Source organism: Microtus oregoni, unplaced genomic scaffold (assembly GCF_018167655.1).
Source record: "Microtus oregoni isolate MIOR12 unplaced genomic scaffold, Mior012 000020F_ref0000438, whole genome shotgun sequence".
Classification (NCBI taxonomy): Eukaryota; Metazoa; Chordata; class Mammalia; order Rodentia; family Cricetidae; genus Microtus; species Microtus oregoni.
In genome coordinates this window covers 20,346,495-20,418,583 of record NW_024543079.1, presented here as the reverse complement: position 1 = coordinate 20,418,583, position 72,089 = coordinate 20,346,495, and the positions used below count along the sequence as shown (strand labels likewise).

At 44.8% G+C, this 72,089-nt stretch overlaps 1 non-coding gene across 1 annotated transcript; it reads left to right on the top strand.

Annotated features, from left to right (window-relative positions):
• Positions 1–42,897: 42,897 nt before the first annotated feature.
• LOC121460599 lies at positions 42,898–43,172 on the top strand. The gene has a single exon (XR_005976088.1). It is a non-coding gene; the product is annotated as a small nucleolar RNA U85 (small nucleolar RNA).
• Positions 43,173–72,089: the final 28,917 nt, after the last annotated feature.

Sequence of the window (72,089 nt, the reverse complement as noted above, 5' to 3'; positions counted from 1 at the left end):
AAACGACCCACATTGGGGAGTCTCAGTATTTCAGGTCAACACTGAGGAACTTGCTTTATTTTACTGTCTTTTGTTCAAACTGGAAATGTTTTCCTGGAGCCAAGCTACTCTATTCTGCACTGACCAGTGCGGCTGGGGCCTAATATGGGGTATTTCTTGTGTCAAAACCCAGGAGAGATTCTGATTTCAAATTCTCAGGAAGTGGAAGTTAGAGGGTGGATTTAATTTCAACAAAGTTTTCTGGGAAGTTCCTCCCTGAACTTACATGAAAAGAGGAATGCATAGGAAAGCCGTTGATTCTTACCTTCACCAAGATCCTTGATAGCTCTACCACCTTGTGAAGCAGCCTGGCTGCCAGGGCTTCACTGCAGGCGTTCTTAAAAAATGGTCACCACTTTACTGTGCTGCCATGCCTGTATAAGTTGGTTGTATCTGTGTGTCCCTCACGCTGCCAACATGAAGGCCTTAGCTTGACCTCCGGTGAGTTAGTACATTTTTTTTTATTTTAAGGACTGAAGTTTTATGCACAATGAAGAATTTGTGGTTTCAGTTTTGGAAAGATCCAGTACTGAGAATCCTTTTGAATGTTCCAAGAGACTCGGCACATGTGGCTCATAAACACTGGAACAAGGTGGCTTACAGCAGGCAAACATGGCTGGGGCCCTCTGTGCAGCGTTGCTCCTTGGTGAAGCTGGAAGGTATTTGCTGCCCACAGCCCGAGGTGACAGCAAACATTCCTGTTCAGCCTGGTGTCGGGGTGCGCCGAGATGTGGCACAGCTGTGACCGCTCGGGTTGGTCTCCCATAGAAGCCTGTCACAGCGTGTTTACCTGAGAATGAATGGGAGAGCCCACAGGGCTAGAATTGTCTTGTGGGCAGAGGGAAAAGTGCCCAGCTATTTTAAGCCCTAGGGCTGGACATCTTGTCCATGGTCCCCAGGTCACACGGACAAACAGGGTTCACCTAGGGAGTAGGACCTTCACCAAACAGATGCAGCAACACTTGAGGAGTTGCTTTCTAATGGAAAGAAGGGGGACAAAAGCGAATCACATGACCCGTGATGATCTGAGCACAGAGTTCCTGAGGCAGCGGCCACAGCCTGCGTGCTTCCCTCACTGCTAGGGAGGGTGACTTGATGTGGACACAGATGTGCCAGGGCACACACAGATGCTCACACAGAGGTAGATAAATCACATCCCATGCGCATGCTCACGCAGATATACCTGCATACATGTAAGCAGGCTCACAGGCACACACATAGGATGTGATATACACATTCATACCATGCTCTCAGAGACACATAGGCTCAATTATCTACATACACACGCAAGTCTCATAAACACCAACACATCTCCTGCATTTACACACACATCCACAGTACACAACCACACACATATCCGCACAAAGCCATGCACACGTTCAAACCCAGCATGCACACCCACAAAAAGCACACAAAGCACGCACACACGCATACGCTTATATAGTATACAAAAGTCTAAACAATAGACATATAGAAGCATATGCTCATATACACAGGTATGCACTAAGTGTAAATATTTCCACTCTTGCATCCGCATCCACACAACATACTTACCAGCACTATCACAGACTTACAGAAACGCTCACATTAGCTGTCCTGTGTACACACGTTCTCACATACTCATGGGGAAGTTCCTGCACGCGCCTGTCCTCTCTCTCCCACACTCCAGCTCACCCATTCACACACACTGGCACTAACATCTGAATGTGGCATCTCTGGTTCTTTGAAACAATGTTAATAAGGGTAGAGCTGGTTGTTCCCTCTAGCTGTGAGGACCCCCCCCCCCCCCCCCCCGTATCTCACCTTCCCGTGCCTGCTGATGTTGACATTAAAGAGTTTGGGTGGAGAGCTGTTTGCACTGTCCTCGCCCATACCCTCAGCCAGGGGACCAGGGCTTCCGGTAGTTCTGAGACTAACACGGGGGCTGTGCGTAGGCTCTCCGTGGTCCGTTGACTCTTCATGGAGAAGTTTGTGGATACTCAGAAGAGACCGTGCCATTTGCCTTTTCCTGTTTGATTACCTGTGTTTGTCATCTGCACTTCATCTTATGCAAAGTGGCTTTTCTGTCTGCCCCACCTTCCCAGGTGTCTGTCTAAGTGCAATACTGGGGAAAATGACATTCTGGGCCAGTCATGTGCTCTTCTCCAGCCTCAGCTGTCTTGTAAAGTAGTGCCTATGGTACCAGTGTGACTTCAGCTAGCTATGGCCCACCTGAGGTCTTTTTTCTAGAAACAGGGTCTCTCTGTGCATCCTTGGCTATCCTGGAACTTATTATGTCAACAAAGCAGATCTGCAACTCACAGAGATCCACCTGTCTCTGCCTCCAAGTGCTGGGATTAAAAGCAAGCAAACTATGCCAGCTCACCTGTGTTTTAATGTTGTTTTGGATACAGGTCATGACTTAGGACTTTTTTTTTTCTGCATTAGCGGAGAAAACTATGCATTTTTGACATTTTAATTGTTCAAACATTTAAGATGAAATATTTTTACTAGAATAAAAAGGAATAATACTTTTTTTCCAATCAATCAAGCTTCTAAAAATCCCCCCCCCCTCATGTGTGTGTGTGTATTGGGAAGAGGGTATGACGGCCAGGAGCTACAAGTACAAAACAATGTTTCCCATCTCAAACTTGGACGTTGGCAGTAATAAGCCACCTAGGCCAGGGCTGAGGGATGCTCAGAGCCATCGGTGCTAGACTGTTCTTAATTCTCATTGCCTTAGACCAATGTCTGAGAATGGAAGCAAGGGCTGGAAGGTATTGTGGAGCTAAGATAGATGTGCTAATAGAATGATTTAAGCTTCTAGAACTTCCTAGCCAGATGTTTAGAAAGTTACTGAAGGACTTTCTAGAAATGTTCAGTAATGACAGAAGAGGTGATCGTGTTCTGGTGACACATACCCATCGCCTAGCACCTTGCTTCATTCCCACCATCTAATGTTAATGAATACAGCCAAGAAAGTAGTATGCTCTCCCCCTCATAGATCAGAAAACTGGCACATTCACAGATGAGAGAGACTGGTTCATTTGCTTAATGCTGTAGAAACTGGTCCATCTGGGTACCCATTGCTGATGCTGATGCTGAGGTTTTATCCTCCCCTTTCCCATGTGAAATGCCTTCTTCCCTGTCACTTACTGGGTTCTACTATTCTTCTATGGCCTATAGTGCAGTGGTTCTGAACCTGTGGGTAGCGGCCCCTTTGGCGGTTGAAAGATCCTTTCACAGGGGTCACATATCAGATATCTGGCATGTCAGATATTTACGGTATGAGTCATAACTGCAGAAAATTACAGTTCTGAAGTAGCAATGAAATAATTGTTTGGTGGGGGGGTCATCACAGTATAAGGTTTTAAAAAATAAATTATATATGTTATAATTATAAATATACATATAATTTGTTTGTATTTTATCTATATTGGTGTTTGCCCACATGTATGTCTGCGTGAGGGTGTTGAATCCCCTGGAGCAGGAATTACAGACAGTTGTAAGCTGCCATATGGGTGCTGGGAATTGAACTCTGGTCCTCTGGGAGAACAAACAGGGCTCTTAACTGCTGAGTCTTCTCTCCAGCCCCACAACATAAGGTTTTAAAATGTTCTTTAAATGGGGTTTTCTTTAAATGTCTTTCGGCTGCCTTTTCCTTAGCTTGTCCTCTTCTGAAATTCCTGGTGCTTTTGGCTGAGATCTCAGTGTGGCTTCCCAGTCTCCAGATGCTTCAAGTCACCGTCAGATGAACTCTAAGTTCCTGAACACGGTTTCCTACCAGTGTGACCCTAGTTTGTGCTCTGACAGACCCGGTGTGTGGGTTCTAGAACACACGCTGGTTGTTTCATCTAAACAGTGACTCGGCTCTGCTGGGATCAGAGAAGCCATGATGGGCTTTTGTGAAGTGAGACTAGAATCCATGTTTCCCTGTGCATCTCTGGGTTCAGGCCTCTTGACTTGGCTACATTTTGCATCCAAGAACATCCTGGGAAAGAACAGCATGCATCAAAGCAGTGATTTCCCATTTTGTGGTTGCATGACCCCTGCAGAGAAGTAGAAAAATACTCAAGAGCCCAATAATACCTTAAAATACCCCAAAATCAAATCCAATGGATAACCAGTGGGCTGAGGGTGCCTCTGCCTCATCTGGGAGGTAGCTCACCCAATTTAGAGTACCGGTACTATTTAGGTACTTTTAGAAACAAACATTGACATGAAATTGTACATACAATGTCTAAGGGGCCTTCAGTTGGCAACAGGACATCAATATCATGAGTACATAACAAGCAGGGCTTGACTGATAAAATGGCTCACTGGGCAAGAAGAGCACTTGCTGCGTAAGTCTGACAATTTGAGCTTGAACTCACGGAGAGTGAAGAGACAAAACCAGCTGCCGAAGTTATCCTCTGACCTCAACATGCATGACACAGCACGTGTGCATGTACATTTTACATACATGCAGCATGCACACCCCCAATAGTAAGAGACAAAATATAAACTTACAAAAACAAACAGGCAGGTCTTAGAACGGATAAAATATGTTCTGCCCATTTCAAGTGAATGCATTCTGGCAACCCAGGACTTGGCAAAATTCAAATGCATTTCAAAACGTTACAGAATGCATGCCATTTTCCCTTTAGGTAATGGTTGCTAAAAATGTCAAATCCCAAGTGTTCTGTCCTGAAAGAGGCTTTCTTGTCAATCACTTTGAAACTCCTAGTGTAGGTTTCCCTGCTGCCTGCTTCCTGCCCCCTCTCAGGGGGCGAAGCCGGCCCCCAGAGTGCCCCTGAGCAGCTGCTAATTGGAAACAATCAACAAGGATTGGCTCTATTAGGAAGTGTGGCCAGGCCGGTGCTAATCTTATTATTCTTTGAAATGAATGACTTAAAAAAAAAAAAAGGAAAGAAAGAAAAGTGAGTGTACAACAGAACACCGAGAACTGTGTGGAAGCAAAGACCACGTGACCTGTTGCCAGGTGTCAGAGCCGTTCTTTAAGCGTGTCACTCCGTCCTGTTTCTTCAGAGAATGTTCTCACATCCATTATCACATTTTAATCTCTCCAGATTCTGGTTAGAGACCATTTAATAGATTTCAGCAACTATTCAGGCGAGCGGAGGAGATTGAGAAAATGTTCTGCAAAGACAGCGAAGATGGAAGGCTTCCAAGAGGCTTCAGAGTTACATGGTGGTCCTAGAAGCCATCAGCAATTCTTAATGGCCATGTGTGTATTAGTACCTTAGTGTTTGTGATCTGGATGCCTGAATCTCAAAGATTGAAGTATCCAATAAACAGCGAAATCTCAAAACTCACAGGAGATGTGAGGGGCGTGAAACGTTTGAAAATGTTAGCATTCAGGACTGTGCTGGGACTCTGGAATTCTTAGCATAGTGACGCTGAAGATGACTGTGCCTCATCTTCCAGATTTCTCTTTGCATTTAAGATATGGCCACACAAACCCTTCTCTCTTGGAAGACTTCCTCTGCCCTCCTCTACGACTGTGACCCTCAAAGGCAACAGGATCTGGGTCTTGAGAAGATGTTCCTGACTCCCTACATGGGCCTGAAAACTCAGAGGTGCATCTTAGTGGTCCCCTGTGTCCCCCTGTGAAAGAAAGCAAGGTCCCCGGCCAGAAGGTTACTAGTCCCTACTTTCCACTCACACTAATTAAATGTGTTTGGACACATCCAGGGCTTCATCCGTGAGGAGCTGAAGAAACTGGAAGGTGGGAGACTGATTCCTACTCTGCCTTCTTTTTAGCTCTTGACACTGGCTTTTACAGTTCGGTCCTCTAGATGCCCCAGTGACCTCAATAGACACCAGCTTGTTCTTCCCAGCATCTCAGAATAACCAAAATGTAGGTGTTTCTTAATACCCATTATTTCCAGAGCTTTCCAAAGTTCTAGAAAAAATTATTTTACTGTGTTAGAACAAAACTTTCTAGAAAATCAGCTAGTAATATTATTTATGATCTTCTAGAGTTGAAATTGCCAAGAAAAAAAAAACATCATCAGAGCTAGACAGAATCACAGCCTGGGATTTTTTTGGCTGGACATCAAGTTCATCCAAGTCTTGATCCCCGCACTGACAGTACTCCAAAGACTGCCCCTCCTTAACCCCTAGCACAACCTCTGCCAGACACTGTAGTGCCAAGACGCTAAGAATGATAATGCTATGCTCAATGGACTGGTGTCTGTCCACTGTCTGGTCTGAATACAGCATGGATGGGTTGAGACGGCTAGGCCTGACTCTGCTGGTCTGTCCAAGTGCCCGGGAACAGCTCTAGCAAGCTGGAGGTGGGGGATGAGCCTAATTGTCCCTTCAGGAGCGTTGGGATTTTACTCTGTCCATTAGTGCAGAAATTCATCTCTCAGTAAAAGGATAACATTGATTTTTTTATTTAGCCTATGTTTTTTGGGCTTTTGGTGTGCACATGCCAGAGTGGAAGGAAGAAACCAGTGTGATCCCTACTTTCTGCAAGCCAGTGCAGGTATTGGTGCTGCTGACGAAAGAGGGTATCCTGACAGATTTCTACACATCTTGACTGCACATTATAAGCAGGAGCTGGGTTGGCCTTGCACATGGCAACGCCCCAGCCCCCTCCAGAGCAATGCTTGGAATCACAGACCTCAGATCAGTGGGGACAGGAGCGGACCGGAGCAGCGTTATCTCCAAAGAGCAACACAGCTTCTCACTTAGACCGTGTGAAAGACCTACACCTATTTTCTCTCTTCACTGCTAAGCTGCATTCTGCATGAAGCTACTCAGTTCACAACACTCGGCACCTGGCATTGTGTGTGACTTCAGTGGCTTTCCCATTTAAATGCATAAAACATAGCCAACCACTTTTGGTGCTTCATTGTGCATTTAGCCAAACAGGTGAGTGTTTAGCCTTTTAGCGTTCACCATTTATTCCTAACCTGATTTCGAAAAGTCAAACTCATTGTCCCTGTCACCTTTGATCAGGGACGGACTGAGTTCTGTTTTTATGCTGTGTCCCAGGAACTTGCTGTCCTGTGGTGTTCCCCTATGCTGCACTGAGGTCTTCCTGAGAAGGACACTGTTCTCCCATGAAAATAATCCCTGGCACAGGGACACCTCTGTCTTCAGAGTAGGGAGCTGGGGACAGAATATGACACATTGGTCACTCTCTTGGTCAACAACAGCTGGATTCTCTCCATGGGATAGAGGGATATGGGGGGTGGGGTTGACTCTAAGCTGTGGCCCTTCTCAGGCCTTCATCAGCTTGGGAGCATGACCCAGAGACATGAGGACCCTAAATTATTACCTCATCAGCTCCCTGGGGTCTCTAACAAACAGGGTCTCCCCAGTCAGGGAAATAATGCCCTTCATGTGATGCAAGGCCCCTAGGGGTGGTGAGGAGCTTCCTGGCCTCATCTTGAGTGCAGCTGTCCACAGCTCCTCCAGCCTAGCTGGGGACTTGGGGCCTGGACCATTCAGGTGGGCAAACACATCTGAGGGGAGAGACTCTGGCAGCAGGATGTGGATTGCACAGCAGGAAGCACCCAGCTCCCGTGTGTCTGTCTTCACTAACCTGTGGATTTCTTCCCAGCTCACCTGGCTGGGGACTTTCAGAATTCCACACCTGGGCTTGCCCTCGCCAGAAGGAAAGGCTTTTATTGACTTGGGAGAACTTTATTTGATAGGCCCCTCTTGTGCTAGAGGTGTCAGGGTGGTATGGTGTGGTGTGGGGTGTTGAAGTGTTTTTTGCAAAGCCCTCCTAGCAGTGAAATATCCCTTTTAAGGTTCATGATACCTTTCCCCACTTCCTTAGTGCTGGGTAAAGATACATTTGATACAGTGCTACCTTTTGTAAACTCAAAATGAACCAGCACCTCTCTATCCCTTCACTTGGAATCCCAAGAACCTGCTGGAGTTCCCTAGTATCTAAGACTGGATGGGAATTGTCTTCCCTGTTGGTGATGCCTGCTTAGCCTGATACCTCTTACAGCCTCTTAGCCTGGCTTCTTTCTGTAGAGCACACTCCCATGTGTTGTGTGGGAGCAGGACCAGGCAAGGATTGGGGGACTGCTGGTTCTCTGCAATTCAAACCTGCACATAGCAAGCAGGCTCTTCATAATTAGGTAATACTCACATAAATCCTGCCACCGTGAGCTCTCAGTCATCAACACTAGTGTTTCCTGGAATCCGATTCCCACCGAAAGCATCCACCATGAACCCAATTTTTGCAATCTTTTTAACTTGGTTTTTCTCTTCAGACTTTCCTTACGACTGGAGCCCAAGGAGTCTGACTGCTTCACACATCTGTTTGGCTAGCTAGCACGAGGCTATAAGAATCAGCTGTTTATATTCTTATAGTCTGTGAAAATGTGTGAGTTTACATGTAAGTGTGGCACAGGACAACACTTGTCCACACATCTTCCAAAGAATGGGCCGGATCTGGTCAGCTTGAATGTGAGCTTCCAGTGGGATCACAGGGTCTCATTTACCTTTGGTGGCCATGTGTTCTTAGGGTGGACCTATGCATTCCTGAAAGGCGATGCGTGCTCCAGCAGGGTTTCCCAAGCTGCACCGCACATGCTTCCATGTGTTCATGGAATCCCACGTGGAAAGCCCACAGAAGGAGCCAGAGTCCTTCATGTGGAGAAGGACTCAGTGTTTTACCATGGTGGAATTTTTGTAATAGTTCCTGAAGATCAAAGGTGTTTCTGATTTACTACTGTGAGCCGAATGACAGACACGGGGTAGGTCACTAAGGGTTTCTTGGAAAGCTGTTAAATATTTAATCTTGGGGTCATGTATCAGTGGACAAATGCCTCCCAAGCTTACATTCCTCTCAATTTTAACAGCAGCCCAGTAGCCATTCCAATATAACCACATTATTATCTTTACACAGAGGCATTCCTCTCCCTACACCATGCTAATATTTAAGTGACTTGTCATATTGTGCAGTATCTTTGGCACTGAGCTGGATTTGAAGACCAAGGCTCCTATTTAACTCTGTTGAGAAGACCTTGAGGTAGTCAGATGTCCTGGTTAGGAAATTTTAGAGACCCAGAGAAGACAAAAATGAATTTCGTGGAGCCTGGAATGGATTAATAGTTCTCATTAAAGTAAGATTTAAGTTGTCATCAAAGGAGAATTTGCTAAGCAAATTCTTGGTGAGTTGCGGAGGTGAGAGGAGGAATAAGCTACATCCACCTCAGTTGTTCACATGTGGCTTGCCCTGACTCAGCTCATGTTGAGCCGACCTGCAGTGCTGGGAACTCTGAGAGGTCGGTTGAAGCATGGGTTGTGGTAGGCAACCTCCTCCCGCAACTCTTACACTCACTTCTGTTATTCATTCACAGGAACCTGCTGGGTTTCAGCTTTTCTATGTTGTGACACAGCATTGCAGCCCTCAGCACATAGGATGAGGCTATCTGCTCTTGCGCTTTTCTACCTTAACAGCTATGGGTTAAGCAAATCTCTTTCCTCTGCAAGTAACCCAGGTTCAGGTGTTTTGTTGCAGCCACAGGAAATGGGTCAAGACATTATATTTTCTTGTTGCTGTGACAAAACACCTGGGGAAAAAAAGCAACTTAAAGGAAGGATTGATTTATCGACAAATTTCCATTGCTCTGAGTCCTCCCGTCTTTTGATGCTTCATCAGGACAGCTTTAGAAAATTGACAGCACACACACACACACACACACACACACACACACACACCATGATTACAGAAAGCCAGAGACACACTCTTCTGCTTGCCTTGGGTTGAGGAAACTAAGGCACTGACTGTTTTTTTTAAACAAACTCTGGGGTCCCATGTCCACTCTCCTTTCCAGGGATTCCACCCACTAGCTTGTACTTTTTCAATATCTCTCACTCTCAATATTCACAAGTGTATTATTCCACTATTGCTATGCAGCAAGACGTTCTAATCTCGATGACATGACATAGCCATCAATTGTGAGTGCGTATGTGTTTGCTTCTCCTCCAGCATGCAATAGAGATAGCCAGGGCTTCACTGAGCTAATCGGAGTTTTGCTTCTCAGTGTACATGTGTGATGGCTATATGTGGTTTGTCTCCTCATGGACCATTCTGGGCCAGCAGCAACTCTTCTCAGGTCACTGGCAGAATACTGAATGAAAAGGAGGGAACAGGTGGGAATTCTGGAATCCTTGGCACACAGCTGGAATACTACCCTTTCCTCCTCTGAGCTCAGTCAAATGGTGAAACCAAGTCGCAAGTTCAAGCCCAAACATAGAAGCAAAAAAACAAACAAACCAAAAATCATAGACACTGCCTCCATTTGGCAGGAGTGATGGTGCAGAAGGATGAGGGGGCACATAGTGCAATCTGTCACAAGCCAGAGACTGTCCAAAAGCTACTCCATATGCCCTTGTCATCCTGGACTGTGGCAACCATACTGTCTGGAAACCTCCATTCTGCCTTGCAAAAAAGGAGTCCCTGCTTCATAGTACTGAGGATGAGGAAGGCAGAGTCCTAACCGCTCTCTTGAACTCCCTGAAGGCTGCACAGTTATTAAACGTAGGTCCAGATAACAGCTGACATTGGTTTTGTGGATATAAGCTCAGGATTTTGAGCCTAAACTCTCATTCTAAAATCTAAGTCCTGTGAAAATCCCATCTTTCAAGTCTCACTCTGAGAACTGGACTGTAGCTCTGAAGTAAGTGATACTGTAGATAGTCATCTTCATTCAAAATAACAGCGTGCTCTATCATCAATTGATGGATTGATTGATCGATCAGTTGATTGGTTGCGACTGAACCCAGAGTCCTGTGTATATTAAGTAATCTCTATTACTGAAGTCACATCCAGGCCCCATTGCTGCATTCTCTAAAAAAAATTTACTTCTATTATTTTTAAAAAGATCTATCTATTATGTGTATACACCTGCATAATAGAAGATAGCATCAGATGCCATTACAGATGGTTGTGAGCCACCATGTGGTTGCTGGGAATTGAACTCAGGACCTCTGGAAGAGGAGCTAAGGCTCTCAACCACTGAGCCATCTTTCTAGCCCCATTGTTGACAGAGTTTAGGAGCATAGACTCCCACAACAGGCAAATGTGTACTACATTGAACTCTAAGCACAGGCACAGACTGAGAGTCCAAGAAGGGCTCAGTTGTGTTTCCCATCTGAGGCTGTTTGTCAAATGAAGACTTCTTTTGAGATTGGAGCATGTTGCCTCTTTTCATTGTCTTGGTGTTAAAGAACCCTGGGCTCGCTAAGTGCAAATGTCTTATCTAAGGTCACCAAGTAATCATCAGAGCACCAATTAGCCGAGGGCGGGTCTCCTGGCCTCACACGGTTTTCTCACAGGGAAGAGCACTGTGGCCTTGGGTTAAGTCACACCCTTGGCAGAGGAACGGTCCAGTCAGACTTCAGCAGGCCACCTGGTGATCGCACGTTTTATTTGGACAAGCTGCATACTTTTAGAACTTAAGCTCTTAAAAAAATTCTTTTAGAGATGTCAAGGCGACTGATGTATTAAAAAAAATGAGCCAGGGCAAACAAGGATGACATTCTTTTAATTCCTTCCCCACCGGGTCATTTTCTCCGTAACACCCAGATCTGTGTATGGCCATCTTCCGTAATGGACCCTTGACCCGCGCAGAGGTCCGCACCTCAGGGAAGCTGTGGAGCAGCAGCAATTTTTTCGTAAGTTGATTCAATGGCCTTGCCACCCCTTCTCACCAAAGCCCCAGCAGATGCGGAAACACAAGGGTAGGAAATGAGAGCACCAAGCCTGGCCAGCAACTATAATCAACCACTCTCTCAATGTGGTGCCAAGAGCACGGCCACGGGGAAGAGGCTCACTGCATGGGGACCCCAGGCCCTCTCTAGTGACGATGTGTCTGCTAATCCCATTTCTTCCCAGCCATCACATTGCCATGTTTGCTGAACAAGAAATGTCTCCTTTGACCTTAGATTTGTGATGTGGGTTAGACACATTGTCTCCCATGGAGATTGCCTATGTGTCCCAAAGGCAAAACTGATTTCTTAATATTGTCTTCAGTTCCCATCACCCAGCTTCATCACTAGGTGGCTAATTTTGGACAGGAGACATAATAGCCTATGGTATTAAATGCAGAATTGCTCGCTTCCAGGACACTAATGACAAATACACAGTCATAGATGCAGCAGAATTTTGGGAAAAAAATATGCTTTCTGAATGACTGATTTATCCTAGATTTATTTTATTTCTACAAATTAAATATGATCTCCCTTTCATAAAACTTTGCAAAGCCAAGGAACTATTTTTTTTCAGGTAAACTTTTTCTCTGTGGAGACTGTGAGATCACGCTTAAGAAAGACACTAATGTGTGCAGTAGTCCCACTACTGGGTTTGTTTCTAGAAGGAACAGCTATTCTCCCATGCTTACTGCTGGACTACTTACCATGGTCAAGAAATGAAAAGAACTTAAAGTGTCCATCAAAGGAGAATGGATAAGGAAAACGACGTAATACGAACATATATACATATGGAACCCTGTTCGTCCATAAAAGAGTGAAACCTGGGCCCGTGGGATGGCTCAGTGGGTAAGGCACTTGCTACCAAGTCTGATGGCTCAAGTTTAATTCCCTGGGCCCACATGGTAGAAGGAAAGAGCCAATTCTGGCAGATTGTCCTCTGACCTGCGTATGTGCACTGTGATATATGCATATTGCCCAAAATGAACACAAGTGCTTAGAAAGAGTAAAAAGTCTATCTTTTAGGACTCTGTAGTTGGACCTGGGGATGGTTGGCTCACTAAGATGAGCCTGGTCCAGAATGCCAATACCTTGTGATCTCATTGCAGAATCTGGAAGAGTGGATTTCACAGAAGTGGGAAGTAGAATGCTGGCTACCAGGGTCTGGGGTGTTGGTGGTAAGATGTTGGTCAAAGGATCTAATTCTTATTCGATGTGAGGAGAAAGTTCAAGAGATCAACAGATGTCATGGGGTTCTAATTAGTGGTAATGCAATCTTGAAATCCTAAAAGAGAATGGATGTTTCTGCCACGCTACACAATCATGTGAGGTCACACAATTGCTAATAAGACACCTTTCATCAGTCTATAATGCACCTGTACACCAAAGCATCACGGATGCACTCCTGTTATCAATAAGACAATAAAGAAAAGACACGTGCATCATGACAGGTGAAATGTCAGAATGTGAACTTGTTATTCTTTTTTTTGTAATATTTATTTATTTATTATGTATACAATATTCTGTCTGTGTGTATGCCTGCAGGCCAGAAGAGGGCACCAGACCCCATTACAGATGGTTGTGAGCCACCATGTGGTTGCTGGGAATTGAACTCAGGACCTTTGGAAGAGCAGGCAATGCTCTCAACCTCTGAGCCATCTCTCCAGCCCCTGAACTTGTTATTCTAAGAGAGCAAAGTAGCATGCTTTTTAAAGGCAACATATAGCCAGGTGGTGGTGGTGCATATCTTTAATCCCAGCACTGGGGAGGCCAAGGTGTGGGCTATAAGAGCTAGTTCCAGGATAGGCTCCAAAGCTACAGAGAAACCCTGTCTTGAAAAATCCAAAAACAAAGCAACATAAACCTCTTTCAAATAGTATTATTTAAGAAAGCCAGTTGAATAGAAAACCCATCTTCCTCCATGCTTGTGGGAAAAGTTTTTTTTTTTTTGGTGGGGGTGAGCATCCTCATGTTTAAATGAGAATCTCATAAATTCCCATTTCCTTTATCCTAATATGAGGCACAGACCGGTATTCTCCCACAACAATGTCACTGTGAGTCCCTTTGTATCTTCTTCGCCATGTATGGTTACAGGCCAGGCTGTGGAGAACACTTCACAGGTATAGTGACAACTGATCAGGCCAACTCCAAGAGAGGTGGCAGTACTAAGATTGCTCCCTTTATGATTTCTGGGGTCTTCCTTTACATGTGCCAATCTGCAATAGCTCCTAAATAACAATATAGACAACATAAAGAAATGTATCATTTTTGAGTACCATGTTCTTCTATGAGGCACCATTAGAATTGATTTATTCACCGGTGTTATAGACAAGTAGACAAAATAATTCTTTATTAATGAGAAATTATTGAAAATAGTAATGAGGATATAAATTAAAGCTGGCTCACCATCCTCAGCAATGGATGGAATGGGCAAGCACACCACAGACAACTTTTTACTGTCAGAGTCAGCAGGGCGGTCCTGTCTCACTGCCAACTCCATCTATCACGGTGAGTGAATGTTGGTCATTTTGAAACCGTTGGCTGTAGAGTTTTGCTTCTAATAAGTGTGTACATTTGGCTGTTTACTAGCTACTTAAAAGTGGCAACCATGGGATGCTCCTGGCATTTCACAGCTGTACAAGTTTGAACGGTGTAAGCAGAAAGTCTCCCCACTGTGATTTGACGTGTAGCTTTTGAGCTTTCCCGTGGGATAGTGGTATACACTTGGTAGACACTGTAAAGTACATCAGCTACCCATTCACGGTGGGAGCCTTAGAATGGGTGTGTGTGCCATCTTCAATACAGTTCCCAAGAATTTACATGAGACATCCAATAATTTATCATGTTACGTGGAACTGGTGGGAGTAGTTGAAGTTTGTTCAAGTCAGAATAAGGTGGGATGTTGGGTAGGTCAGGACAACAAACAGGGTCTTGATAAACCCATCACAAGTTGAAAGTACTGAAATCTTACAATGCATATGTACCCCAGCCATCTAAACATTTTTGCTCTTGCAAAATTACCCTGTTGAGTCCTCGCTATTACCCTTGCATGATGAGTGCAGGGAAGCTGGGGTTTGCAGACTCTGTGGGGTGTCAGAGACAATGGTGTACTGTACAATACTAGCTGGGGGTAGGATCCAAACTAAAAATTTGAAATATGGTTTCCCATGACGTACCACTTTTGCATAGTTCTGAGGTTGCGAAATTATGTCAGTGGACATAGGAATTAAATGCATTTTTATTTAGCACAACCCCCCTCCAGAATGGGTTTATTAGGATAAAACTCCACTGCAAATTAAGGAGGGCTTGTATTACTAAAACATCTCTGACCTCTGCTGTGGCGTGACAGCTGCTACACCACCGCTGGCCTCCACCGCTGGACCCTGATATCAGTTCAGTGCGTAGTAGAGATGTGAAAGGCAAAGATTCTTCCCTTAGTCGTGAAAGTGGAGCCTCCAGCTTGGGCCCTGGGTCACCATCAAACGCTGAGCAGGGGAAGGCAGAGGCAGCCCTCCAGTGGGGAGCTGCAGCAGGATGATGGACAGAAGTGCGAGAAGGGGTTGATTCTTGTTTCTCTGTGTTCACAAAGAGCTGAGCAGGCATGGTGATCCGCGTGTGGGTCACCGGCCATCTCTTCAGGATGGATCAGAGGTGAGAAGCTAGCCATGGTCCCTGGGCTTCACCTGGTTTCACGAACAGTTTTCAGACTCTTGTTCATTCTCACTTATTCTTCTGTCAGTCATGTTATCATGAATACATGATTGTTGAGTATTGATCACTGGACCATGGAGCCACACTGGAGCCAAAGATGTACATTTATTGTGCCTGGGGATGTGCTCAGCACTTCCATGGAAATTTAAGTTGAAAAGCTTCAAGAGGAGTCAAATGAATCTAGAACCAGGTGTGGGTGAGAGATTGCGTTTACTCAGGGGTTGCAAACTATTCCCTGTAGGCCAAATCCAGTGTATTGCCCATTTTAAAATAAAGTTTTATCGGTACACAGTCCAGCCACTTCTCATTTTCTCCAGGGCTGTTTTTATGCAGCAGTGAGAAAATTGAGGGCTTGCCACAAAGCTTTACTTTCTGGCCCCTTGCAGAAAGTTTACTGACTTCCGAATCCCAACAATAGGCAAACTGTCGCATTCACAGAGAAGCCAGGAGGGACAGCAGATCATGCCAGTATGCAAGGTTTTCCAGCCCTCCTCTAACTCTGGGCTGCAAGCAGTCAAAGCCCATTCAGCCCACCTCAGTGAACTGTTTTAAACTTTACAGTCCATCTTTTGCAAAACCAATGAGAACAACAGAAGAACCATATTCTTTAGAGTTTATCGTGTGGTGTCATAAACGCTAACGATAGGCTGTGCCCCCGTGTAGGATGAGGTTAGGGTCAAGAGTGAATTACACTGGAATTGTTATCAAGACAAAATGAGCAGGACCTTGAGGCCTCAGTGTTTAGTATACAAGGAGCTTCCAGTGGCGGACGTCAGAGACGTCACGGCTGTCCCTATCAGAAGAGAAAGGTGAGGCCCAAGGCCCCACGCTCTCCTGCTATAGTGAGTGTAAGATCCTGCGACTCTGTTAAAGGCCCACAGTGTGCTGGGCCTTCCTCTGTGGGAAGTAAGTGTACCATTCTCTCCCAGCCTTACAGAAAGAAAAAAAAAAAAGGTGGGGGCGGGGGAGAAGGTGCTGAAATTCAACCCTATGAAGTGTGATCTCATAGGAATTCACATTCGACTTTTTCTCTCTGTACAGCTTCCCCCATGGAGTGACCTGGAAGAAACACAGGGTGCTTGTCCTGGGCCAATCGATGGCCCAGAGCTTCCCTAGAAAATACAGCTAGAATCTTCTCGCCCCGGCCCTTCTTCTGGGTCCAGCATTGCGCTGGCGCCATCTAGTGAACAAACATGAGAAGTTCCGCCATGAGGTATCTGCAAATCCTTGTCTTTACACTCCAGCTGCCTCCCCAAGCCCACAGACAGAGGGTGCCAGGATCCCACCCTCTGTTCATTCCTTGTGTGCCACTGGCTTTTCCAATGTTCTTCAATGTCTACCTGCTAACTATTCCTCCCCAGCCAATGACCCTTCTCTTTGCCTCCCCTGCCCTTCTTCCATAGTCTCCTATTGTATTCCTGGTAACACCTTTCCAGCAAGTCCTTGCCGCTGGGCTCACATTGGTGGGAATGTACTAGAAAGAGCCAGGGCATACCCCTCTTATTCGGTGTCCTCTTATCAGGACAGAGCCTGTGCCGCTGGCAAACCCAGCCTCTATCTGGGCCTGTGAAGGAATGAGTTTCCAGGGGTGCGTCGGACCACGAGCAGTGTTATCCAGGAGCCAGTTAGAATGCAGAGGCTCAGGCTCTACCTCGGAGCTGTGGGATCAGAGCTGACTCAGCACTGTGGATGCCACCACCAACAGCCCTTCACAGGACCCAGCTCCCTGAAGTGTGGCTACTCCACCTTAAAACCTTCCCATTTGAATGGGTGAGCGATCCTCTTCGGCACCGACGACTGCTGGGAGGTTTGTTTGGAATCATATGATGACTGTCAGCCATGGGAACAGATGATCTAATATTATTTTGCCAATGTGATCATTCTCGTTGTAGATGGATGGCATAGGGCTTTGCATCGGGAACCCCCATGTGGACCCTCGGTTTCATCAGTGTGGGTGTGTTGGGACTAATTGAAGTTACTAGAAGCTGTGCCTAGCTTAGAGGATCAGAGGATGGGATTTTCACCTGTTGGCCATTGACTGCAGTGTATTTAAGCCTCCATGGTGCTAATAAAGATGGGCTTTTGGTACCAGTGTTTGAAGGTCCGTGTGTCGGTCTGTCTCTGCGTGTGTTTCCTCAACCTCCAGCCCCTTGCCTGAAGCTCGCGAACTGGGTTCTAGCTCATAGAGCGCAGACTGGGGTCGCGGTGCGCGGCATGGGTGCATCCCTGGATGAGTTAGCACTTCTGTGCTCGCCATTCTAGGCCTCACTTGAACTTCCAACAGCCAGTGCCTGTATCCTTCAGGGTATCTGTCCTGGACCTATGATGGGTTCTGCTTGTGTAACCTGGCATAACTCCAAGCAGTGATGGAAGAGTCCGTGCCTCATCAGGACTCAGACTCAGGCAGTCAGAAGAGCTTGCATGTTGCTACAGTGGCAGGATACAGCAGATTTAAACCAGCAGAAGATAGGCACCGGGGACACAGGCATTGGGGACAGGCTCAGAGTGCCCAGGTGTGGCGCTCCAGCTCTCCTCATGGGGCTCTGCTAACAGAGCCTAGTTCCACTGTTGATGCAAGCTACACTCACAGAGCTTTCCTGACAGGGACGCTGTCTATCCGGTAGTCACACAGACATGACTCACTGCTCACCTGGCTCAACATAATCTCTGGTGCCTTCTGAGGTCAAACTGACGCCAAGGCCCCCATCATCAACAACATTGTTAGCATGGGCTATCTGATGAGACCCAAGGTCCTAGGTAAATAAAGAGACTCTTATCACCTGGGACATTCCAAGGACTGAGAAGTGGCTTCCCCTGAGCTGGCCAGTGATAAGATCTTTCTTAGGACATATAAAACAAAGAACCCCAGCGGCCTCACTGATCCTGCCCTCGTGGTGCCCTCATGGTGCCCAGCTGTGACCCATCTCCAGAGCTCCCTGGCAGGCTGGATCACTGCCGAGTAATCCATCTCTTCCCTTTCCCAGTCTCATCTTCTCCCCTGCTTGTTATTGATCTGGGACTGACTGATTCCTTTCATCCCCTTGTCTCTGAGAATGTGTTCTGCAGGGAACGACAAGATGAATGCTATAAGACTCTCATAAGTCCTGATTTCCCAAGTCCGTGAAGCGCCTGTGGGTCCCTGTGATTCCCAGTCTCTACATGCAGTTCCCCGCAGCAAGAGGCCCACCGACACTGATCACACCCTCCTGCCAGCTCTCAGCTCTCACCCCCTCCCTGCAGTTTTAGTCTCTCTGCCCCTACATCTTCTCAGAAGACCCCCGCCCTGGCACCTTGATCCCATGTGGCATCACTATCCTCTGGAACCCACCATTTCTGCCAGGCTTTGCTTCCATGGCCCTCATGTAGTCTCTGGATAGGTAGCACAGACTTCATGACTGATGGCTGCCTGCTGAGAAGCGTTTCTTACGTGATCTTTTGAAGGCATCTGGCCATCCTGAGTCATTTGTGGGAGCTAGGACCCAGCTGAGACTGCCACACTCCTTCTCTTGGTCACCTTCCTTTCTTTAGGAGGACTTCTCGCCCAAGCAATGACTTCTTAGAACTTCTCCAAAGGCAACGTCTCAGGCAGGGTTGGGCGGAGGGGATGATGACCCACCTTAAACTCGGATCTTCCGCATACAGGAAGGACAGGACTCTGTGTCTCTGCCTACTGACTTGACTTTCCTTTCTCCCTCGGTCCTTTGTCCTGTTAATCAGAGCCTCTCTGTGTGACTTCTACTCAGCAGGACAGCCTTTCCTGCACACTAGTTCCTAGTTATGCCTTCTTGCAGTCTCCAGTTTCATCCAAGCCTCAAGCAACACAGAGAAATAAGAGGGCAGGACCTTGCCCATCTTACGAATGAGAAGATACTGACCAGAGAAGTGGGTGGCCAGTTGTGCAGGCCAGGCACTGGCCTATCAATATAGGATTGCAATGTAGCTTTAAAAATTATTATTATTACATAGTGGATTGATATTTTCATTAAAAATATTGTATATTTTGGCCATATTTTCCCCAATTTGCCTCTCCTGTTCCACTTTCCATAGCCACCAGTCTCTTCCTAAATATCCCTGCTTCTGCTGTCATGTTCCATGTTTGTGTGTATACATGTATAAAGCAAACGGTATTCATCTTTCTGAATCTGTCTTATCTCATTCATATGATGGTCTCTCGTTCCATCCATTTTCCCACAAGTGACATAATTTTATTCTTTTTCACGCTAAGGACAACTCCAGTGTGTATAAGGAAAAGTCCAGTGTGTGTGTGTGTGTGTGTGTGTGTGTGTTCGTGCAAGCATGTGTAACATGCACATGTGCTCCCATTCTTGTCTCATTCTCTTTATCTAATCATCTAATCAACATATCTTTTGAGGGTCACAATTCCACCCTAACATTTTCCTAGTTCACAACATGGTAAGTGGGCATGAATCTCAAACAGAGGATGTGAGAGCAAGCCTAACACGTGTGCTGTCACTCTGAGGGACCATGTGCGTCTGAGGGTGCCGAGATAGTCAAGGTGGTCCTGAATTCTGAGCATCTGTGATGACATGAATGTGCCCCCTCCAAAAGTTTGTTGATGCCAATGGGCTGGTGGCAAGAGATGGGGTTCTTGGGAGGTGATCAGGCCATGAAGGCTGTTTCCTCACAGTGATGTTAAGAGGCTCCCTTATCCTTTAACTTCCATCTCTGCAAGGACACACTGTTCCTTCCTGACCCACCTCAGAGGATGCAGCACTAAGGCACCACCTTGGAGGCAGAGAGTACCCCTTATCAGACATCTGGCCTGTTGAAGCCTTGGTCTTGTCTTTCCAGCCTCCAGACTTCTGAATGATGTATTTTTGCCCAATCTCAAACAGTTTATGACATAGCAACATAAATAGCTTGAAATAATACTGAATTATTAAAGACAAAGTTTTAGTGTTAACGAATTTATACCACAGTCACATGGTGTATCCATTGAGGTGCAGTCAGGGAACTAGCCCTTGATATGGATCCCAGCTGAGGGAATTTAGTACAAACCACTGATCATAAACTTGGAATGAGCGACAACTTAGCTTCTCATCCATCTGCCATGAGCTGGTAAAGCCAATGTAAGATGGGGCAGGGAATTTCAGGGCCCTGAGTTGGTCTTCCAGTGGAATGAATTTATAAGAGAAAGCCTGAGAAATACTTTCTAAGTATTTTGGAGAAAGTTTGGTGAAAGTTGTGGAGTGGTTCTGGAGACAGCAGCAAATGCTGGGCACATATGCTTTGCAAACACTGACAGGGAGTGGAAATTAAATATAGAATCCTATAGACTTAGTGACAGTCAAGCAATATAGGCAACAACAAAACAAGCAACCTGGAAGAGCTATAGAGCCAACTGAGCTATAGGACTATCGTACAGATGGCCTGTTAGTTCTGTGCACTACCAAAGCTTGAGAGACCTTGGTGGCAGTTCCGGGTCCCTTCATTCCTCCCAAGGGTAGGCAGCCAACAGGCAGGAGTTGCCTCTACTAAAAGATTAAAGAGCCAGAGCACCTCACCCCTAACAGTTTAAAATGACATACTGAGAACAGCAAGTATAATTTCCTTATGTTTGCACGGTGTGGGTGCCCTTTAAGAATCTGATTAGCTCTTTTAATTACCAGGGACCCTTTCAGCACTTAGCTGGCAAATAGCTAGGTCTAATTAATATGCTCTCTGTGTTAGGAAACCATCATTTATTTCACTATCTGTGCTCTCAGCTTTGGAGGCTTCAGCGCTCAGCACCCAGGTCACATCAGTGGCACTGTTTCTTTTTCTCACCTTTGTTTTACATGCATCTGCTGAGCCATTAAGTGGTCCAGCATGCTCAGCATGGTCTACCTGGGGTGGAGGGGGAGATGCTCACTGAGTTATATAAGTGCTAATTACATCGGAAAGCTGGCACAGAAGAGACAAGGACAAAGAAGGGAGAACAGTCCTCAGACTGTCTCTACCAACTGCTGTGGATAGAAGGATCATTCCCTGCTTGGGACAGTGATTGAAATAAGTTATTTCAGCCAATCAATGGTGGTGCATGCCTTTATTCTCACAACTCGGGAGACAGAGACAGAGGCAGGCAGATCTCTGAGTTTGAGGCCAGCCTAGTCTACAAGAGCTAGTTCCAGGACAGGCTCCAAAGTTATAGAGAAACCCTGTCTTGGAAACAAACAAACAAACAAACAGAAAAGTTATTTCAATAATGTCTGAGAGCTGTGTTCCCACCACAGGAAAGCATTGTAGAGCTGGAAAAGAATGAAAACAAGTGCCCAGGAGCTGGCATCTGTATCAGTTTGAATGCTGTCTTGACCTTCATATTCCACAGCGACAGAGACCTGAAAGAGTAGAGTCTTGGCATTTAGTCCAGGCAGCCAAGCCTTGGCAGTTTCTGTCCTGCCTTATAAATCCAGGCACAGGTCTGCAGAAGCCATCTGATAGCTTCAGGAGGATGGAGCTAGGGGATTCACTTCCGTGAGCTCTGATGTAGCCTCAGGGGGATGTGACTCTGATGTCACGTAAGATCAGAAACACCCACACTTCCATCTCTTAGTGTTTAGATGACCAGCTGTGACAGTATAAAGAGCTAGAAGGCCTTGGAAGAGCCAGAGTGCAGAAGGGACGCTCCTGCTGAGGGGCATGCGCACTCACAGCTTCGGTCCACACAGGCTGTGAATCAGTGCTGGGAACAGACACTGTTCCTAGAACTCCATCAGAGTTGCTGCCACAGGTCCTTCCAGCGCTGACAGGGGGAGCCCTGGTTCCAGTGGTATCATTGGTATGTTCCCAGTACAAAGCACTGTCAGTCGGGGCATCTGGGCTAATATAAAACTATCTGAAAGGCCTTCTGGGAGGTGAAAAAGGAATCACTCCTGTTGCGTCCACGGCAATGAAACAGAATTGGCAGCAGAGGGCAGCAGAGGACACTGTTTGAAAGTTCATTCTACAACTTGGCACAGTCTTCCCGTGCCACACCAGCTGGAGCCCACCCAGGCCAATTCTGTTGCCAAGGCCTCACCCTTCCTACATGGCCACCAGTCACCAGTCAGTGGGCTGGTGAGCCTCGACTCGGGCCTGATAGAGATGCTGTGGGTGAACTGCTTTTCCCTGTGGGCCTTGGGAGGGTCCGGGCATACCAAGGGGAGAGCACTTGTTTGTGTTCTCACTTCCCCATCTGCAGGACCAGAGAGGAACCCACGCGGGGTTACCATGGTAGCCTTACCTGTCATCTTGGTGCCAGTGAGAAGTGCCTTCGGGGTCTAGCAATTGTTTGTTTGGAAGAAGACAGAAAAATGTTAACTTGTGATTCCTCCAGATCTCTAGACTCTGGATCCTACAGGCAAAAGCCCTAGGTCCCCTCCCTGAGTGGCTCAGAGGCTGGATGCCGTCAGCCCGACGCTCCTGAAAATTCCCCGAAGTTGAGATGTGTGTTGTGGAAACACTGATAATGGGAAGAGGGAAGACAGAGACCAGGCAAGTCCTGGGGATAGAGAAGCACCCAGGAGGAAAGCAGGGCCCTCATTACAAGCAAACTTTGACGACTTTAGTTTCTGATATGGTCCCTTAGCTCTTGGCCTCATGGCATCCTCTTGAATGCCACGGAAGGGACTGTGGGAGTCTGGTTCCTTCAGGGTCACTGATGAACCCTCTAACTTAACTGTTCCCTTTCTTTCTCTGGTACCCTGTTCACAGGTCCTGATAACTGCTTCTTTACTCCGTTTCCATGACAGCACTGAGGATTTTCCATGTGAGCTTTGCTAGGAGAGGCCAGAGCTGTTCATTTCATCCCATTGAGGCAATGTCCTCTGAGCTCTCTGCTGATGCCCTGTGCATGTGAAGGGGGGGGGGGTGCCACCTCTCCTGTTCCACAAGACAGGCTGTTCCCTCTTCTCCTTTCTATGTTATTCCTTAGCTCTAGGTATGGTCTCAGTATACTTTGTCATTGTTGTAACTGAGTACCATAGACTGGGTAAAATTATAAAAAAAACAAAAAACTGGAGTTTATTTAGGTGATGGCTCTAGAGGCCCAAGATCAAAGGACAGCATTTAAGGGCCTCCCAGCTCTGGGGATTCTTCAGGGACACAAAGTTGTTCAGGCCATCTCATACTGTGAGCAAGCCAGGAGGGGGAGATTGCTTTGTTAGCAAAATCTCTCACCTGATAATCCTTCTCCCCATGAATGGATTAACCTATTCACAAGGGCAGAACTCTCAGGACTTAGTCACTTCTGGAAGGTCCCTCTGGCTCCATCTCTTAATACCTCACAGTGTGAGGATTAAATGTCAACACAAGTTTTTGTAAAGACCTTCAAACCAGAGTGGAGACAGTTCTTACACTCAAGTCTGCCTTACTGAAGACCTAAAGGGCCCCCAGCAATCCAAAGCTGGCTCTGGGACTCCTCTAAACACTTTTGGCTGCTTCATTTTCCGCTTCAATTTTCAGGATCTTCTGCACGTAGGAGACAGCATCTCCTGTATAAGGTCTTCCTATGCCACAGCCATCGGGTCAGCTAATCTCTCATCTCTCTGGGACTCCTATCAGAACTGTCCTTTTATTAATTACCAAACACCATTGCTTCTTCTATGTATATACCATATAATATGGCAGAGAGAGGAAGGGAGAAAGATACATAAATACATACGAAGTAGGGGAGCTTTTTAGGAAGAGGGATCCATCTATCTGGTCTCTGCTACTCCATGTCAGCTGGAAGTAGACATTTCCACTTCGGTTCCTTCTCACTCTTCTAAACCAGCTCAAATCTCATTCTCGATTACCATAAACATTGCCTTACTCTCTCCTGGTTGGTTAACTCCAGATCTCTTCTGACTCCTTGCTGGTCTCTGTGCTGCTGGCCATGATATCAGAGCAGCACACCAGGGAGGAGGTCTGGCTTTGGCTTCCTGGCCAGGAATCCTTTGGGGCAACCGTGCTGCCTGGCAATCTCCTTGTTGGACCCATGTCCACCCTCCCTTGTGTTTCCTTACATGACCATGTCACACCTTCTCTCTGCAATCTGCCTTCCATTCTCTCTCTCAGCTTCCAGCTGTATTGGGAAAATAGAACCAGCCAGGACTGTACTGAAGGTCATCTGTCACCTCTCCTCACCCTCCTGGCTTCATCCTCTTCGTCTTCTTGCCCATTCCACCCTGCACTGTCTTTCCATCTCTTCTGCACTGTTGAGTGCTTGCCTTTCAGGGACTCATTCCTGCTCCCCTCCAGCAAGCTTGCTTTGATTCATTTCATCTTAAATAACTCAGGACTCTTCTTCCTCGGCCACTGTCCCGTCTTTCTGCTCCCCATGTGAGGCAAACCACAGGCCTCACTAGGGACACAAATACATGCCTTCCCTTCCTCTTCATCCCTCTTTAGTCAGGATTTAACTCTGACACCCACCAAACCTGCTCTTGTCAAACTTGCTGTGACCTCCATGTTACTGAAGTCAAGGTCAGCACCCAGCTTCACCCTCCCTGACTACGTCCTTGTTTCAGAAACATTCTCTGCATTTGGTTTCTACTGCTACATACACTACTTGGCTTTCTTTCCCACTCCCATGTGCTGACTGTGCCTCATGTTGATAACCTTGAAAGGTGAGATGTCTTAGTTCAGACCCTTGGTCTTCTCTCTCATTAAAGGATCCTATCTTTTTTCATGGCTTTAAATAACATTAATATTCTGAGAACTCCATGCTTAGTTGTTGTTGGTATTGTTTATTTGTTTTTGGGACAGGCTCCCATTCTGTAGCCCAGGCTGCTCTTGAACTGGTATCAATTCTTCTTCACCCTCCCAAGTGCTAGGATTATAGGCATGAGCTATGAGGCCTGACTGAGCCCTGAGTTTATATATTTAACTTAGCTCCACCTCCTTTCCCAATCTTTCGTGATTGCCTTGAAAGCACTCCTGATAGGATGTCTAAGGATGTCTCAAGGTCATAGCCAATGAACTCTTGTTTTTAAGACTGGACCTAGCCACCTTTTCCAGGCTGGTTAATGGAAACACCATCACTCTAACAGCTCAGGCCTTGTCACACTTACTCACCTGGACCAGATTGCTTGTCTACACAAGATGCCAAAAGCAGAACCAGTTTCATCATCTTCTCTGCTACCACCCTGCTCTAAATACCATCACTGAGTGGTTTTCTCACTTCTTCATTCTGTAATCTATTATCAATAGGACGCTAGAGTGAGTGATGACTTTAGCAATTGAAATCACATGATGTCATCTCATGCTCCCAGCCTCCGGTGCTTCTATTTCATTCTGAATGAAGACCAGTCCCAGCAATGCCTTGCACGCCCCTCTGATCTGGGTCCTACTCCTCGATACCACTATCTAGGACTCTCTCATTCACCCACTTTCTGCTGCAGTGGCCTCGTGATTCCAGGCTTACATGCTCTTTCTCCACAAGCTCCTGCTTGGGCTCATGCACTCCCCTCAAGCCATCTTCCCAGGAAGGCCTCCCAGAACTTCATTGAATTCTGCCTAGCCCTCTCCCCCTGCATGCCCTCTCACCCCGTTCTGTCTTCTCTCTGCCCTGACCCCTCACTGTTGGGATGATGGTTCATTCCTAGAGTCTACTCACTGGCTTCCAGTTCCAGGATGTAACTGCAGCACGGTGGTTTGCTTGCGTGGTTTGCTGAGATAACTAAGAGCAGCTGCAGCCCCTGCAGTGGTTTGCTGAGATAACCAAGAGCAGCTGCAGCACCTGCGAATATTCAGCAGCTCTCTTAACAGATACCATTCAATATCACTCATCGCTCTGCCTGAGCATTCGGCCTTTCTTTACCTTTTCTGGGATATCTAACGCTTCATCTTAATCTCTTTGACCTAGATTAAAAACCTCAGAATGTGGAAAAAGGGAAAGACATTTCAATGACTTTGAGCCATGGGCCATTTCATAAAAATTGTTGTTCCAGTCTGTACTCTGGCCAACAGTGAATGGAAGTTCCTTGCCACTACTTCTTCACCAGCATTTTTTGTCATCTTTTTTTTTTAATTACTTATTTTTATTTTATGTGCATTGGTGTTTTGTCTGTATATATGTCTGTGTGATGGTGTCAGATCTTGGAGTTATGCAGTTGTCAGCTACCATGTGGGTGCTGGGAATTGAACCTGGGTCCTCTGGAAGAGCAGTCAGTGCTCTCAACTGCTGAGTCATCTCTCCAGCCTCTTACGTCATCTTCTTGACTACAGCCATTCAATGGGTGAGATGGTCAGTTGATTTCCCTGCTTGCTTCTGGTGTTAAGAGTATTTTCACTGAAGTGTCATGGAAGAATTGGAGAACATTATATTAAGTGAAGTAAGCGGGACACGGAAAGATAAATACCTCATGTTCTAATATGTGGCAGCTAAATAAACTGATTCCAGAGACATAGAATGGAATAATGGTTTCAGAGGCTGAGAAGTTAGGGGTAAGAAAACTTAGTGATTGAATGTATAAATCTAATTAGATAGGAGGAATAAGTTCTAGTGTATTCTTTAGCAAAGTGGTATATGTAACTTACTATTTCAGAACATCTGGAAGAAAGAATTTTCAATTCTTGCAGCACAAAGAAATGACAGATAGTTGACATAATAAGATGCTAATTATCTGATTCTAATTACATAGCATAAATATCATAATTGCTATATAAGAATTAAAATAATAAAGACAAAGGGAAAATTATCATGCCAAAGCATCATTGAACTAGGATCAGCGAGGACAGTGTATATTTTCTTTAAACAAAAACACCTTGAGTATTCACTTCTCAATACAGTGGCAACAATGTAAAAGTGGTGGGTTATTAATAATGGACCCTATTTTTATCCTTTGGACTGTGGGGGAGGGGGCAGTCTCTTTCCCAGGCTGTGCTCTGAGACAGGGTCATCCCACTAAGGATACTCTGATTGCCCCTGTGACTTCCATGGATCAGGATGTAACCAGCCTCTCTGCTCATCCTGTCTCTGTTGGTTGATGGAACTGTGCAGGTCTGGGATACACATGCAGCATCTTCCTCCTTCTTGACTTAATGCAGATAAATCATTAAATGCTCCTGATCTGTGCCTCATGGGTGAGATCTATCCATCCAGAGTTCTCACCTGGGCTGTCCCACCCCAGTACCCAGAGTGAAGCCTTCACACACATAGCCCTATGAGGCGAAGAGCAACTGTGGCGCAAGATTATTAGGAACAAGTTCACAGTCTCATAGCCCAGCTGATCTGGAACCTGGCCTGTTTGAGAAAATCCCACTAACTGAACTAGTGGTAGCCGGTCTTGCGGCTGCAGTGCCACAGGCGACTGTAGACATGAACAGTTGTCTTCAAACTCTTGTCATGCAGTCTCCCCGTGTATTCTTGTTGTCATCCTTCTTCCTGTCTCACTAGATGGGATTCCGTCTAGTCTCTTTTCATCAGAGGGAATTAGGAGCTCTTCCAAACTTACACATTTGGGCAGTGTACTCATAAAAATATTTGATGCTGGGAACCAATGAAACTTTAACTGTTTTGCTCTATGGTAAAGAGTTGACTCCAAAGTGTTAGACAAAGAAATAGAGGGTAGCTGTAGGGAGACAAGCTCTGTTCACTATGCAGCGGGAACATACAACTTCTCACAGTGTAGATGCTTTACACGTTAGTGATCGGTGTTTGTTGCATATAAGAATAATGCATGCATGTATGTATGTATGTGCATAGGTGCTGTTTATGTGTTGTGTGTGAACTGAGAAACTTGAGAGTAAAAAAATAACACTTGCACTGGAAAGGTTGGGAAGGAACCTTTTTTTCTTTTTTCTTTCTTTTTTTTTGGAGAGAGAGAGAGAAAGAGAGAGAGAGAGAGAGAGAGAGAGAGAGAGAGAGAGAGCCAATGAGACCCAATGAGGTGGGGCCAGAGTTTGGAGTGTGAAATGCTGGCACTGGTGGCTAGTTTAGTAATACCACTCTGCTCTACTGGACCGAATCCTCGTTAAAAATGAAAGAGAAGTGGAAGTGATCTGTCATAGAGGGAGGAGGACAGGGCTGTCTGAGCCAAGTGGCCTTAGATTAGTTGCTAGTTCTTCTGGCTCCTCTTCTGTGTTCCAGATGTGATGGGATCATGTAGGAGCAACACACCAATCTGCCCATTTTGCTCCTGCTCACAGCTGGGGCTGTAGCTAGTCATTCTTGCTAGTGCTTAGTTCCCAAAAAGGCTCAGAGGAGCCCCAGCTTGTTTCCCAGGGAGCCCCTTCCAATACTCTCAGCAGACTGCAGCTTAGCCTGGCAGTTCTACTAGATCTCACCATGAAGAGCATCGCAGAGCACAGCACATGGCATCATCAGATAACACTCTCACCAGAATTTTGCCTGCTTTATCTAGAAGGGAATGGGTCTGGGTTAGAAAGCTTAAGGCTAGGTGAGTAAATCTCAGAGAGAGGCTAGGGGCAATATGCCAGAGATAGACTTTTCAGCCTGCTTGATGGATCTTGAATTTTTCTAGCTTGTGCCTGGCACAAATGATGGAGATCATTTCCTTCACACACCACAGAACAACAGATCTAAGAAGCTTCTGGAACTTTCCAAGGCCTCTTTTTCTTCAATCTCAAACCTACTTTGTGATGATCAAGGTAGTGATAGTGGATATAACCCTTTCAGCCCCTATCCCACATTTTCCCTCCTAGCTGCGCAGAGATTGACATCACCTTCCTTATGGCTTGGGTGGTGGCCTGTGGCTGTGCCCTGGGAGCCAGGGATGCAGCCTGATGTTAAAGTTCCTTAAGCCCTCTGCATGCTCTTTCCTCTCTGTTCAGTCCAGGACCACTGAGGCTTCTGGAGATCCCCAGAGGAAGACAGAGGGCCAGGTGGAAGTGGTACAGATCTCTAAATGACTTTGAAAAGCACAGCCATCTTGTCCCCGACTCCAGTTGCTCCATGGATGGAGTGATCATTCAAAAAGCAGAAACTTTCTGAGTGTGCTAAACCTCCCCGACAATTTTTCAAAAAAAAAAAAAAACTATGACTAAATGCCATAAAATTGGGGTGGTTTAAAATTAACTGAAATGTTTAATTTCTTATTTTTGAGACTGTTGGTGGCTGTGTTATCTGTGAGCAGTCTCGGGAAAGACCGCTCCCACCTCTTCTTTGTGTGGGGTGTGTTCAGCATCATTGGCTTGTAAATAAAGTCTTTCAATCTCTTCGTTCCCATGTGATATTCTCGTGTGTCTGAATATCTGTTCAGATTTTACCAGCTATGAGTCAGGGCTCTCCTTAATGCTAGATGTCAGTATCTTAACTTAGTAAGACCTACAGAGATACTCTTTCCAAATAAGGAAACAAAAAAATCAAGACTGTAAAGTATCTCTTAGGAAGGTACATAGTTCAGTTTATGACAGTCTCTGAAACTGACTTGTTCGGTATTGCAGCTGATACTATTTGGTGACTGGTACACATCTGACATGGATCCCCACTTTACCATTCACCCTTATCAGCAAATATTACTTTATTATTTGGATATGCCAACATTTAATCCATTCACTCAATGATGGACATCTTGACTGTTTTTAATTCTGACAATTATGAATTAAGGTTTTAATTAAAATATTCATATACAGGCGTGCTGACAAGTTTTGCTAACTTTACACACACTAGATCCCCCAGGGAAGAGGGAACCTCAACTAAAGAATTGCTTCCATCAGATTGACCAATGGACATGCCTATGGACATACTTTATTAATTAATGGTTGCTGAGGGAAAGAGGGATTAACCCACTGTGGGTGGGTGGGGGCACCACTGGGCAGGTATAAGAAATCAAGCTGGTTTCTGCATTGTATAAGAAAACAAACAGAAAAAGGCAGCAGGCAGTGTTCCTTCATGGTCATTGCTGCAGTTTCTGCTTCCTGTTCCTGTCTTGGCATCCCTCAACGATCAACTGTAACCTGTAACCCAAATAAACCCTTTATCCCTCCCCCTTCCCCAAGTTGGTTTTGGTCAGCATCTGATCACAGGAACAAAAAGCAAATTATGAGAACTGGCTTCAATGTGGACAAAAATTCTCAACTTACCAAGCATCTATTAAGGACTAGTTATTACTGACTTATAGAGTAAGCAAAATATAGATAGCAAAAGCAATCTACAGATTCAACACAACTCAGATTAAAATTCCAACATGATTCTTCATGGAAATTGAAAAAAATATTCAACTTCATAAGGAAATACAAAATACTTAGGAAAGCTAAGACAACCCTGAATAATAAAAGAACTGCTGGAGGCATCACTATCCTATACTTCAAATTGTATTACAGAGATATAGTAATACAAAAACTTTATGGTGTTATCATCAAAACAGATATGTTGATCAGTGGGATAGAAATTAAGACCCAAACACAATTCCTAGATGTGTCAAGTGGCAACCAAAAGTAGCTATCACACAACTTAACCCTTTATCCTGGGTATTAGCCCCGTTCTGTTCTGTCATCTGTATTTTAACAGCTCCTCCAACTGTGTTGTTTTAGCTTGACTTTCAAGAGTGTATGTTTCCATAAAACTTTCATATATCCTTTGTTTTTATTAAGTCACCTCTGAACACTTATTTCCCCATCCCCCCCCTCTGTATTTGAGCAGTTATGCCTCCAGCATTTTCCATCTACTTTTTTTTTTTTTTTTTTGGTTTTTCGAGTCAGGGTTTCTCTGTGGTTTTGGAGCCTGTCCTGGAACTAGCTCTGTAGACCAGGCTGGTCTCGAACTCACAGAGATCCGCCTGCCTCTGCCTCCCGAGTGCTGGGATTAAAGGCGTGCGCCACCACCGCCCGGCTTCCATCTACTTTTACTTAGCTCTAGTTTACTAACTTTCCTCCCTTAAGAGCTATAGGACTCTTTAAACATGTGCTTTAAAATCTCTAGCTGTGTGGGGATTTTTCTGCGACTTTCACTTACTGATTTCTACTTACTCCACCACGGTTTGAGAGAAGTTATTGTATTATTTTATGACTCAGACTGGGGTGTCCTTCAGTGCAATTTCAATGTCATCTCGAGAAGAATGTGAGTTCAAGTGTAGACTGTAGATTTCAATCAGGTTGAGTTCAATTTTGTCTTATTGAGCTTCTGCCTGCTGGTTCTGCACATTTCTGATAGGGGTACATTGAAGCCTTCAACTATTATAATGGGCTAGCTCATTTACCATGGAGGACTATCAATTTTCCCCATATATTTTGAATGTTCTCTTATTAGATTCATGCTTATTAAGAACTGATATTGCTTATTAGAGAACTGACCTCATTATCATCATGTAATACATTTGTGTTCCTGATAGTTTTCCTTGCCCTGGAGTCAGCATGGAGTTAGCAAGGTCAATCTTTCTTCACGTATTTGCTCTTAAACTGTGTACTCATCATAACTTTAAAAAGAGTTTCTTGTATCAGTTTACCAAGTCTTGCTTTTTTGATCCATCCTGAAAATATTTTGGGTTTTTTTGACTTGTGTGTTTAGGCTATCTATGATTTGTTGTTAACAAGGGAATGATAGAGAGGACTGGTGTGGAAAAGCTGGGGGCAGCAGGGTATAGTATGAGCTAGGGTTGTATTGTGATGTAGAGAAAGTCCCCTACACAACAGGGTCAGGAGTCAGACTTCTGGTATTTCATCTCCATAATTCAACCAACTGAGAACCACAGATCCAGAACACAAATGGTAGGTGGCTTTCTGGATACGGACCTTGAAATACAAGTTTCCTTCTTGGCAGGCTTGGTTCTTACAGTAGGTGCTTTTAAAACATTCTTTTCAGTGCTTTTCCCATATAGTTCAGGTTAGTCTCAAACCCTTTACCTTCTTGCTTCAACCTCCTGAGTGCTGGGATTGCAGGCATATGCCACCCCTCCTGGTTCTTAAGGAGGTTCTGAGATTTGTGTAGGACTCCTAGCATTCTAGAAATTCTAGTGAAAGTCATTCTGTGATTCCCTCTGCCTTTAGAGGGTGTGAGGTCTACTTTTGTCTTTATTGACAAGGAAAATTATTTTATTGCATGCTTGAATTACTATCTATCTTGCTAGTTTCATTTTCTGTTTAATAACTTTTGTGGTTTTAAATGACATTGTTTGCCATTCAACTTATCTCTGATCTTAGTATGCCAAACTATTTCTTTTAAAGAATTTCTTCTGGTGGTTGTCCTAGGTTTGCAATATAAAGTCACAACTGCCTCATTTTCAAATCATACTATAGTGCTATTTTATAATCATGGATTCCCAGTACCTTCCTATGTTATCTCTGCCATGCATTTTACTGATACATAAGCCAGTCATTGGATAACTTGTCATAAGAAGCAAGAATAAAAAACAAAAGTTTTTCTTGCAGCATTTTAAAAACAAGAAATTGATTTCTTCTCTTCTCCCTTGTCTATTGATTACAGCTTCTAAACTATGTCATTGTATTAACACCTTTTCTTGTCACTGTGGCTAAATTCCTGACGAGAAAAGAAAGTCAAGGAGGAAGGGTTTATTTGGGCTCTTAGGTTGGAGGAAGACAGCCCATCAGGGTGGGGAAACATGTGACAGGAGCTTGAGTGACCACAGGAAGCAGAGAGAGAGATGACTGTCAGTGCTCAGTCTGCTTCTTTTCCCCACTCTGATCTAGTCCAGGACCCCAGTCCTCAGGATGGTGCGGTACACATTCAAGGTAGGCTTCCTTTCTCAGCCAATCCCCTCAGGAAAGGACTCTAAAGATCTGAAATTGTGTCTCCTAGGTGATTCTATGTCCAGTCAAGTTGACAGTCAAGATGAATTATTGTTAGAGTAACTATTATTATTATTGTTATTGGGGATGCTGGCTTTTAAGTGAGTCTGCACTCCTGGCAGTGGACTCTGCTTGCATTTGTCCAGTCTGCCCTTTGCCCTGCAGCTGGAAGAGAGTGGCCAGACAAGACAGCTGCAGCAGTCGGGTCAGCCTTCCGGGCTGTGACTCTTGTAATGTTTTTCAAAAAGCTTGGGAAATATCACTCCATCCTACCAAGTAAAAAGCTGAGCAAGCTTTTTGGGCGTGGAGCTCAGTAGAAGATTGCTTGCCCAGATTGCACAGAGCCCCGACTTTGATCTCCAGCACGAGAGAGGGTGGGGTCAGAGGAAGAGAGGGACTGATCAAACTAAAAAAAAAAAAACAGCTCTTCATTAATCCTTTAAAGAAATGAGGCTGTGGGGAAAACCACTAACCCCGAAGTTAGGGAAACAACTAGTGTTGCTAAGAACCATAGCTCACCCCTACAGAAGCCACCAGCAAAGTTTCTGCAGGAACCGCAGATGGGGAAATCTAGCTGTAGCTGAAAAATGGCTCTTGATTTGAAATGAAATGAAATTTATACCCTGGCAATGCTGAAGCATTCATGGCAGCCCGTATACGGCGGTTCTGTTGAACTTGTCCATATTGGGCTTCATGGTCTAAGATGATGAGGACGACTGACCAGGTCTCTTCCTCAAGAGGGCGCCAGATCTCATTACAGATGGTTGTGAAGCCATGTGATTGCTGGGAATTGAACTCAGGAGCTTTGGAAGAGCAGGCAGTGCCCTTAACCACTGAGCCATTTGACCCTGTGCCAAAGGTTTCTTTAACGCAGATTTGCACTTTCTCTTTTGCTGCCACTAGGGGGTATTTGAACTGTGGTTAGTCACTAGTTGGAGGCTGATTTTCTCTCTAGATGTCTGTTTAGTGGGTTTGCCGTAAGAATGAGAAGAACGTTTAGGAGTGTGTGTTAGGTGCCAAGACTGTGATGGGACTTCAGCAAATATACACCAAGTTTCATACTGAAGATGAAGAAGCCAATTTGGATCAATGGGCTAGATTCCATTTGAAGACAAAGAAATGGATTAGTGGTTAAACAAGGTACCCTGGTCACACAGTCCATAAGTGATATTCTTTTTGTTTCTGACCCCAAGACTCCATGTGATGTAGGACTGGCGGAAATGTGGTGAGGGATGAAACCAGCCAACCCAGACCACAGTCTCTTTGAATGACAGTAGGAAATGCTTTTTACCCATTCCTCCATTCTTTCTTTAGCCCGAGTTGGAAGCCATAAAGTTACTCAGTGTGTCACAGGGTTCAGTATGGTCCTATTGTTCATTCCCACTGGTCAGTATGCCTTTGGGTTCCTGACCTCTCAAGTATGTGTTTGTCTTGCCCGCTGACTCCATTCTTCAAAGCCATTTTAGTTTTCATGGATGAAAGGCATGAAGGTCAAACTCAACATGCCCTGGTTTGATGGAATCCAAGGCATGCCTTCCCCAAATCTAAAATATTTAGCACAGTGTATGGTGTCCCTCGTACCAGACAGCTGTAATAAAAACAGTTTTGAGACCTGAGCTAATCATGTTCTACTAGGGTCACTCCTTGCTTTCCTCATAGTTTACCCTGAAGCTGTTTGCTTTCTTACTAAGCTCTGTAACCTTGCATGGGATGATTCCTATCCCAAGTTCTTTTTTCCTATATAAGCATCTCGTACATGTTTTTAAGGCATTCACCCATATAATCTAAGTTGTGGGGTTTATTGGCACAGAGCTGACTGTGCTGTTCTTCAACTACGACTCTGCTGCCAGACAGATCTGTACCACATCTCCCCTTTTTCTAGACCATTCAACCACCTTCTCCCACCACTGAAACCAGGATTTGGATTCTTTCCCCTTTTTGTGATCTTTTCTATGAAGTTACACTATATTTCTTAAATCCATTTTTAACTCAGACTATTTCTGTCGTTTTATTTTTCTCTTCTGAAATGTGATTTGGTCAGCAGATAGGGAATCATCTACAGGACTGGGTGAGCTGAGCTCACACGAGGCTGGGAGAGAGCAGGCAAGGTCAGAGGCAGGGGCTGATAAGGGGCACACTCAGTGACTCAGAAACTGGGTGGATGCAGAACTAGTGTGCAAAACAAGGCTGTCTACACACCCTTCCGCAGTCAGCCCTGGGATGTTTCCTGGGAATGCATTGTTAAAGAATGACTTCCCAGTCTGTTGAGGAACTGCCAGCTTGTGGTCTATAGCTGTACATTAAATCCACAGGAACTTCAGAAGAGCTGAACTATATATAGAGTGTACATTTCTCTTAAATAGGAAAGGAAGGAACACAGGATTGAAGTGTCCGGGCAGGAAAAAGGTGCATTTTCTACATTCTGTTTATGTAAGCCATAGTTACCCCTGAGATACTGGAATTGTGATGATTCTTGCCTCCCATTTGTCTCATAATGTCAAGTGCCATCAGCTGTTTAATTAAAAATACATATTTCATTACTGCACATGCTACAGTTTGGTGTATGAGAACATGTGTTGAACAGCACAGGAAAACACCAAGAATGTCATGAACAAAAATAAAACTTAAAAATAAGGTGGGCTAAATCAAATAAATATAAAATAATAAAAATTTAAGGACAAGCTGAAAACAAACAAGAGCAGCAAACAAACAAAGACTGACTTCCACTGTAGAGGATTCAAACAGGCCCTTGCCCTCAGTGAGAGCCAGCCAGCCAGGGCCCTCAGCCTGGGGAATCAGCAGATGTGGCAGTGTGACAAATTCTTTGTAATATGCAGTGGGCCTAAGTGTCATAACCAGGTGGACTGTTAGCAGTCTCTCAAAAGAGCTGCTGGTGAGGAACATTCAACCTTCAGGGGCCCTAAGTAAATGAAAGAGCCAAAGGTAAGATTTTCCTAGTATGATGCTCCAAGAATTTCAGATTCTCCAGGTTAATGCTGTGGCTATGGAAACTGGCCCACACAGTCCTTGTTTCTTGGTCTAGATTTGGCTTTCTGCCTTTCAAGAAGAGTTGGTTTGCATTTCAAATGTGGGAGCTTTGTCATTCATTATATAAAACATCTTCACAGAAGTAGACGATGCTGAAAGATACCTATGAAGAAATACTACAATTCATATTTCACATGCATAAGAACATGTTGAGCCTGGTCTGGGGTTGTATCTCATCTAATAGAATACGTTCTTAGCATGCATGTAGTGCTGTACTGGATTCTCCAGTACCGCTTGAAAGCAGGCATGAGATGCACACCTGTAATTCTAGCATGGCAATGGATGCAGGAGGACCAGGAATTCAAGATCCTTCTTAGCTACATAGTGAGCTCAAGCCAACTTGGGCTATATGAGATCCTGCCTCAAAACAAAATCTGACCTTAGACATTCACCAGGTCTGTTGTCCTTGCTTCAGGTTCCTGAGCCACTATTGAGTCTTATGGTCCCACATTGCACAGAAGTAGGCTCAAAATGACACCTCAAGGGCTTACGGAGCTGCTGAGCCTGCTATGTATCCTACTTCAGAACACCACTTCAAGGGTTTCCTCCGGCCAGCATCTTCCTAGGAGGATTCAGAAGGCAATGTGAAGGGTGTTCTGTGATGCTCCCCACAAACTGCTGTGTGCTACTGGATGTTCAGAGGCAAGCACGTTTAATTGTTATATTTCACTTTAGTTGGCTCTCCTCAATGTTCTCTATATGCCAACATACTCGGAAGTCTTCACTCTGTTGTTTCCAAACAGCATGGCCCAGAGCCCCCATCAAAGACCTATAAACAGAGGTTTATATTTATAGCTGTCCCAGGGCTCAGGTCTGCAGTGTCCGTGCTAACAAACATTTTCATCTGGAAATTACATAGTACAAAGACCAATCTGCAGCAACATTCACAGAGAGGAGACCTATAGAGTTAACAGTATCCTTGGGCCTCTTTTTCAAGACCAAGGGAAGCCTGGGTGGAGGCTGTGATGAGCTAAGGTCCATCCATAACAATTCTAGGGCGTTGACAGGAGGAAGACTTCCTTAGTTGCAGCCCTAATTGAAGCCCCAGGGAGGCTTCCAGCCAGCTCAGGGATGTGCTAGGCTAACAACTGTCTTCCTCTAGGGAAGGGGTGACAGTCTATTCTCTCCTGGCCCCTTGGGATGGTCTCAAGGGCCAGAAGGAGGAAGGGCAGGGGTGGGATCCCCTGGCATTGTCTCACACACTCGCGCTGCTGCACGCCTCACAAGATGAAGCAAGGCAGGCTTTATCTTAAAATAGAAATCAATCCCAAGTCTTGTTTTGTCCTCTGACTTTTTCAAAATCTAAGTTTAATTTAAAATATCCTTGCAGGGTAGTTAGGTAGGAGGGGTGACCTGAACTCAATGCATAGAAACATTTTTCTTGATGTTATTTCCCAATGCTGTGCTCATATATTGTTTTCATTATATTAGATGGAAGGAATAAAGTAAAATATCATCTCTTATGGAAAATTAGGACAAAAATGAAAATGTGCTTTTATGTAGCTGTCACTGGTGTAGAATGACCTGTGCCCTCAGTTTCTCCCAGACCCTTGGAGTAACTTTAAAGCAAAACCCAAATATTATACCATATTTTGTCTCCAGCTTCTATTCTGATAGGTAAGGTTGTAAGCATGCATTCCTGTGATACTAGAAGCCTATGGCCGTGTATCAGACACCATATATCAGACCCAGTGAGTGCTCTTTTGTCCTCATGATTTACAAATGCCTTTGACAGGTATTCTATTTAAAAACCAGGATCAGAACGAGCTTTGTATATTGTACTTACTGGGCAAATCTCTGTCTCCCTTCATTTCAAGGCTTTGGCTGCCAGCTGTACTGTGCTGATTTTGATTGTGCTACTTAACAATGTGTTAGATGTTGACCTTTCAGTCCCTTATCAGCCAGGGACATTTCTGGCTCTTGTTGCTCCTCCAGTTAGCCCACCCCTGTTACAGCTGGGGCTCCTCTTAGCAGGCGTTTGTACCTGTTCCTGGGAGTATCTGTCAGGTGTTTTTAGGTGTGTGTGTGTGTGTGTGTGTGTGTGTGTGTGTGTGTGTCTTGTCTGTGAGACTCATTTGTACTGTTGTGATAGCTAACTTATTTTCTGTATTCTACATGGAAATTCTAAACTTTCTTATGCTGTTCATAGGATACAGATTGCTTTTGTTTGGGGTGTAACTAGCAGTTCTGCTATTGGTCATCTAGCCCTTGTGTTTTAGAACACAAACCCTCTTCTCTGAAATATCTGGACAGTTTGTCTGTATGCTCTAGCCTTTGGAAACACCCCGTGTGGCTTTCCAAAGTGTGTGAGTTCTGGTGTCCCCAGACCCTTATAAATGCTAGGCATAGGTAGAACTGCAGAACTCAGCTTTCTCTGAGGACCAGAGTGACACCATCAATGGGAAACTCCACACCATAGAACTTTGGTTCATGCAGAAAAAGTGCACAAATATCGAGTGAAATGTTGCAAAGTTATTGTGTAAAAAGGGTATGATACTCCCTCCAAGTTGTGTGGACGGGTACATAGGAGTCCTGTCTCTTGACGTGATCCCCATTCCTAGGATTTCTCATTTAATGCCTGCATGAATAGTCTGGTAGCTGAACAGCACAAAATCCATAACACCTTGGTCTGAGCATTTTAGATAAGAAATACTCAGCTAGTGTATGCTTTCTTCTTTCAATGACTAGTTCTAAAGGTTTATCTTATTTTTAAATAAGATTTATTTATCTTATCTTTAAATTATTTATTTATTTTTAAATCAGATTTATTTATCTTATGTAGAAATGTGTGTGCATGTGTGTGTCTTATGTGTGGGTCTGTGCACCTGAGTGTACCCTTGGAATCTAAAAGAGGACATCAGATGCCCTGGAGTTGGTTGCATGTATCTGTGAGTCACTAGATGAGGATGCTTGGAACAGAACTTGGGTCCTTTGCAAGAATAGCATGGCCTTTTGACTGTCGAGCTATCTCACCAGAGAAGGTTGGTTTTCTATAGTGATAAAGAATTCCTCCCGAGCCCTCACTATGGCCTGTAAGGACTTGAACAAGCATTAGCCATTTCTAACAGCTCAATCATGTTCTCAAAATCTACCTCCACCCCACACCTTGAAGTACTTGCATGGGATAACACAGGCTGCTAAGATGTCCTGCTTAATGCTGCCTTAACTGATGCTGGTTACAGCAGGCTTAGTCACAGCAGCTGACTGACTCTTAGGGACTTCTCACTTAACTCTATTGCCCTGCAGTCTATGATCTCCTCTCTTCTCCCACTTCTCTCCACCTTTCTCCCTTATAATCAGATTTCTCCTTTGTAGGAAATGAACAAGAAGAGTTCACTTCCCCTGACTGCTCTGGTTGCTGTAGTCCTGTCTCCCATTCAATAATAGGGAATGATGTGGGATTCCCCTCTGTATGCTGTGAATACCACTGGTGAATAAAGAAACTGCTTTGGACCAATAGAAAGGCAGAATTTAGCTAGGCAGGGAAAACTAAACTAAATACTGGGAGAAAGAAGGGCAGAGTAGAGAAAAGCCATGTAGCCCCGCCCGAGACAGATGCTAGGAACTTTACCCAGTAAGCCACAGCCACATGGCAATACACAGATTACTAGAAATGGCTTAAATTAATATGTAAGGGTTAGCCAATAAGAAGCTAGAGCAATGGGCCAAAGAATGTTTTAAATATTAGTTTCTGTGTGGTTATTTCAGGGCTGAGCAGCCAGGAACCAACAAGCGGCCTCTCCCACAACAGGGGAAGTCTTTTTTTTTAAAACATAGTTTCATTGATCACATTTGTTTTATGAAATACCTGTGTAGTTTAACTTACCCATTTTTATTACGTATTAATTTATTAGGCTGGGCTGTCTGCTTAAGTGTTTTTATGTGTGCAACTATTTTTTCTTCCTAATTCTCTGTATGGAGAACATATTTAAAGAGAACCAGATGCACTAGCTAGGACCAGATAGTTAAAGAATGAATGAAAGAATAGAAATTAAACATAAGGCAGATACAGAAAAAAAAAGTCTAAGGAGAATTTAGAAAAGGTGGGATTAAGCATTGGGAGTGTCTAGAGGAAGTCTACTCCCTGGGAACAAGATGAAAGAAACATGTAAGAAAAACAGAAATCACATAGAGAGTGGGTGTATGGTTCAGCAATAGGATCAGGGTTATATGCCCAGTATTATCGAGGGGAAAAAGATTTAGTGGTTTAGAAGGAAGGACTAAATCATTATGATTATTGGAAGGCTTCTGCAATGGGGGAGCTTCATGGATGTCAATGAAAAAAATGAAAACTAGAATATGTGAAATTGTGGTTAGAGGGGCTACTGTCCACAATATAGTAAGGTTCACCTCGAAGCAGGATGCAAAGCAACCCTATTTTATCTGCTCTGCTTTAAGTCCTTTGGAAACCCTCAACAAGTCTCTGAAACGGTCTTTCACTGTGCAAGCCACAGTTGCTTCTGTGACTCCATTATGTTCCCAGTCTGATGAGACCCATTCCCATGCATCCACTGTAGTCATCCAGCGAATCTGGATCTCTCAGCGCTATGGAGGCTTCTCCGGGCCTTGCCCTGCTGGGTGGAGAGCATCCTGCCTGAGGGGACTTGCCTTTCCTGAAGGAAAAGTGAAGTGTCCCAAGGGAAAGGAAGGGACACTCATAACTAGGGAAGTTGTCCACTCCCAGGGATGATGGGGGAGGGACAGCTAGGGAGTAGCCTGGAAAGCTTCAGAAGGGGACAGTCCTGAGCTACTAGGTCATCATGGCCACTGACTTCAAGGGCAGTGCAAGATTCAACCTGGCCTACCCCGAGTCTCTTGCAGAACTGTCTGAGTGTTCTCCAGAAGAGCAGGGCTGAAGGAGGCTTGACTGGAGAGACTAAATGGTCCCTTTCCTTTGCCCACCTGCTTCATCTCTACAGATAAGCAGAGACAAGACGTGGGCTAAGGAATGAGGCAGTGTTTAGGACATAGAAGAGCAGTCAGAGGAGCCAGGAAAGGGTCCATAGTACTCATATTCCCAGACCATCATGGAATAGTCCATCTTAGGGGGAGGTGAGAGTTGGTGTACAGCACCCCAGGCCAGAGTGATGCAGGCGTTTCAGCAACATAGGTGAACATGCCTGGCTCAGGAAGGAGGCCTTTAAGATGCAGATGTGACCCTGTTCATCTCTCAAGGTTGGGTGACAGAAGGAGGGTGACCCAGGTGCCTTCAGCATGTAGGGTTTTCTTTGACAGGGATGCTCCATTCCTTCTGGAATACCCCAGACCCATTTCTGAGCTCTCACTGTGGCCACACCTCCTGCTGGTCAGCCCAGTGGTCATCTTCCAGGATGACAGGCAAAGTCTGTCCAGAGATGTCTGGACTGTGGGACTGGCCCATGGGAAGCACTGAATGCTTTGAGCCTCTTGTTGTCAAAGTCAGAGATTCATGTTGTCAAAGCAATTACAACTGAAGCTCATAAGACCCTTGAACTTTTGGGAAGTAGATTTTAAAAATACCCAGTCACACACAGTTCACTAAGCCATCCTCGTGGCCTGTTGAGCTGGGTAAGTTTTCCTTTGTGCTGTTTGAACCCTATTTACAGACTTAATTCTATCTTATATTTTTCTACTCTAAGTGTATATAAGGAAACTATGTTCAGAACCTTTGGCCCTGCCTGGATTAGTCTAATTATCACTCAGTTGTTCCTTATTTTCCTACAATTTCTTGTGAGACATTTCTACGGGTCAGTAGCAGTGCCCTTCTCTGGAGGCTCAGGTGTCTGGAGGCAGGACCATTTTGTGAGGGAGATGGCACCCAGTAGGGCATCACATTAGGACTGGAGTGTGCTCAGTGTGTCCCCTACACAGTGTTAGTGAAAATAAGACATTGGGTACTATGCAAGGGAGTTCTTAAGCTGACCATAGGACAGCCACATCACACTCTACCAAGAAGGGCTTACACTGAGTGAGGATTAAGAACTGTGACTGAGAAAGATCTTGAGATATACATCATAATATTCTCCTCAGGAAGGGTGTGTATACGTGTGAGTGTGTATATGGGTGTTCGAGTATGTATGTGAGTGCATGCATTCTAAATGTATTAGTACATTTGTGGTACACAGGGTTCCACAGCATGAATTATTCCTAGATGGAACCTTATTAACCAGCAGTTTTGGAGACTGAGAACCCAACATCAAGGTGCCAGCCTATTTAGCAATTCTGATTCTATGATGTACCCTTGAATGCCTTGTCTTTTGAAGTAGCATCTGCTTCGTCTTTTCACAGCAGAAAAGACAGGGAAAGAAGGCAATGATGGCATCAATCCTGCTTGTGAGGGCATAGCTTCAATGTCTGAGTCACCTCCTAAGGGTCTCACCCCTTAATACTCAAACAAAAATAAATACGTGCAGCATGAGTTTGGGAGGCAGAAAGCACTGAAACCATAGCAGACACCGCAACTTTTCGTAAAGATGTTTAATTTGGTGTTGTATACATTGGTCGGAAACTTAATTTTCATATATGCACAAACAAAGGTTCAGATGAATGTGTGGGTTTAGGTGAGAATATAGCAGAGGTTTGAGAAGGCACATTTTTTTTTCCTGATTGAGGGGACAGCAGGAGTTGGACTTATTTTCAATGAGGAGTTTAGCACTGTCACTGACAAATGCTCAGATTTTGACAGGAGCAGTGTAGGCATGTATTAGTTTTATACCCAAAAATAAATTTTGCTTAGACATTTCCATTTTGGGAAAAGTAAAAGAAGAATTGAAAGTAGTATTTTAAGAGATTTATGTTACAAGCCAAGTAAGAGAATTGCATATCGGGTCTCTAATCTTGGTAGAGACAGTTATATGCTTTCGCTGTAAGGGCAGTTCAATAAGCATGTTTCCTACGTTTATCCACCTCACTCCAGACGGGATGATTCTTCAGTTCCCTGGGAAAAATCGTAAACTGAATTGGAGTAGAAACAGGACATATTCAAGTATCAAGGTCACAAGTCTTAAAGGACTTAGATTATCATGGTCACCAAGAGATAATATGCATATTTTTTTATTTATTCATTCATCTGATTGTTTATTTATTTTGCATTCTGACTGCAGCCTCCCCTCCCTCCTCTCCTTCCACTTCCTCTCCCAATCCTCCTCCCTTCCATACACCTGTCCTCTGTATTCACTCAGAAAGGGACTGATCTCCCACGAATATCACAAAGCATGGCATATGAAGCTGTCATAAGACCAGGCACCTCTCCCTGTATTAAGGCTGGGCAAGGCAATCCAGCATGAGGAATATATTCCCAAGGGCCAACCAAAGCACCAGAGACAGTCCCTGCTCCCATTGCCAGTAGTTCTACAAATACATCAAGCTACAACTATATATTTGCAAAGGGCGTAGTTCGGCACAATACAGGAACCCTGGTTGTTGATTTAGACTCTGTGAGTTCTTATGAGCCAGATTAACTGTTTCTCTGAGTCTCTTGCGATGTCCCTAACCCCCTGGCTCCTATGATCCGTCCTCCCTCTCCTCAGCAGGACTCCTATAGTTCAGTCCATTATTTGCCATGGGTCTCTGGTTTTATCCCATGCTTTTTCAGTCACAGTCCAGCTGGCCTTGGTGAGCTCCCAATAGATCAGCTCCACTGTCTCAGTGGGTGGGTGCACCCCTCGTGTTCCCGACTTCTTTGCTCACGTTCTCCCTCCTTCTGCTCCTCATTGGGACCTTGGGAGCTCAGTCCAGTGCTCCAGTGTGGATCTCTGTCTCTATCTCCATCCGTCACCAGATGAAGTTTCTATGGTGATATGCAAGATATTCGTCAGTATTGCTATAAGATAGGGTCATTTCAGGTTCCCTATCCTCAGCTGCCCAAGGAACTAACTGGGGACATCGCCTTGGGCTCCTGGGAGCCACTCTAGGTTCAAGTCTCTTGCCAACCCTAAGGTGGCTCCCTTAACTAAGAATTGTGCTTCCGTGCTCCCCTATCCTACCTTCCTTTATCCCAATTCTCCTTTTTCCCCAAGTTCCCCCCATCCTCCCCTTCTCCCTTTTCTCTCCCCATCTCCCCTTACCCCCATCCCACCCCACCCCCAAATCCCAATTTTTTGCCCGGCAATTTTGTCTACTTCCCATAGCCAAGAGGATAACTATATGTTTTTCCTTGGGTTCACCTTCTTACTTAGCTTCTTTAGGTTCACCAATTGTAGACTCCGTGACCCTTATTTATGGCTAGAAACCAATTATGAGTGAGTACATCCCATGTTCATCTTTTTGAGTCTGGGTTACCTCACTCAGTATAGTGTTTTCTATTTCCATCCATTTGCATGCAAAATTCGAGAAGTCATTGTTTTTTTACCGCAGAGTAGTACTCTAATGTGTATATATTCCACACTTTCTTCATCCATTCTCCCATTGAAGGGCATCTAGGTTGTTTCCAGGTTCTGGCTATTACAAATAATACTGCTATGAACATAGTTGAACAAATGCTCTTGTCATATGATAGGGCATCTCTTGGGTATATTCCCAAGAGTGGCATTGCTGGGTCCAGGGGTAGGTTGATCCCGAATTTCCTGAGAAACTGAAACACTGATTTCCAAAGTGGTTGCACAAGTTTGCATTCCCACCAGCAATGGATGAGGGTACCCCTTCCTCCACAGCCTCTCCAGCAAAGCCTATCATTGGAGTTTTTGATTTTAGCCATTCTGACAGGTGTAAGATGATATCTCAAAGTTGTTTTGATTTGCATTTCCTTGATCGCTAAGGAGGTTGAGCATGACCTTAAGTGTCTTTTGGCCATTTGAACTTCTTCTGTTGAGAATTCTCTGTTCAGTTCAGTGCCCCATTTTTTAATTGGGTTAATTAGCATTTTAAAGTCTAGTTTCTTGAGTTCTCTATATATTTTGGAGATCAGACCTTTGTCTGTTGCGGGGTTGGTGAAGATCTTCTCCCAGTTAGTAGGTTGCCTTTTTGTCTTAGTGACAGTGTCCTTTGCTATACAGAAGCTTCTCTGTTTTAGTAGGTCCCATTTATTCAATTTTGCCCTTAATGTCTGTGCTGCTGGGGTTATACATAGGAAGTGATCTCCTGTGCCCATCTGTTGTAGGGTACTTCCCACTTTCTCTTCTATCAGGTTCAGTGTGTTCGGACTGACATTGAGGTCTTTGATCCATGCCATGGGTCTCTGGATCTGCTTCCATAAGTCACTGGATGAAGGCTTTCTGATGACAAGTGGAGTAGCCATCAATCTGAACACAGGGGATGGCCAGTTCAGGCTAGGCATCCACTGCTGCTAGGAGCCTTTGATGGGACCATCCTTGTAGGCTTCTGGGAGTTTCCCTTGCATCAGGCTTCTAACCTTTTCAGTCATCTCTCTCAGCAGTCTCTCTGTCTACCCACTTCCCAACCTGATCCCTCCAGTTTCCATGCCAACCCACCCCAAGTCCAACCAGGAGATAACTTTTTCCCTTTCACAGGGAGATTCATGTATCTCCCTTAGCCCCCCCCCCTTTTTTTTTACCTAACCTTTTTGGGTCTGTAAATTGTAGTATGGTTATTCTTTATCTTGTACTTAATGTCCACTTATAAGTGAGTGCATATAATGTTTGTCTTTTTGGGTCCTGGTACCCTCACTCAGGATGATTTTTTTTCTAGTTCCATTGATTTGCCTTCAAACTTCCTGATGTCATTTTTTTTAACAGCTGAATAATACTCTATTGTGTAAATGTACCACATTCTCTTTTATCCATTCTTTGGTTGAAAGCCATCTAGGTTGTTTCCAGGTTCTGGCTATTACAGATAAAGTTGCTATGAACGCAGTTGGGTAAGTTCCCGCATGGTATTATTGAGCCTCCTTTGAGTATATGACCAAGAATGGTATAGCTGGGTTGTGGTATATTGATTCCCAGTTTTCTGAGGAACTACACTATTGATTCTCAAAGTGGCTGTACAATTTTACACTCCTACCAGAAATGAAGGAGTGTTTTTCTTGCTGCATAGCTTCTTCAACATAATCTGTCATTTGATTCTTGATCTTAGTCATTCTGACAGATGTAAGATGGAATCTCAGAGTCATTTTGATTTGCATTTCCCTGATATCTAAGGATGACAAACATTTCTTTATGTGTTTAAATGAATATTTTTGGTGATCTGATGACTACAAGGGAAAAAAGGAACTGTATACATTTTGGATTAAGTTTTTCAGTTGACATATGCAATAATATATTTTATTATGTCATTTTCATAACTAAAAGGATGATGAAAACTGCATGTATTTAAAGAAGTTTTTTTGTAATTTTTTGATTGTATAATTTTCTCATGCATATATTAATTCATTCATATATATTCAAACATATCAGTATCATTTATTTATTTCTACAAAGTATTTTAACTTGATTTAAAATATATATACATTGAATCTTAACAGTTTCCAAATAAAATAAGAGTTAACATCAAAATAAAACTATATTAAAGTATATTGATGTTTCACATATATATGTGTGCATGTATGATCACACAAACACATATGATAGAGGTCATTAAGTACTGATTTATCCCTGTGCTTGAGTTTTTTAGTGTTAAATGACTTATAAATATTAGCACAGAGTTCAAATGAGGCAATATTCTCTATTAGTCCTTGTTCTATTGCTGTGAAGACATACCATGATCAAAGTAACTCTTAAAAACAAAGACATTTAATTGGGAGCTTGCTTACAGTTTCTAAGGCCTCGTCCATTATCTTCATGGTGGTACACATGGGACTAGCAGCAGCTGGGAGCTTTGCATCCTGATACTTAGGCATCAGAGGGAGAGAAACTGGGCCTGGTATGGGCTCTTGAAACCTCAAAGCCCATTCCCAGTGACAGCAACACGCATCCACCAACAAGGTCAGTCACACCTCCTAATTTTACTAAGCATTCATGTATATAGGATTATATATGTATGTACACACACACACACACACACACACACACAAGCTAGATTTTAAGGAAAGTGTTGCCTTTTGTACATAGGTAACCGAATAAATTGGCAGTTTCTGTTTTTTCCTGCAACTGATTGCAATTGTTTAGAAATGAAGACTGCGAACAAGCAGTCTCAAGAGATAGGTGCCCGAAGTGCTCAGACTAGAGAGAGCTTCTCGGCATGGGACTTGGCAGCCACTGCTCTGCATCCCAGGAGTTTCTCCGGGACATTCCATCACCCCTTTCTCCCCAGAAAGGCATTTGCAGTTTTGAGCAGACACACGGTGTGATAAGCAGGGTTTACTTTGTGCTTCTCATCTAAAGCAGGAATGTTTTCCCTGGCCGGATGCCGTGGCTTACTTGATCTGCGTATTACACTGAACTTCACAGGGCACAAAATAAAACTTTTATGAAAGTGTCTATAGAACAGGAATGCTGAAAGCCCCGCTGATGTTTCACAGGTGCCAAACGTTAGCCTGCATTCTTGCCAGTGCTGAAGATGGGAATGGGCTGGTAGTCAGCTTTCTGTCACGTGACAAAACACCTAAGATAGTGGGCTTGGAAGGAGAAAGGTTTCTTTTGGCTCACAGTGGGTCTGAGTTGAACTGCCTCCTAGGGCTGGGTTGGATGGCCCCTGTTGCTCTGGGGCTGTGTAGAGGCAGCATAGCATGGGCACGACAGGGGAAGCAGCTGAGATTTGGATCAGCAAGCTCCAGGTTCAGTGAAGGACCCATCCCAAAAACCAAAGCGGTCATGAATGAAGATGCGCAACATCAATGCCTTGCCTCCACACAGGTCCCAGCAACTCTCAGCATTACGACAGACCAGGGACCAAATCTTTATCACATGGATCTTTTGGGGGAGGGGGGACAGTTATTCAAACCACAGCTGACAGATTGTGCTTTTACATCCTCAGTTACCGTGTGAAAAGCACCCCCAGGAAGCCTACAGGAATCAGCCTCCATTCCTCAGTTTCTTTCTATTGTTTCTCCCGCTTCCATAGCTGTGTTTGGTGCTCAAGGAGATGATGCTTAGCTACTGGACATAGTGTTTTATCTTACAGAGTACTAGCAGAGTTCAAAGAAGAAAATATTTCTCAAATATTTTTCATACCTCAATTGCTTCAAAGACACCAAGGACAGTGGAAATAACATGGATGCTATACCATCTGGGCTTCACACTCTAATTTCCATATATTATTTTGAGTTCAACAAGAAAGAGAATGTCAAGGGCACATACCTGTCACTTGTGTGGGAGGGGGTGCTGGGAGCTGCCCTGAGGCTCTCTGTCTTGTAGGTGTATCCGTCACTCATATGATAGCTCTACCCTCATCTCCAAAGCCAGGATGGGCTCCATAGGACAAGGGTCATCCCTTTAGTATAAGGGAGTTAAGTGGATTTCTTCATGGGTGGAAGCTGAATAGATCTGGGAACTAGAGAAGCCTGGGGCTCTATTTCTGTGTGGATACATTTAAGTGGACCAAGTGTGGTTGGCTAATGGGGAACTGACCTCAGTAAGAGCACACGGTTGTCGAAAGTTCACATTCCAGCCCATCATCTCTTCTGTCCCAGAATTGCATCTGCTTGTTGAAATTTTGCATCCTTCTTGTAATGGCTTACCTGTGTCAGATGGTTAGATCTTGGTGTTTAGGTAGTCTAATTGATATCATGTAAGTCACCCAAAGAGAAGCATTAAGTATGAAAACTTGTCATTTTAAGGAGGGATTTGATATGTTCAATTTCCTCTGGATTCACTCTGGTGCATTCTGTATCTCCCAGCCCCTCGCCTCAAGTGCATGAAGGGAGGATGCTCAGGGCAAGCCCAGCACACAAGGCAACAGAGCTGCCTGCTGGACTGCAGCAAGTTACTGCTTCATCAGATTCTCCCAGCAGTGTGATGCTCAGCACCTTTAGAACTGCATCAGTGGGTCTGTGACACACATTCTTTCCTCTTCTACAAAATGCACCACACTCAGCATCCTACAGATCCTTCCTCCAAACGTACTTTACTCTGCCTTCCTAGCCTTTAAGGCTATGCTGGAAAGTACTGTCTAAGACCCAGTACCCTCCTTCCTGGTGGCTGCCAGAACTTCAACAGGGGAGAAGCCTCTATGAAGAGATTCCCCCTTCCTGGTGCAGATGCTCAGGGGAAAGGAGGGCCCTTTGACAGTAAGCTCAGTGCAATGCAGAACACAGACCAGGAGCTAGAAGACATTGGCGGAAACAGGATGGAGGCTGCCCAGAGCTGGGAAATGTGCTTCCATGGGAAAGGTGGGAGGTAGAAAGGGAAAAGAGCTGACTCTCTTGCCATGTAACCCAAAAATCAATGCAGAATGCGAGCACAATCTGCCCACTAAGATGATGGTAATCATGTTTTTCTAGATCTAAAGAACTAGACTATCAGCCCTGTATGAATCTTCATTTTGTGTCTGTGTACGTGTGTGTGTATGTGTTGTGTATGTGTGTGAGTTTCTGTGCTCATGTGTGTGCAGATGTGTGTATACATAGATGCTTGAGAATTTGGTGGCCAGAATTGACGCTGGATGTCTTCTTCATTAACTCTCCACTTTCCTTTTTGAGACAGAGCTCACTAGCCCTGAAGCTCACTGACTCAGCTAACCTGGCCAGCCAGTGCACTCCAGGGACTCGCCATCTCCCCAGTGCAGCAGCCACAGGAATGTATCACCATACCTAGATTTTTACATGGATGCTGTGGATCTGAACTCAGGTCCCCATGCTCATGCAGTAAGCACGTTGTGAACTGGACCATCTCCCCAGACCTTCTCTGCTATTCTATAGCCAATCTAGGCACACGGGGGTTGGCTCTCTCAATAAGACATGGGGTGAAAGTTGGGGTGACAAAGATGTCTGAGGATCCTTTATGGAGATAAAACAAGTTCAATATCTGAGGTTCAGTGCTTCTGCCAGAAGCAGAACTTGATCATGGCATGGTGGAATCTTTCTAGAAACCTCTGTGTAAGTTTCTTACCTGTGATTCAGAAGCCCCAGTATGGAGGAAGGTAATTCCTGAAGGGACCTTAAACATTCCAGTTCTCAAAGGGCCTCATCACCTGAGGACTGTTTCAAAAAAACAAAAAACAAAAAAACAAAAAAACAAAAAACAAAAAAACTGGTGCATTATCTTAAATTCCCAAGCTGCCTACACAGATGACAGAGGGTTTGGAGTGTGACTTGTCAATGACATCCAAGCACACCTACTAATTCCCCTAGAGAAGCTGAATTTGAGCCCTCTCTCCTGAGGGTGGGTTGGACTGAGTGACTAGAAACAAAACAAGGTGGATGCGGTGGTGCCACTTCCATAGCTTGTTCAGAAAAAGAAGCTGCTTTCTGCTTTGCTCTGTCCCTCCTGGGGACTGAAGTTCCCAGAAAGCAAAAACAAAAACGAAACTCCACTTCACCTATGCGAAATATTCCAAGGCTCACTGACTGGTTGGAACTTTGTGGTTGTGGAGAATGGGGATGTTACAGGTCTAATAGCCAGATTACCTTGGACTATCTTTAGCTCCAACGCTTTTGGAAAATGCCTTGATTTATGACTTTACTTTGTTCTATAACTATAAAAACTTCACAAATCCATTTCCATACTGGAACACGGCATTTCAGGACAACCTGAATCTGTTCCCTGGCTATGGTTACTGTCATTTGGCTCCAGAATAAACTCTTTTATTCCTTTTGAGCTGAGAGCTGTGTTTTGTATTGACACAGTCTTGGATCATTCCCAGGAGAGGAAGCCTGTTGCCTTGTTGGAAGACTGTCTGACTTTCTTTTAGAGAAGTTCGCGCAGGTGAATACTCCTTCGGGCACTTGTATGAATGAGCCAACTTTAGAAGCAGTTCCTGAAACCCTGCTCAGTCCTTCAGGTGACAGCGGATCCCACCAGCATCCTTCTGAGATCTCCATGAGGGTCCTCCAGCCGGTGACCAGATAAGTCATGCTCAACTTTCTGACCTTTAGAAACTGAGTGTGATAGTGATTGTTTGCTGGTTTGATATGCTGAGTCTCAGGGCAGTGTGTTCCCCCAAATTACAATACAGATACTCCAGCCCGAGGCCATGAGGCCTCACAGTTATTACATGGGGATCATGGTCCCAGTCTAGAAACACAGGTTTTCTACTTTCTGTTCTCACATTTTCAGAAACTTACACACAGAGCAAACATCTTTCATCTGAAAATCCAAGCTACAAAATGTTTTAAAATTTAAAACTTTCTGAGTCTGGACATGATGTCACAATTTGAAAATTTCACACTGTCAGGTGTCAAGGGCACCATTAAAATACAGCTGTACTGAGTGTGAGGTATAAAACCACCTCAGCCTGTGTGTGCAAGTACATTGGAAACAGAAAAGACTTTCATGATTCTATGACAGTTCCATCTCCAATATAGCTCATTACATATGTGCAAATATTTTACAATATGAAAATAATCTCAAATCAGAGAAACTTCTGGATAAAGGCTACTCAAGCTCTGTTGTTCTCTGACTCATTTCAGCCTGATGTCTGTCCCTCTGTACACCTCACTTGATGAAGCCACTGCATTTGGATCCAGAGAGTGGCGGATCCAGTGGAGTGTGCTGTGGACACTCTTTGGTGTGCCCATGGTCATCTCAACTGATGACACTATCCAGGGCCTCGGGTGCCTTTGCAAAGTGAGGCCAGGTCCTGTGTACAAAGGTTTGCCTGGATCGTAACTCTTTCCTGGCTGTCATTGAGGGCTGTGTGTTCTTAAGCATCTCTCTCTCTCTCTCTCTCTCTCTCTCTCTCTCTCATATTCTTTTTTCTCTGATATGGCCTTCCTCATTCTAGAACTCTGAAATAGCCATGGAGCTGGGCTGGAGAAGAGCAGAGACGGGCATCTATGATAACCTCAGAATGCCCTTCTATGAGATTCCTGGTCACCTGTGAACATCCCTAGTGGCCTTCTGGGGCACTAGAGTTGCTAAAAATCTTCTAATTTCAGAGTGGATAGCTTGAATCAGCTTGAAATTTTGATATATAGAAGAAGCAACCAACTGAACTTTGAAAGACTTGATTTAACACTACCCTGAAGAGTGGGCCATTCTTCTGTATGAAAAGGCCATTTGCTACGCAGAAGCTGAACTAGGGAAGCAGCACCATCATCAGTCTCCCAGCAGGATGCACATTGAAGACATAATATCAATTTTCATCTCGTGGGCAGGCCTCACATCCAATCAGAAAGGGCTAGGTGACCCCTGTAACAGTCATGCTCCTATTAGCTTGTTGATGAGCTAGCATTACAGCACACAGGGTCCACGACAGTTTCAAAAGGCCCATGACTAGCAATGCCTTGGGCCTAGGAAAGAACCTAACAAGGATGTTTTTTAAGTTGATGTTCTTTCCAACTGTCTTCTGAATATTTATGCTTCTATTCATGGCATAGAAGGGCCCTCAACCTTGGTCAGAGGAAGTGCAGAGGCTGGTAACTTGCTAACGCCATGGGAAGCAGTGACTGTTGAGTGCTAAAACAGATATTTGTGTTGGTCTCTCTAAGGCTCAAGGCACCTGGAGAGAACAGAATGTTGAAGGATGGGGAGGGTTGCAGCAAAATGCTGTCTTTTGATCTGGACATAGATGTTGAAAATGTGAACTCACAGCAGTTATGGTTACCTACGCAAGATCTACAAAAGAGAGGGCCATAAAGACAACAGTTCATAATGGATGGGTGTTTTATGAAGTACCCCTTCTCTGAGAAGCTGTTAGGCAGCTAATGGTTGCTGGGGGATCATTCCCCAGTTGTGTAGCCACTAGTAACTTGCTCTGCTTAAGTGGATAATCTTGTCTCATGCAAGAAACCTGGATTAAACACAGTGACTACACGAATGCCCAAGTACACACACAACACGTGAGAGGGGAATTTGTTGGGAAGAAGAGGTTCAGTGGGAGTGAAACGAGATCAATCAGAAAGGGTAGTAGGAAGATATGCCCAAAGTACCTTCTACACATTTATGTGTGTGTATATATGCAATTATGAAAGAATTAAAACAAAGAAGATATGCCATGAAGTCTGACAGTGCTACAGGCATGTAATCCCAATACTCAAGGCTGAGGCAGACGAATCATAAGTTCAAGGCCAGCCTGCACTCCACAGTGAGACCTTGTCTCAAACAAATAAGTAAACAAACAACAGGTAGAGACATCAAGATATGACCTTCACTACTCACAATCCCCAATCCCCAAAACCCAAGTCCCAGGGGCTGTTAAGCAGCACGGATCTCCCAAGCACCCCTTCTCGCTGCAAAATGCCACATTCTCCTGAACTTCTCAGCAATTGCACTTGTTTCTTCTCTTCCCTCCCCCGCTCACTGCTGATGTCACAGCAAACCTTTCCTCTCGTTTAGAAACACTTGCACAAATGTGCCAAATGTGAAGAATTTTGTCTGGACCCTGGCAAACCTTCATGTTTTCGGTGCCTCGGAGGATGATAAAAGTCAGGTTTCAGAAACAGACGGCCTTGTTTATGGAGAAAGTACTAAAGAGGGGAGGAGTTTAGATAGTGTTTGATGGGGCTATTCCGGGAGCCCAGGAATTTTCCCTCCTTTGTTTTTCTTGGTTGCATGTCTGAAAGATGAGGGCTTAAAAATAAAACCCCAACATCATCACAGACACTAAATCTGGTGCTCCCAGCTGTGGTCTCTGTTGCACTGCAAGGTCTCTTGTGGCTTCATTATTAAAACTGGCGAGAAGGGCAAGAGGGGGCAGGAGCAAACCTTTGAGCTTCAGCAGCTGTGGCTTCAGTTGTACTGGTTTCCACGCTTTTAGTAACGGCCAGCTTGCCTTATCTGAAGGCACTGCATCATCCTCTGGAGGTGGCTAACCATGCACACACCAAGCCCCTGTGTGAATCTCCTCACTCGGTCAACTCCTTGACCTCTCACCTGATATCCCTCTGACCTCTCAGACCCAAGGGCAGCCACTCTGAATCTCCTCCTTTCCTCTGGTGGTGGCATCTTACTGAGTACTCTTTCTTGGTTCTAACCATAACTTCTCACTTAGTCTGAATGCTTCGATGCTGATCCATCACTTCTCACCATGCACCATCAATGCTGTATCCATCACTGCTCACCATGCACCATCAATGCTGCATCCGTCACTGCTCACCATGCACCACCAGTGCTGCATCCGTCACTGCTCATCATGCACCATCAGTGCTGCATCCGTCACTGCTCACCATGCACCATCAATGCTGCATCCGTCACTGCTCACCATGCACCATCAATGCTGCATCCGTCACTGCTCTCCATGCACCACCAGTGCTGCATCCGTCACTGCTCATCATGCACCATCAATGCTGCATCCGTCACTGCTCTCCATGCACCACCAGTGCTGCATCCGTCACTGCTCACCATGCACCATCAATGCTGCATCCGTCACTGCTCATCATGCACCATCAATGCTGCATCCATCACTGCTCTCCATGCACCACCAGTGCTGCATCCATCACTGCTCATCATGCACCATCAATGCTGCATCCATCACTGCTTACCACGCACCACAGGTCCTCATCTCTCTACCCTATATGCCTGACTCAACATGCACCTCTCCCATGGCATGGAATAGCTTTTCCCTTGCTGCAGTTCTAAGAATCCCACTTCTAAATGAACTTCATTTTTTGAGTTTGGAGTCCAAGAACCAAGCTACCTGCTTGTTGGGATTTTATTTTTAAATCCTCACCTGGTTTTAGAAGTTCCCTTCATTTAGCCACGTCTACTATTGTGTTGTCTCCTGAAACCATCAACTATTCTCAGACTCCCCACCATGAAAGAATCATAGCTTCTCTGTTATCCAAGTTCAGCCTATTCAGATCCCCCAGGTTCTGCCCCGTTCACAACCTATGGATACAGCTGGGTGCAGCGACACAGACTACATCATCTGCCTTCCCACTGTCTGCCTGGAAGAAGTAGTTGGCCCAACTCATAGGAGCAGAAAAGATTATGTCACAAAGGGCAGAACTTTGCCAACAAGAGAAAAGAACAAGACAAAGCACACAAAAATGAACCCCTCTTCTTTCATGTCCTTCCTGTCTTCCAGGGCATCTTGAATCTGGACCTTCTCCACTCATCCACAGAGTAGCTGCCGCTTCTGCTGCTCCCTCCTTCACCTTCTCTCTCTTGCTGTCCCAGAGCTGCAGCTCCCACCAGGCCTGCTAGTAGGTTGATCCCAGGTTTTTCAGAAAGAAGAACCCAAGATAAAGACACAGTTACTGAATTTACTGCACATACCCCAAGTATAAGCCATGCCTGGGTAAGAGTTCAGTCTTTTTTCTGTTCTTCACCACCATCAACACTCAACAATCTTCTGTCCTTACTCCTTAGCATCTCAAAAGTCCCTTTTCTCTTTTCCATGAACATATCCTTACTTTTCATTGACATTTTCAACTTGAACTACTGCTAGATGAAGGTTATAGGGTGATGTCCAGCTTCAAGATCATCCATGGGCACCTCCAAAAGAGAGTCTTTCTGAAATACAAGGTGAGTCTCATCTCTCTATTTGGAATATTCCTTTGCTTCCGACCTTGAAGTTACACCTTGAGCACCTGTTTCCACCCACCCCTCCTTCATATGCCTGCAGAAGCTTCTTCTCCCAGATCCCAGGTAGCATATCAGCATGGCATGGTGGGGCACCATCAGTGAGCAAGAGTAGATGCTCGAAGATTCCAGCTTGGTGGTGGAGGCTCTTGTTTGCTAAATATTGGAATGGCTATTTTAGTGTGTGTCCCCTGACTGTAGACACTGAAACAAGTACTTGGGAATGATATAAATTTGGAAGACAAGCCAGGAAACCATAGGAATTGAATACAGAAGTGAGACAGGAAAGATCAAGTAGCCATGGGATGCTATCAAGTATGCATCACTCCTCAGTAATATACCTGGAATGCTATAGATCATGTCTTCAGAGAAGATCTCCCCAAAGGTATGAGAGCTGAGATATTTTTCCCTCATATCTTCCAGCCATTGATGGAGAGTCACTCTGTGTGTGTGTGTGTGTGTGTGTGTGTGTGTGTGTGTGTGTGTGTATGTGTGTGTTCATGTGCATTTGTGCATGCACAGGTATATGGCTGCTAATTCTGAAGCTTTGATAGACAAATTAAGTCTCCAGACTTTCAGTCATTAGGATACTGTGAAGTGTACCTGGGAGGCATAAGGAGCAGAGGGTGGGCTTCTAAGCATGAAGATTGCCATGAGGAAGCACAGAAAGGAACAGCGGCAACCTCAGACATAGCTCTACTATCCAGGCTTCTGTGGAAGGGACAGAAGGGACAGTCTTCACTCTGTGTCTGTGAGGGGTTAGCTTCAGTATTCCATCAGATGCCCAAATCCCTGGGCAGGTATTTCAATGCTGGGACTATGAGAGACATCCTATTCAAGTAACACACTAAGGATCTGTGAAGTGTTGGGAAACACTACAGGATGTTGTCAAATGTCATTCTATCCATTTAGCATGTGAGGACCTGCAAATGTAAGGTTTGCTTTTGGGAATTTTTTAATGAATACTTTTATCCAAAGTTGTCTGAGCCAATGATCCATGGATGCAACAGGCAAGCTGAGGTAAGAGAAAGCGATGGGTGTCAGAGCAGAAATTTTATGTGTAGAAGTTCACAGAAAGGAAGCGCTGGAGAATCTGAGTTAAAACCAGGAGTCCAACCATAGGCATGATTGACTGCAGAGAAAAGGGAAGTACATCATGAGTAATGGAAAGCAGACCCTGGCAGCCTTGAGAGCCATTTCTCCTGTCTCTGAGGTCAGATGCCCCAGGTGATCTGGAGCCCTTAGATGACTTAGATGAACAGAAGTCTGCATGCTAGCAGGTTTCAGCTGCTCTGGCTGAAGTTACAGGGTCTTCGGCTTCCACTAGCTCCCAATCAAGCACTTTAAATAACACTAGTACTACCACAAAAAAAGGTTACTAACCCGGGGAACCTTATCCTCAAAGAAAAGAGGCCTCAGTAATTGGAAAGTGGTGAGCTACCCCATACGAGCCAAGCCACGATTGCACCACTGGGCACAACTTGCCAGGCAAGTTAAGTCACTGTGGTAGCATGCAGGCTCCAGCATTGGGTAAGACCGTCGATTTCTCTTCTTCCCAAGCAGCCTGCAGAGCACCTTCTGGAGCTCCGGAAACTAGCCGGCAGGGGAGAACTTTGAGTTAGAGGCTGAGTTCTCTATGTGCTGGCAGCCACATTGTCAGCTTGAGAAATTATGCGGAACATTTTCCAATTCTTCTTGAAGCCACCAAACAAATTTAGTTCCGTCTTGGCGTGCCAAGACAGGAAGCCTGAGAAGATAATAATTCCTCCTACTGACAAATCTTAGGGGTTATGGGCTTAGATGATAGAACCTGGGAGCTGGAACAACCCAGCCACCAAAGCCAGCAGGCTCAAGCTATGGCTGGAGCTCCAGGGAAGAACACTGGCTGCTCCAGAATTCCTCCTCCCTTTGCCCCTGGGCCTCTCTGTCAGGACGGACAGAGAAGGCCAAGTGAGGAACAGAGAACAGTCTTGTCCACGTGGCTAAGAGGTGCCAAGTTCACAGACGGCTAAGAGATGCAGTTCACTGACTGCAAGCCAATCAACAGACCTTGTGTGGAAGGTACAGTGCAATGACTCTAGCATTGTTTTTTTAATCTAGTTTTCTGCTGAAGGACACAAAGCCCCTGATCTCACAAAGACTTCTGGGAAGAACTGTTTCCTTGGTTAGTTAGGTCTCATTGGTTGCTGTTTGACTTGAACTGATAGAATGAAATTCATGATTTGTATGAGCCAGATGCCTATACCATGTGACTCATAATACACAAGCAAAAAGAAAAACAAAATCAAACAACATCAAAAGCAGAAACAGTTGCCACCACAGGCTGAGGAGGAGCCAGATCCTACTTCTTGATTTCTGAGCTCAGTTGGACCTGTTGATTTAAACACTCCGTGAATTGACTCTGAGTATTAAAATAGTGAAGACTGGATGAAGGATGTGGGTGCTTTTCATAAAACCCAGAATTTTCCCAGCTCTTCTAATTGGGTAAGAATGGGAAAATGGTTTTTAGCCAAATTTCCCTTTAATAGTTCATAAAAACTTGACTGTGCATAAGGATCACAAGGATATAGCGTTGTTTATTAGTTCATTCAAAGTTCCTTAAGGCTGCTTAGTGGTACTCAGGGTTTAGCCAGGGAAGATGGAGTTCCTGACTTCACACAACTGGGAGGGGTCAGGTCACACACTAGGGTTCCTATCCTCTGAGAATTCCCTCACGGGGTCTTGGAATTAGATACATCCCCTGCTTGTCTTTGTTCTCAAGTAATGGACTTGGAAGACTCGGAAGGGGACAGTCATGGATACAGAAGACAGACTTAGTATGCCTCAAGGAGAGAAGATGTATCCTAAATGCAGGACAAGTTAGTAGGGACCCCAAATCTCCTTCAGCTGATGCCACCATCACCTTCTATAGGCAACAAAGAGGTAGGATTGCTGAATTTGTGTTTCATATGATAAAACAACTCCCAACAGGAAAGGTGTGTCTAAAGGCACCTGAGAGACAGGGCCCAGCTCTCCAGCACACCCTTTAAGGTGATAGTAGAGGCCAACAAGGCCAGGGAAGACAGGAAGATAGAGGAGTTCCTAGGGTCCCTCACAAGTCTGCTATCTCTAAGCTGATGATGTATAACCATAGAGACTCCAGGGGGACGGCATGAAGCAGGGCAGGGTCCCTGATGCTAGGAGCAGACGTGTCTCTACATTGGCCTTCTTATCTTTGTCTATTCTCAGGGCACACCAGTGCCCAGGAGCCTCTCAGCTACTTCTCTAACTCTGCCTGTGTCATCTGTGGCAGGAGTGTGAAGGTGTCACTGTGGAGGAGTCATGGAATCTGACCCCCTGACTTCTCCCTGTGTGGTCTTCTGCACTTCGAGGAATCAGCACTCAGATAGAAAACACAATTTGCATCTGTCCGACTGTGATTTTTGTTTTTCTGATTTCCTGTTGTTTTCCCAACAGCTTGTATTCATAAAGGCAAATATAGCTGAGTTCCAGGGGTGAAGGGGGACTGCTTTCGCCTAACCAACTTAATCCCCTATCTCACCCTAGGTGAGGCCACAGGTTTCAGCTTCATTCCTGGGAAGGGCTGAATCACCTCTGTGTCTTTGATCAGGGGCCAGTCACCTCATGGGCAGGGTGTCAGGTGGGGAGAATGTCTGAATCATATTTTCCGAGAAAGAAAGCACAGGTTAGGGAAAGAATACCATGTGGTTCATGCGGGAAGCGTGATGCAATTCTATTTTAATTCAAAATGTATTTTTTAAAAAAAAAAAAAGAGAAAAGAATGCCACACACAGAATGCTGCTGTCCTTCAGTTCTGACCCCACACTTAGTCCTCGTTTCTGGCCACTCCCAGTCGGACTGCCAGAACTTCAAGGGACCTTTTAGCTCCTCACCACCCCAGGCTCAGGAAGGAACGTCACCAACTCACCCCTGGAAACATTAGTTTCCTAACACTCCTGCTGGACTCAAAAGGGAGGGTGGAAGCTCAGGGAAAGAGCCCTTGACAGACAGCCTGGGTCCAGTGCCCTGCGATGGGTGGTTCCAGGAAATTCCAGGCCAGCCAGCCTAACTGGCCTGCTATTTTTAAGGGCTCTGAAACAAACCCAGGGAGAAGCTCGGGCCAGACAAAGCAAGGCCATGGTCTCTGAGAAGGAAGGTATGGATAGTGTGCCCCATTCTCTGTGCCCCTAGGGTGAAGCCTTGAGGGTGGGTAGATTAGAACCACAGTATCCCTTAGACAACTACCCAACACTCTGTGGCTGTAAAATCTGGGCTGATCCTTAAAGCAGTAGCTTACACAGAGAGGACCGCTTTGCTTCTTGTGAGTATATGAGGATAATGGTCCCCTTTAACTGACTAGTCATTGCTCCATATGGCCCCACCCCCACCCCAGTATGGCATACCAAAGCTTTTCAGGGCAGTGTTCCAAAATGCGGCATCCCTTGGAGGGGAGCGAATCACTTGCCTGCTTGCTAAATCCAGAAGGATTGCACCAATATCAAGGTCATGGTCCCTGGACCAGCCCACAGACCATTTGGCATCTCTTCGTATCATCCCTCCTTCCTGCTGGCTCTTCCCTCAACAGTCTCAGGAAGTTCAAGGGAAGAACAGCATTGACATCCCTGCTAAATCCTAACACTGCTTCAGAGTCCAGTGCACAGAGTCCTTGGTCACGTGGATGCCTGTGAGAGGGACAATTGTGTACAGCTCTCAGGGTTTATGAGGGACCTGGTGCAGGTCTGACTGTGGTGTCTGGTCTCCTGGAGCTTCAGCCTTGTTCATTCAAAACAATAGTGACACACACACACAGTCCTGGGAACTGCAGAGCACAGAGGCAGGCTTCTCCCCCACTCAGTGGGCTTTCTTTGAACATCAGAAGAGGGTGCCAGCTCCCCTGGAGCTGGAATTATAGGCAACTGCATGTTGATATGAAACCAACCTCTGGAAGAGGAACATGTGCTTTTAACAGCCGAGTCATTTCACCAGCCCCAAGTCAAGGTTCTCTTTGTACCAAAGAGGTAGTCTCTCCACGGGTCACTATAGTGATACCCTATTTGTATTGTATACTTTATTTAATAAGTAAAGCTTGCCTGAAGATCAGCATGCAGATCCAAGCCACTAGAGGCCAGGGAGTTATGGCACACACTAGGACTGAAGGCCACCCTGGGCTACATGAGATTGAATCTGTCTAAAATAAGAAATAGAACTCACACAAAGGTGTTCCCAGCCCTTGGGAGTCACATGCTTTAATCCCAGCACTAAGGAGGTGGAGACAAGAGTGATATGGCTGGGCAGAGAGAGGTATATCAGGCAGGAGGAGACAAGAGCTCGTTGTAGTCTGAGGTTTGGTGGAGACCATCGCAGTCCACAGTTACGCTGAGGACAGAACTGCCCCTTTGTTTGTCTGAACCTTGGGTAGAGGTAAGAACTCTCTAGTGGCTTGGCTACTTTGTTCTTCTGATCTTCAGCTTGAATTCCAATATCTGTTTCTGGGTTTTTATTATTCATGCTACAGGTCACCACATACATTTGCGCTGTCTGTTTGGTCATTTCATGACAAAGAGGGAACTCTGCTCAAGCTAGCTTTTGGCCCAGGTTCCTGCTATTTAGTCAGAGATGAGGATTGTGTCAGAAAAGGTTAGTGATTTGGAAAGTTCTGAGATGCCCAGGCCAATGGGGAGGATAGCGATGAACTAAGAAGTTTGTTTTCAAAGCAAGAAGAAAGGCTAATATCCTGAGGATTTAGCATAAGTGAGGAGAGGATCTAGGCTGTTTAGCAATTTTGACAGATGTTCTGCCCTCAAGACTATACAAGGCAAAATAAGCAAAGCAGAAGAGCCTTCATAATACAAGTTCCAGGTCATTTTTGAAAGGAAAATGCATCTTGCAAGCCTGGAGGCTACAAACACAAGCAGTGTTTGTGTGCTGGCAGATGACAGAGTTCCCCTCTGACTTTCATGGGACCCTGGCTCTCTTGAGCCACCAGCCCTGGGGGTGGAGTCAACAGAGTCCGGATAACAGGCCTGACTGCAAGCCACCTGCACACCATGTGTGTGTTTGGGCTCTAGGCTACTCACTTTTCTTTCGCTGGGGGTGTCGGTTGCAGCTCTCTGTCAGGCATGGTAGATATGGCTGTGGAGTGCAGTGGTGGGAGCAGGCTAATTAGATGTATAGGGAGTGGTAGCTTCAAGTTCTGGTGAGGCAGAGTAACTGAAGTCCCAAATCTTCAACTATAGAGCCAGTGAGATGATGAAAGGTTTCATAGGTACCGGGCACACCCGTGCTGGGTTGTTAAAACATAGACATGGTAAACCCAATGCCCAAACTCTTAGTACATGATGTCATAGTACTCTTCCAGGGAAAAATGGGTGCTCGTAGAGGTACCAGAAATACTCATGTGTCCTGTGAAAGGTATGTCTCTATAATGAGAGCACACACTGAGATTCAAACACCCTGACTTTTGACCTCAACAGGGTCGTAGCCTATCCACACCAGAGCATCCTCCTGGCACAGAGTGAAGCTGGGGCTTGGTATGGGTATCACCCAGAAAGACAGCAGCAGAGGTGACCTACTGTTTCCCTTGGGAAGCCCAGAATTGACATGAGCACAATCAAGAGAGTGAGAGAGGAGTGAAACGGGAAGATACAGAGGAAGATATGAAGAGGAAAGATGGAGCAGGAGGGATACCATCCCCCAACCAAGTCAAAGATGATAGCATGGTGGTCTGGTCAGGCAGAGATCTTATTAATATTCTTGGCAGATGTAAAAGACTAAACAGTACGACACTACTGTGTCAGGAATATGCAGCAGGAACTGGGCTGTAGTAGCTGTTATTCTGTACATTTCTCATTTAGTCCCATTTGCTTCCCACAGTCAACTGAAGAATGGCATCACCCTGGATGAAGAAACTAAACTGGAGATCAGAGAAGTCACGTCACTTGCTCTGGTCACACAGGCAGTGGAAGAAGCAGGCCCTGAGATGAGGCCTTCTTCTACACGGCACCACCATAAGCCATGCCTTCATGAAGATCTGGCACCCTCCCTCCACTTTCCAGGAGAAGCCACACTAGACCTGGCATGCCAGTTCATCTGACTTCTGCAGGTGGCTCACTGGATTGGAATATGGTTGTGGCCTTGCAGTGGATTAAGCAAGGAACAAATCTTGGATATCCCTCTATTGAGAAAGGAGTGGGGGGGTTCTGTTCACTCTTTGTATCTGACAGGCTCATTTGATCCCTTGAAGTGTATGTCACACAGAGGGAAAACACCTTGTGGGTTTGGGCTTGGGGTTTTAAATCACATCTTCTACAGATTTGCCACTAGAACCAGCCTTTAGGAATGAGAAGGCAGGCCGCACGATAGGCATTGCCTGTTAGGTATCTAATAGCCAACTTGAAGAGAAGTTAGTAGATTGAATCCCGGGTAGGCATCTGTGTTCAGTTACTTGAAGGATTCTAAATTAAAGATTCCCAGTCGTTTTCCTCCCAAATCCCTGATCCCCAAATTATGAGCAAAATAAAGAGTTTATTTGAAGTTTGCTGGGCCAGGAGTAATTTACTGCATAGCAAAGTAATAGAGAGTTCTTGTGGGTCATTGTGAATCCAGGCTCAAATGAGCTACATGTGGGTTACAGGGTGGTTACAAGATGGTGAAGTATCTAGGGTGAGTAGAGCTGTCCAGTTTGCTCAGAGAGATTGAAGAATTTCTCCTGACGGTAGTAACCTGGGCACTGGCCCATCTGTAGCCAGAAAACTTCCAAGTCTTGGAACACACTTTGAATTGGTGAGTGAAGAACCCATCTCCAACAGAGCCAATAAGGGCAGCAAGAGCCCAGAGAATAGATGAGTTCAGAAGCTGTTCAGACGGATCTGGGAGAAAGATGCAGACCCAGGGATGGCAGAAAGAGAAAATAGAGGTCAGGAAAGCAAACACCGCTGTGCAGGTAAGAGTGGTACCATGACATTTTGCTGTTATTGTCGATTCTGCTTCTCATTTCAGAGGCCATCTTGTTTCAGGATTCTAGCTCCCCTGGGGCGGGACTGGAGTTTGTTGTTGTCCCTGAGGAATCCTCTGAAGGTAATGTCCTAATTCCCTGAGCACCTCAAAGATGAAGTTTCTGTGGAGACAGGTGTAAGCACATCAGTATGCTGAGCCTTGTCCCCCAAAGATGGGTTAGCATGAATCTGATTTATAACTCCACATGAGTCTACTTTGAAAACATCAGATGTGAGTGCCTCAGATCTTGCAGTTTATAGCTTTATATTAATTGCTTGAAATGCAACCCGCCTAGGCAGCCCTCCAGCTGCCGCCAAAGAGCACCAGTGTCTTCCTTCTTTACAGGCACAGCCTGATTCAAATCTTGCCTTTGGGGTTCAAGTTGTATAAGAATCTAGACTTTGAAGACAAATCAGGCTTCTGGGACTGGGTAAGAGCAGTGAGGCAAAAACTGATGTCATGTAGTCAGTCAGTCCTGGAAAACGTGGAGGGAAGAGGAGGGAGTTGGGGAAGGGAAGAAAAGGGTGACTGTGTGGTTAGGTATCTGGACCATGTTGGACAGCTGCTGAGGTTGGGGTACAGCTGAGTAACTGAGTAACTCAGGATGAAATGTCCTAGGGACTCAGCCCCAGACTTTTAGCCAGTGGACGGTTTGTTTGTTTTCATTTGTACAAAGGAGAGCACAGCTGAACAAAAGGAAGATTGGGATAAAGAATTGTGGCATCACAGATCAAGGGAAAAAAAGGAGAAAAATGATAATTTTGGGGGGTTGAAGAAAAGAGTCATTTATTGCATCTGAAATAATATTTTAAAATCCTAAGAACATCTGCAGCTTAACGAAACCCACAAGAGATGCAAGCAAGCACTTGAATTCATCTTATGATGCTGAAGGCTCCCAGATGGAGCTTTTCACATGTGTGTTAGAGCTGATGGGTCTGGATCCTGAATGGGCATCTTTTCAGGGTGACGGTGACGGGCTAAGATGGAGGGAAATTAATAACAGGGGAGCTTATGACTCACCATCTAGACCACAAGTGGCAAATCCCTGTGCCAAAGTAACTTCCCCAAGAGGTCTGCACCTTCCTGTGGCTGCTTTCTGGTCACCATGAAGGTTACAGCAGGGCCTGGATGGCCTGTAGAATCTAAAACAGTTGCTGCTTCACCCCTGGCAGGAAACAGTTGCCAGCCCTGCTCAGGAGAGCACCGTGCAAGCTCATCTTGGTGCCACGTTGTCACTGTTGCCCCCAAACAGTATTGGGTTATTCATTACTACCAAAGTGGGTGGAGAATGGAGATACATACAGAGTCAGACATAGGTCCACAAACACACACACATACCCACACAAGCACAGCAAACAGACACAGACAGATAAACACACATACATGTACACACGTCCATAAATAAAAGCAGTGGCAAGGAACAAATAGCAATCGCTTCATTGAGGAAAGATAGAGGAAGAGAGGATGTAGACGAAGGTTCATCTAGGCCAAACTGCCAGGTGCTTTCGTGTGCCAGACACATTGCCCCGGAACACACTCTAGGCATTTCTGCTCGTGTGGGAAAGTCTCTGTTTGGGGGTTTCTCTCAGGATAGGAGTATGCTTGATCACTGTATGAGCAGAAAAGGTTCATTGGATTAATCAGCCCTTACTAGAAGATAAGTGGGAGTTGGTGCTTGCACAATCCATTTTTTTTTTGAACCCTTTGGTGGCCAGAGTTCTGGTGCCTCATCACCTTTCAGACATGTAGGTGGGACTGAGCCCAGTTGCCTACACCCCATTTTGCTCTAAAGGGCTCCCTGAGTCACCCCCAAATAAACTGCTGAAGTTCACATTCGGGATTCGGAGTCTGAATCTGAAAGGCCTGATGAACACAGAGGGACAAAGAAGAAGTAACGGGTCCTAGCTTTTAGACTGCTCTCCAGCTCGGGCTGAGACCAGCTGTGTTTGGGCAACTAGCTTCATTCTGTCTGGGTGCACTTTGCTCTTGGCAGTGACATTCTTCCCTCTGCTCCACGTTTTCCTGTGCTCCATGGACTATCCTGTATTTTTCAGCATAAAAACAACAGAGCAAGTTTAACCAAGGCTCCGTAATAACATCTGGTTTTCTTACTCCTTGCTTAAAACTGGAGAAAACACCACCTGAGGGCAAAGAGAAGAGACTTTGAGGATGGACTCAGAGGTTAACCTCCTATGCTGTAATCCAAGCAATACAATGTTGTATTGTAATACAATAAGTAATAATACAATGGTTGTAATCCAAGTAAAGCTTTGTTTGGTCACCAGAGGCTATTTATATAGACAGGCAAAGGAAGAGAAAGTCACTCTGTTTTTATCTTGTAAACTCAGAATCATGTAAATATGTCTTTCAGCTACATAGTTACTTGCTCTATCAGCTTTAAAGTTATACATATATATGCACATATGTATGCATATACACATATGTAAAAGACACACAGTGCTGGATAGAATGTGGAAGTACAGTCTTCTTCATTCAAGGACTAAATTGGAGTCAGAGCATCTGAACAGGTATGTCCATCAATAGGGGTTCCCTTGATCCTTGAGACTCCTCCCCAAAGAGGAGAGTTAGCATTAAAGAGGAGAGACACTGTTGGAACAGGAAGAACTTTCAGAATGACATGCTTACAGAAATGTGGGAGGAATATGGAACAGAGACATCTTCTCTCTGAGATAAGGGAAGTTATGACATAAGGGAATGGGGGTGGTGATGGCAGGGGAAAGAAGGACGTCTTGAGGCACTGCTATCACACTTTCTCAATGTACCTTTCTTACTCCCTTTAAGGGAACAAGGCTGGCTTCAATGGGCAGCTTCTGAGTTAATATTCCAGAGTGTCTGATTGCACTAATTCATATTTATAGAAAATGGAGTCTATGTATGCAGCAGACTATAGGAGGAAGGGGCTGCTTGTTCATCTCCTTACTGTAGGTGCAGTGCTGCTGGCCGACCCTCTGGGAGTCTGGGAACCGAATGAATTAGTACTGTGCTGTGTGATGAGGGCTCAAGGTAACAGTCTCTAGCACTTACGAAATGCTTGCTGGGAGCCAAGACTCTTACCTTCTCTACGTTTCTCTGCAGCTTTTCGGAGTAGGACCCCAGATGTCTGAGTTTCAATCCCCTGTTGCTGTGATAGAATACCCCAACAAAAGCAACTTAGGCCAGAATAGGTTCAAGTCAGAAAGACAGGTCAGCATATCAGGCTTCAACCATAAGAAAAAAACAGTTGGGTTGAGGAACCAGCAATTTTAATAGGTCTCTATTTATCAACAAATGTTATAAAGGAAACTGGATTTCCTCATACAAAAAGATGCACCTGCTTCTTATACGATACAAAAACATTAGCTTCAACTGGGTCAAAGACACAGACATGAGATGTAAAACTATAAAACTCTTAGAAGAAAATATAAAGAAATGACTGTAGGACACTTGTTTGGTAATGGTTTCAGAGATAAGAACCCCAAAGTATAAGCAGTGAGAAAAAGATAAGAGTTGATCAAATTAGACATCTTTAGTCATCAAAAGACACAACAGTTTGAAAAAGCAACAGACAAAACCAGAGACAATATTTGAAAATCATATATTTGATAAGTTGCTAATATCTATACTCTACAAGGAACACTTACCATTCAGCAACAGAAAACAAGCAATTAAATCAAAAATGAGCAAAGGACTTCTTAAGCAGATATTTTCACAAAGAAAGTGCTCAAATGATAAATAAACCAATTAAGAGCTATTCAACATTACTAGTCAGTAGAAAAATACAAATTAAAACTATACTGAGTTCACAATCATCAGAGTGGCTAACACACATATATATTATTACACATATTATATATTAGCTTTTATTGTCAAATAGTGGACACATCTAGAAAGAAGGAGCCGCAGTTGAAGAATTTCTTGTATCAGATTGTCCTGTGGGTTTGCCGGTGGGGCTTTTCTTTATTACTAAATGATATAGGAGGGGACAGACTCATTGAGGGTGTAACTACCTAGATATTCCTAAGCTCTGTAAGAATGCTAGGTGGAAAGAAAAAAGAGAGAGGGAGAGAGAGAAAGAGAGAGAGAACCACTAAATTGCGCTCCTCCATGGTTTATGTCTCAGTTCCTGGAACATAGAAGTACAATCAACAAATCCTTTCCTCCTCAGCTTGCTTTTGATGATGGTGTTTATTATAGCCACATAAATCAAATTAGAACAATATGTAAGCCAGAAACCCAAAAGGAAATTGCCCAGTGGAAAAGAGAATACCTGTATTTGCTGATGGAAATATAAAAAGTATAGCTTCTATAGAACACATTATAGTAACGCCTAAAAGAAAACCTTAAAAGAATTAACATGGGAGCTAGATGCCACATCTGGATATAAACACCAGAGAAATGAAAGCAAGGTAATGAAGACACATTTGTACACACACACACACACACACACACACACACACACACACTGATAACAGTATTAGTTGCAACAGCCAAAAGATGGAAACAACCTGAGTAGCTATCAGTGGTTGAACAAACAAAATGTACAACACACAAAGAAGTATTATCCAGCTTTAAAGAAGAAGGAATTTTGTTTTGTTTTTGGGGTAAGGTCTTATGTATCCCGGCGGTCCTTGAGCTCCCTTTGTAGTCGAGGATGACCTTCAGTTCCTGATCTTCTACCTTTACTTCCAGAACACTATGATTATAGGTAAGGGCTTCCACAGTAGGTTTGCCTTGTATTGGGGTCAAACCCAGGGCTCTGTGCAAGCTAGATGAGTACTCTCTGAGTCAAGCTACATTTGACATGTGCTACAACGAAGGCAAACCTTGATCTAGGGAAAAAAAAAAGTCAGTCATGAAAGGACAATACAATGCAATATCAGGACAATATATTGCAATATCACCTCCATGAAAAAACTGGGGTAACCAAACTCACAGACTGAATGCAGGCTTCTATTTTACAGGGGCTGAGAAAGGAGGAGGTGTTAGTTGGTAAAGTTCTGATAAGGCCTGATGAACAGGGTTCTGGAGTTTGGGTACCTGACAGCTTGAACCTAGTTAATGCCCTGTCCTGCACCCTTAAAAATGCTGAGACTGTAAATTTTGCCTAATTTGGATTTCACCACAATTATGGAAGGGAAAACTCTCTAGGCAGCTCTGAGATGGAGCCAGATCAAGGGTGGACCGGATCTCACATGATGCAGGTGATCAAACAGATTCATGTCTTTTAAAATTCACATGGAAGAGAGACTGACTCTGGGAGTTTCCCAACCGGGCATGCCAAAAGTACAAAAGAATGAAGGTGGAAGAGCCAAGGGAGGCAACCAAGGGAAGCTGAACCTCCCTCTGAACGCAGACAGACACTGACATTCCTTCGCAAAGCGAAGAGTAAGCCTTATCACGTTCTATTCGGATGATTTAAAAGAGCTCGACTTTTTTAAATGTCTCATATAGAAAGGCTTAAGCTCTTGCTCTTCCTTGTGAAAGATGCACCTATAAATTACCGTGCGGCAATTTGGATGCCTCACTCTTCTGCCCAGGTCAATTCACAGTCTCGGCGCCTTCTACCTAGCCACTTTTATTTGTGTATTCACGGGTTTGAAGTTTGTCAGATCAAGGCTGGAATTACCTGGGCTGGAACTGATTTCAGTGTCTGTTGAGTCTGGATCTGTACATTCCCTCTGGGATGTACAGGCTGGAGAGACAGTGGCTCCTTGATGAGGTTCTTGTCATAAGAGCTGGTAGGAATGCAGGCACAGTTGGCAGAAGCCCCATGACTTTCAGAGCCCTGACTTAGGTTGGCACATGTCCTGCGCCTCTGTTCTACCCACCAAGCATGTCACACTGCCAGGACCGACAACAACAAAAACCATTGCAAGATATTGCTGGGCTATAAGACAAAAGGGTAGAGTGTTAATCTACAGAGTGCTGAGCTCAACAATCTGTTCTACCACATTTCACTGTGGGCACATCAAATTAGGACCATTTAAGGGAAAACAGAATTTAGGAAAAATGCCCCAGTCCACTAGTTCAGAGCCAAGTCCTGCAGACACGACATTTCTCCACAGCTTGGAGTATGTGGACTAAAGGGGTCAGGTCCGTCTGGGAAGACTAACAATATGGTATAGATCTGTTTGGCATGTCTGTTATAGAGGAAGTCTAATGAGCCAAGTGTAAGTTATTCAAAGTGAAATTTCCAAGAAGCAGGCCCAAGGGGGAAAAACCTGGATTCGAGTGTTGAATTCTAAAAGTCCCAGTTCCTTGGAGAAGGAGAGGTCTTCACTGCCAGGCAGATGTCTGGAGAACCTCAAACTGAGTCCAAAGGACAGAAGAAGGTGCTCAGCAGTAAAGTGGAGGTGAGATAAGAAGCCGTTGGCACCAAATGAAAACAAGCATGCAGAAATGATGCCTGGTCTCACCCGCACAGGCTTCTCACATCTGGGAAATGGTCAGTCCCCAGGAAAGCATGCGTGACTTATGCTGATGCAGGAGGAGGTGTTCAAGCACTGCCAATGAAGCATCAAGCAGCAAAGAGAAGGAGTTGGAAGAACCCTTAGAGAAATACCTAGAGTGCAGCATCTTTCAGACGTGTATTTAACAACACCAGAAAGAGTAGACAAGTGTGAGCAAACAAACATGTAGAAAAAGCACTGCCTCTTTGTAGATAGACAGTGGCATATGCAATATTCCAACGATTTGTCCTTGGCTGGGCGTCGCTGTGGTTTGAATAAGGTTAGTCCTCTGAAAGCATCTGTAAGAGGTGTGGCCTTTGATGTGGAAATGTGGGGAGATGCTAGACCTTTAAGAGATGAACCCCAGGTCCTTAATGGTGCAACCCTCAGCAGGAGTGATTTTTGTGGGATCCTACCTTTGTTCTCATGAGACTGGGTTGTTACATGATTGTGGGCCCCTGAATTATTTTCTGGGTTCTTGTTTGAGGATGATCTCTTCCTCTCATATGTGCTAGTGCCATTGTTTCAGCAGCTACCCTAGGTCCCACTAGAGCCAAGCCAATGCCAGCTCCATGTCTCTGAACCCTATAAGCTATGAGCTAATCAAGTTCTTCCATTACGCAGTTATCCACCTTCAGGTATTTAGTTGCAGTGATAGAAACAGGGGGCTACAGGTGCCCATAGTGCATTGCTTCATTTAATGTGATGCTAAGCTCTTGATGTGGGTGTGCTATGCTGTGGAGAGACTATGTAGATGGTGTCATCCTGTGTGTGGTGCTGTGCATAGTGCTATGCACGTGCTTTAGCTATAAGTAGGTGTTTTATGCTGTAGGTGACATCATACTCTGTGTCATGCTGATCTTGTTATGTGTCAGGTTGTAAGTGTTGTGATGTGTGTCATATTGTAGATGTGCCTTGCTGTGGGTGGTGTCATGCAGCAGCCTGGTGGGTGTGTATGCAGGTTACATCTGAGATCCCAGAATTTCCCAAGCTTGTTTTTGTGACTTTTCCTTTTTTGGTCATGCCATGGGACCTTCCAGGAACCAGAAAAATTTTATGACTGATTGCAGGTAAGAGGGGAAGCTCTACCTTATTATAGCACTACATTCTCTGGCATAAAACAGAAAATCCCACCTTAGTAAATTTCAGATTAAGCTAAATTGAGGAGTAAAATTATTTATTTCCAATATCCTATGAGGTTCAAACTTCTCTCTAAGAACAAAGATGGATGTGTGATCTCCAAGGAAGTATGCTTTGAGAGGTAACAAGGTAGACCAGGTGTGATGGCACATACCTTTAGCTCCAGTATTATAGAGGCAGAGGCAAAGGGATTGCTGTGAGTTCCACACAAGCCCGAGCTACATAGTGAGACCCTGACTCAAAAAAACTAAACAACCAGAGCAGCGACAACAGAATGAAGCACGGTCATTGTCTAGTGTATATTTGTAGCCCGGTTCCACCCTAGCTGTCTGCAGGCACAGGGGAAATGGCTGGCTTTCCCTTCTTAAAGAAAGATCTCAGAAGGCCTTGTGAAAGTACAGCATATTTTCTGGACTTGGAGGCTGCCACTCTTAAAGCAGAGCTCCTGGCAGCTTCCAACGATGCTTCACTGAAGATGAAAACCCAGAAGAACAGGACAAAGGGGAACGGTAAACTAAAGTGTGTCTCGGGAGCTGCTGGCAAGACCTCTTAGAGCACATTCAGTTCCCGGGCTGTTAGGAGAGGTAAAGACAACGTGCTATTATTCTCTAGGAGTTATTAGAAGATGGCTCATCCATCCAACCGCACTCTTGAGAGGCCTCACAAGGAGGGAGTCGAACCTTAAGGACACAAGTCCCAAGCGTTGCGAAAGTGTAATATGATAAAGCAGGAATCTGGAGTGGAAGCAGAGTAAGGACCACCCAGTGGAGCCCACCAATAAAAGTCATGAAAGGGGGTGCCCTATTCAAAAGGCAAAGGAAGGACCTGGCTCTTGTTAAACTCTTGGTCAACACTACATGCAGCTTTAATGACTTCCAAA